Here is a 72,089-nt window from a genome sequence, read left to right on the forward strand (position 1 = left end):
TGTTGCATGAACTTGTCTGATCATTCTGAATCAATTCATAAAGCAATCAGAAGGCTAGATGACATGACCAAGAAATGAAGACTGGGGTTTAGAAAAATGGTTGAATGGTTGGGGTATTACAGGATGGATTAAGGATTTAATAAAAAATGGTCTAGTTCTATTGATGGTCATATTAGTAATATTAATGCTTATCCCTTTTATCTTACTATGTGTACAACGTACAGTAGAAAAATCTATTAAAGGTCTATGGCTAGTCGAAAAACAAAAAGGGGGAAATGTGGAATTGTGGGAGATTTGAGGGATTTTCTTGAAGTAAATGTGTGGATGGGTTTCTATTAGATGGAGATTTGTTATTAAACTAGCCAGGGCCCCAAGGAATTTCAAGGCCACCTCGGAAAGCTGAAAACACAGTGTAAATCAACAGACCTATTAGCAGTGAGACTCGGGCACGTGGACAGCCCGTGAACATAGACAATATCCAATCAGCTAATGCATGCTTGGAGCGTGGACGCGTGATCAGGAAATAACTGCATATATAAGGAGGCTTGTTTCTATAATAAATGGCTTCGCTTGAATTCATACTGGATTGTGTGGAGTCCATGATTTTTCGCCCTCGCAAGTGGTGATTCCGACGTGATCCACAAGGAGAATTTACGGCAAGGGGGACGACTGCTGCGGGGAGCGAGCCCCAGCTGGATACGGCTCGGCTGGACCGTGATTGGGACGCAGTCTGCGGGCTGCGTGACTCCTGATTGATCGCTACAGAAGCGACAGAGGACGGATAAAGGATCCGATATTGATGCAACAGACACCCAAAGAGGTGAGCAGCTGGGGGTGAGAGAAGATGGGGCAGAATATTTCTAAAGAAGAAGAAGAAATACTGCAGCTCCTCTTGCATATCCTCTCTAAGAGCGGGGTGAAGTATGAGGAGAGTAACCTCAGAAGACTATTAATTTGGTGCAGAGGCAATGGGTTTCCTGCTGACCTGTTAGGAGTTTTTCAAATAGAGACTTGGGAAAAAGTGGGAACTGTGTTGTGGAAGGCAATCAATCGCAGTGAAAAATATATTCTCGGCCTTGTAACCTCCTGGAAACTGATAATTACTACAGTGAAGCAATTAAAACCTGAAAAGACTGTTATGAGCATTAGTGACTCAAAACTTAAACTTGATCTTTGGGACGATATAGGGCAGAAATTATGGGATAAAGTCAGCAATGGAGATAAAGAAGCTAAATCATTAATAACTACATGGAAGCTTATAATCACTACCTTAAAAGATCTTAAGGCTGGACGGTCTGCTGCTGCCGGAATTTTTGCAGCGTTGCAGCCTGATATGTATCCTGAAAGTCGCTGTGAAGTTTACCCAGTTTGTGTCTTTGATACCCTCCCTGTTCCATCCCCTGCTGTGCCTTCGGCACCCCCGATGGTTCAGTAGTCCGGGGCGGGGGGAGGAAAAATGCCGAGTGTGTGGCCTCCTGTACCATTGTCCAACCCTGGTGAGAACAGCAAGTCCAGAGGATTGGAGTCAGACAACTTGCCCAAAGAACCTGTGAAAGCTGAGAATGCTAAAGTCATAAACAAGTGTACTGTCAGTCCTTTTACCAATTTGTATCTGCCTTTACCGGATAAGAACTGGGCAAAAGAACTGCATGAAAGATTAGATCAGCTAATAGAGAGTGAATCCAACAGTCAGCAATGCGGTCATGCTGATCATGACAGGAAAGGGGGTGCGCCTGGGGACTCAGGTTATAGGAATAATTATGATGCCAGAAAGTATTGGCGAGAATGTGCACTGCTCCAAACCCCCCTGTTACTAATGATTCTCCAGCACTTTTCACGTCCGCATTATCTGATGACTCGAATGAAGATGACGATTTGCAGCATTTTTTTTTTTTTTGAAAAGTTAAAAGGAAAATGAGTATGTGTACGTGTTGCCCCGAGATCAGATAAAAGCCATGAAAGACTCAAGCAAAATTAGACCTATGCAATGTAACAGCTATTGATCATTTAGGATGGAATGATGGGGATTCGTTGAAAGGAGTGGGTATCCCCCAACTCTAGGAACAGACACTAATTGGCACACCACAATTACAGGCGCTATTAGTTTCTGAAATCCTGAGGCAGTCAACAGACGTTGCATATCAAGCTATGACAAAGGTGCCTGAAACCAACAAAGCAGCCAAATAATTTGCAACTATTAATCAGGGTCCCAATGAGAATTACATACAATTTATTGACCACCTTCAAGAGGCCATCAATAAGCAGGTTGAAAACTTAGAAGTTAAGGAAGCATTGGTGTTGAAATTAGCAGTAGAGAATGCTAATGTTTGCTATCAACGTGTTATCTGCGAGTTTTACAGTACATATTATGTGCTTCTGTGCCTCTCTGAAAATCAAGCAGCTTGTCAGGAATGTGACTTAATTGGGGTTTAGACAAATGGTTGAATGGTTGGCGTATTACAGGATGGATTAAGGATTTAATAGAAAATGGTCTAGTTCTATTGACGGTTGTATTAGTAATATTAATGCTTCTCCCTTGTATCTTAAAATGTGTACAACGTACACATCTATGACTAGTTGAAAAACAAAAAGGGGGAAATGTGGAATATCTTACAGACAGTCATCTTGAGTTACTGGAACGACCTTGACCAAAATAGAATGAGAAACCAGAATGTTTTTGTACAAGAAAAGATATTTACAATGTGGTAGCCAAACTGCTAGGGTGTGTGCAAGATTAAGTAAATCAATTGCAAGGTAACTTTAAGTGCATGAATGGCTACAATAAGCCAATTAAAACAGAAAGTTAAATGCTTGTACAACAGCTACTAATTATAAATGTAAGTGCCTTGCGGAAACAAGGGGTGTCTTGGTTCACCTGCACTGAGAGTCCGTGCCATTAATCCCTCACGCAGCCAGGCCAAGAACTTCCAGGAGACCCACAAGGAAACAGAAAGGCACACCTAACACTGGTGGCTTGTGGGCACAGGGAGTCTCATGCATACTTTTCCTACTGTATGCAATTTGACTACGAATCAACCACTTCATTCTACAAATATGACAGCCTGGATGAGCCCACTTTGAGCTCTCTCTGCTAAATAAATGAGCTGTATGGCAATGGTTTTACTACTCAGAGGTCAGTGGATGAGCCCAATTCAAGTTCAATATCAATCAGCTTAAGTAGATGCACACCAAATGTAATGGATTATTTAGAGATATAAGGTTGTACGATTTTTAGTGTACTCTTTGATTCATGTTACTTGGTAGACTAGATTTGCTAAAATTTTAAGCTGTAAGATCCTGCTCGTATTTACCAAAAGCAACTGCATACTACAGTCAATGTGTGCAAGATAGTCTAGCTTGCATTTTGCTGGAAAGGATGGAACTGACTGGGAAAACAACCATCCAAGGCTAACGCAGAGATATTAGACATCTGCAAAGCGGGGCCTATTTTGCACTTCGCTGAGAAGAAAGGATTTATCCAGACAAAATGGCACCTTCAAGGATATGGACCAAAAACAATGTCTACAACTGAACAAAACAAAGGCCCACATGGAGTCAGAGAAAAGGGATCCAATGGGGAGCAAAAGGACCTGGTGGTGAAATATTGCTGTTGGACTGGATCTTGGTGTGAATGGTCTGTAAAGATATAAAAGTTTGTAGTTTTCTATGCTTGGGGGACTTCTACACAGGTATTCAGCTTGAGCCAGCCCTTCTGCTATTCTACTCCATTACATTTTTTATTTTCTAAGAATTTTGTTTCCTGAAAATCTGCTTTGCATGTGATTATGGTCCTTGCCTGAAAGTTTGCCACTGGAGCTTTAAAAATAGGCTCCAGAGCGAACGGTTATCAGGGAGAGAAGAATCCTGAACATTTGCTTCGTGAACGGATACAGGCACCTGAAGAGAAGGTAAGCAGCATTCGGCTTGGCATATTCACCCCCATGCAGTAGATAATAGAGTGAACCTGCCACCGAACTCTTTTAAGTCGTGCTTCTCTTTAAGAAATCTAAACATTGTTCTGCAGCAAGTAGAACCATAAAATTACTTCCCCGCGACAAATGGTTTGTTGTTGTTGTGTAGAGTAAGAGACGGCAACACTTCAAAATGACAGTTTCTCAGTAATTATTCCACATAATCCACTTCATGATTGTAGTCACCTGAAGCTTCACAATGTTTAGTCAAGTTCGGGGACACCAACTGCATGCTCATTGTGGGTATTGTTAAGTACATATATCTCTTGTGGAGATATCAGATAGGTTAGATGTTTCATCACAATTGAAATTTTAACATATAGTGCTATTATTAAAACAAGACACAACAAAGTGAGTGCTAATAGGACAACAATAGGATGCATAATTTTGTTAAAGAGTCTGGTAGCAGTCGGTGACCATCTGAAGAGTGTCCCACCACTTGTGTTCTCAGACTTTTGTCACTCATTCCAGCACGTGATGTATTTCTTCTGCATCATGATGGACGGTAATCAGTTTTTTGTCCATTTTCTATGACCTGTCACAGCAATCTATGTAAACCATCACCAGGGTGAGATCCATTCTGATGGGGGTAGGCAGCAGATCATTGGTCAGCATGTAGTTAGATTGCAGGAGTTGAGTAACTAAAATCGCATCCTCTGATTTCAGTACAATTATAAGCACAAATATTAGAATGATAACTGGTAGCTACAGTAAAGTTGTCTACGAGTATAAAACTACAGACAGTTCTCATACATGCACATCCTTTCCCAATATATACAAGTACGGTTTCAGGATGTTCATGAGGATGTATCTTGAAGTGGCAAACATTTTGTTCTGTGTCAAGACAAATGTCCTGAGCTTTGATGGTATTACTTTCACAGATGAATCCTTGTTGTTCTCACACAACGCATGCATAGAATTATAGAATCATTTCAGTTGGAAGAGACCCTCAGGATCATTGAGCCCAACCATAACTTAAATCTAGCACTAAACCATGTCCTTAAGAACCTTATCTAAATGTCTTTGAAACAGCTCCAGGGATGGTGACTCCACCACTTCCCTGGGCAGCCTGTTCCAATGCCTGACAACCCTTTCTGTGAAGATTTTTTTCCTAATATGCAATATAAACCTCCTCTGGCACAACTTGAGGCCATTTCCTCTTGTCACAGAATCACAGAATCACAGAATGTTAGGGATTGGAAGGGACCTCAAGCGATCATCTAGTCCAATCCCCCTACCGGAGCAGGAACACTTAAATGAGGCTACACAGGAAGGTGTCCAGGTGAGTTTTGAATGTTTCCAGAGTAGGAGACTCCACAACCGCCCTGGGCAGCCACTTCCAGTGTTCTGTTACCCTCACTGAGAAGAAGTTTCTTCTCAAATTTAAGTGAAACCTCCTGTGTTCCAGTTTGAACCCATTGCCCCTTGTCCTACTGTTGGTTGTCACCGAGAAGAGCCTGGCGCCATCCTCCTGACACTCACCCTTTATATATTTGTAAACATTAATAAGGTCACCCCTCAGTCTCCTCTTCTCCACGCTAAAGAGACTCAGCTCCCTCAGCCTTTCCTCATAAGGGAGATGCTCCACTCCCTTAATCATCTTCGTGGCTCTGCACTGGACTCTCTCCAGCAGTTCCCTGTCCTTCTTGAACTGAGGGGCCCAGAACTGGACACAATGTTCCAGGTGTGGTCTCACCAGGGCAGAGTAGAGGGGAAGGAGAACCTCTCTGGACCTACTAACCACCCTCCTTCTAATACACCCCAGGACGCCATTGGCCTTCTTGGTCACAAGGGCACAGTGCTGATTCATGGTCATCCTGCTGTCCACCAGGACCCCCAGGTCCCTTTCCCCTACACTGCTTATTAGAGAATAAACCATTCCCCAACTTATACTGGAACCTGGGGTTGTTCCTACCCAGATGCAAGACTCTACACTTGCCCTTCTTATATTTCATTAAATTTTTCCCTGCCCAACTCTCCAGCCTGTCCAGGTCTCGCTGGATGGTAGCACAGCATTCTGGCGTGTCAGCCACTCCTCCCAGCTTGGTATCATCAGCAAACTTGCTGATAATACACTCTATTCCCTCATCCAAATCATTGATGAATATATTGAATAATACAGGCCCCAGTACTGACCTCTGAGGCACTCCACTAGAGACAGGCCTCCAACTAGACTCCACCCCATTGACCACCACTCTCTGGCTTCTTTCCTTCAGCCAGTTCGCAGTCCACCTCACTACTCGATCGTCCAGACTGCACTCCCTCATTTTAGCTCTAAGTATGTTGTGGGAGACTGTGTCAAATGCCTTACTCAAGTGAAGGTAGACCACATCCACTGCTTTGTCATCGTCCATCCACCTCGTTATGTCCTCATAAAAGGCTATGAGGTTGGTCAAGCACGACTTCCCTTTGATGAAGCCATGCTGACTGCCCCTAATGACCCTCTTATCCTTGATATGCCTGGAGATGGTGCGGCAGAATGCAAACCCCCCCTCTCTCCCCCTCCCTCCTTCATCATGGAAGGAGTAGACACATCTCCCTCTCTCTCTGCTACTCGAGGCTAACAGCTTCTTTTGTTTGGCCTCAGGAGCCCCCTGGCCAGGGCCGTTAAGAGAAAGGAGAAGGGAGTGCCGAGGCGCCAGGTTGCTGCTGGGCACCTGCGGCCAGTGTGGGGGATGTTTGGAAGCTTCAGAGGCACCCCACAGCCAGGGTGGGGGTGCAGAGAAGCTTCTGGAATGCCTACAGTCAGATCTGATCAGGCTATAAAAAATGGGACTCTCGTCGAGACTCTGCCCTCTTGTCATGGGCCTCTTGGAGCACGAGCTAGATGCTGCTGCTGAGAGCCCGCCCCCGGGATGGAGACTCCGCTTGCCTTGCCGCCACGTGTGTGAGTAAAATTAGCCCTCACAGGATTGCGAGTGTATCTAATTCCTGTGCATATTTGCACGTGTATTTATACTTTCCCTGCACATTTGCATGCGTACTTTCCGTGCTCAATACGAGCAGGCGTATAAATTAATCCTCGCAGAATTGCGAGTGTGTTTTCCTCCCGTGCTTCCACATAAGCACGTTTAACTTTCTGTGCACATTTGCATGCGTACTTTCCATACTCAATATGAGTACATGTATCCCTTTAAAATAATCCCACACCATGTTCAGGCAAGTGCGTACTCTTCCCAGACTCAGAGACAGCTCCGGTATTGTTTTTGGTGAAGCCACATGCATACACACTGTGGACCTCCTGAATTATTAGTTGTTGCCCCTTAATAAGTTTCCTCAACTGATATCCGAACCTGTATTCAAGTCACTTTTGGAGTGCTAAAACCCTGTTTCTCACCAGTTTAATAAAAGTTGTTTTGGACCCTGTTGTCCCTTAAAGTAACCTCGGGGTGCCTCCGTGACAGATGGCACCAATGATAAGTTGTTCCATCACTTTCCCAGGGATGGAGGTGAGGCTGACCGGTCTATAGTTACCCAGGTCCTCCTTCCCGCCCTTTTTGAAGATTGGAGTGACATTTGCTTTCCTCCAGTCCTCAGACACCTCTCTCGTTTCCCAAGACTTGGCAAAGATGATGGAGAGTGGTCCAGCAATGACTTCAGCCAGCTCCCTCAGCACCTGTGGATGCATCCCATCCGGATCCAAGGATTTATGGATGTCCAGATTGCCTAATTGCTCCCTAACACAGTCCTCATCAACTGAGGCAAACTCCTCCATTGTCCTGACTTCCTCTGGGGCCTCAGTGGTACGGGGCTCCTCTGGACAGCCTCTGGCAGAGTAGACAGAGACAAAGAAGGCATTCAGTAACTCTACCTTTTCCTTATCTTCTGTCACCAGGGCACCCATCTCATTCATCAGTGGGCCTACATTGCCTCTAGTGTTAGTTTTATCTGCCATGTATTTGAAAAAGCTCTTTCTGTTGTCCTTGACCCCTCTTGCCAGGCTTAATTCTAAGGAGGCCTTAGCTATCCTAGTTGAGGAAATGTGGTTTGGATGATGTCAAGATTTAAGGCAAGGCGGCAATAAACCGTGGCGGACGCTCCCTGTTATCCACTCACTTCCCGTCACCCCTTTCCTTTAGATCAGAAAGATGATAGGAAAGATAAGAGGAAAGGAAGAGAGACTTAGACTTCAAGTTGGAGAGTTTTAAAGGGTTTACTAATACTACTAATAAATAGAGTATGTATACAAAATATACAAAACCCATCTTGAATGCCCTATGTGGAGTTGGCGTCACTCCAGCAGCGGCGGAGCTGGGTGTGCGGAGCTGGTGTGGCTCCAGCAGGTGCAGGCCAGGCCCTTGGAAGTCATGGGCGGGAGTTCACAGCAAACTGGAAACTGGTTGCAGGAATGCAGGGCCTGAGACCTGTAGATCACAAGCAGACAGCCAGGGTCCTCTCTACATGCCAGCCATGGTCGAAGAGAAGCTTGACCCTCGTGATAACCCTCTTATATAGGGGGTATGACGATTATGGGATGGAATTCTTCCGTTGTTCCTCAGTTGGTCAGTTCTAGTCACCTGTTCTATCCACCCCTCCTCAAACACGCCTCTCTCACAATGGAACGTGGGAAAACTTATCAGTCTTTCTTAGCTACCATATTAATAAATCTTCAGCATTCTGTTGGTCTCTTATCAGCACCGAGTACAGCATCCTAGGAAAAATATGCAGGCTAAAACTCAGGAAAGTACAGCCACCTAGAAGAACTTAGCTGAAAGAAAAAATCACTAAAAGAGAACTGGTCTTGTTTTTAACAAAACCAAGACACTAAGTTTAATTTACCACTACCACTGATGGAATGTAGCCCCATACTTCCAGTATACACAACATGAGAGTGGGACCATAGCCATAGTCCCTTGACTGCCAATCAAGGGAAACCAGATGGTCAAGTTAAAGAATAACTCCATGAATCCAATTTGTTTCAATCTCGTTGTTATTGGCTAATCCATCCATCTGTGCGGAATTCCTTCAGGATTCATGTGAATACAAGAAAAAATAAATATATGTTCGGATACAACCAGCAGGATTATTTAAAAAGAGGGTGTGATCCACTGGGTGCTGATCCAGTGCATTTTCCCTGAACAATCTTTAGCTTCCCATGCATAGGGATTTTTGGGTGTCATTAGAACCATTGGTACTGTTCCAGTCTGAGGCATTTTCACCAGTACTGATTGCCCAGTGTAGAACCCCGTAGGGCAGGGGTGTCAAACTCATTTTCATTGGGGCCACATCAGCCTCGCGGTTACCTTCAAAGGACCGAATGTAATTTTAGGATTTTATAAATGTAGGAGGGAAGGGGAAGGGTACTTAACCATTCTTTAAGACCCTTTACTATGTTTTCCCAAGTGGCAGCTGTAAATCAGTAGCCAGGATGAGTCCAGATATGACCTCTACTCCCACCAGAACATATTTTTTCCCACTTGATGGTCGCAATGGACCGATATAATTGATCTGCCAAGTGTGCCACAGTGTTTTCTTGTCCTGAATGTGCAGAAGAGGTGCCTTGCTTGGATGGTCTCTGCTAAGTCGTAGATGACATTGTGAACAGGCAATCACTACTTGCTCACATAACTTGACTGATACAGGCCATCCCCAGGCACCACCTTCTCGATATAAGTCAGCCCGACCAGCATGGCTTTGCTTGATGTGTAACCATTCAAGTCAGCATTCACATTCTTGCTCATTGTTTATGATGTCAATCTTTTGCAACCATGTAAGGCTCTCCACCTGTTGGTTGAACTGAGCAGCAATTGAACTTGAATGATCATGCCCTTTTAACCAACCAATATGTAACACTCTCTGTTTTCCTATTTCCAATAGTTGCTTCCAGCTATCAGTTTGCCAGACTGGGACTTTGTTCACCTGCCAGTCATTGCCTGCCCAATGGCCTATCCATTTGGTGGTTCCCTTAAAAACAGCATAGGAGTCAGTGTAGATATGGCTAGCACCTTGTTGGGTGGCTAGTAAAACTGCTTTAAGCTCTCCTTTTTGGACACTATCCTCTCCAATCTCGATTAATTTTTCCCCTGTTGCTACCTTTAATGCCACAGATTTATATCAGGTTGGTGCAAAAGTAATTGCAGTTTCAGACTGAATTTTAAGTCATTACAACTAGGCTCAAACACGTGTTTATTAATCAAAGTAGGAACCATTACAATCAACAAATTTTTGCCAATGAGAAATAAACTTGTTTATTCCTGTAGTGTAAAAATCCATGCTTCAGGATTCGATCTCTTGGAAAGCATTTTTTGCATCCTGCTGCTTGTGGAAGTGTTTTCTCTGCAAAAAGTTATCAAACTGCTTGAAGAAGTGGTGGTTGGTTGGTGAGCGATCAGGTGAATGTGGTGGATGACGCAAAACTTCATAGCCCAATTCATTCCACTTTGGAAGCTTTGGTTGTGCGACGTGCGTTTGGGTGTTGTCATGGAGAAGAATTGGGTCCTTTCTGTTGACCAGTGCCGGCTGCAGGCATTGCAGTTGTCAGTGCCTCTTGATTTGCTGAGCATCCTTCTGAGATGGAATGGTTTTGTTGAGATTCAGAAAGCTGTAGTGGATCAGGCCAGCAGTAGACCACCAAACAGTGACCATGACCTTTTTTTGGTGCAAGTTTGGCTTTGGGAAGAGCTTCGGAGGTTCTTCTCGATCCAACCACTGAGCTGGTCATCACCGGTTGTCGTATACAATCCACTTTTTGTCACACATCATGATACAATTGAGAAATGGTTCGTTGTTGTTGCATAGAATAAGAGAGCATGACACTTCAAAAGGACAATTTTTTTGATTTTCGGTCAGCTCATGAGGCACCCACTTATCAAGCTTTTTCACCTTTCCAATTTGCTTCAAATGCCGAATGACCATAGAATGGTTGATGTTGAGTTCTTCGGCAACTTCTCGTGTAGTTGTAAGAGGATCAGCTTCGATGATTGCTCTCAATTGGTCATTCTCAACTTCTGATGGCCGTCCACTATGCTCCTCATCTTCAAGGCTCTCGTCTCCTTTGTGAAACTTCTTGAATCACTACTGCATTGTACGTTCATTAGCAGTTTCTGGTACAAATGTGTTTTTGATGGTGCGAGTTGTCTCTGCTGCTTTACAACCCATTTTGAACTCAAATAAGAAAATCACTCAAATTTGCTTTTTGTCTAACATCATTTCCATAGTTCAAAATAAATATAAACAGCAAGTAATAAGTCAGTAGTAACTCAAGAAAAGCACATTAAAATGATGTATAACATAACCACATTTATTTAAGAATGTATTCCCATATCAAATAGCAACTTTCAACAATACAAAAACTGCAATTCCTTTTGCACCAACCTAATATTTCCACTTACTTTTCTCCCTATGAGATGAAGCATTGGTGAATCACACTTTTGTGAGCCACTCCTTCAGAGGTGGCCCTTCTTGAATTGGAAAGGGTTTTCTTGGTGTAGGCTGGAACAACAGAGTAGTATCCATGTCTTTTTGCAGTTTAAATACTTTAATATTACCCTTGGTGATTGGTGTAATTTTATTAGTGCTTTCCAGATATGCATACCACTTGCAAACCGTGGGTTTCTGAGCAATGCCAGCAGATGGCGCCGTACCCTTACGAATTATGTTCAGGAGGTGGAAGGTTCCTCTGATAATGATATGCTGTTTTCTTCAGATTTGTTCTGCTTGTTATAAGGCACTTAGCAGAGATAATAAACCTTTATCAAGATCTGAATGTCTTGTTTTGGTATCATTGAAAGAGTGGGAGCTGAATTTTAACAGTCTTTTTGGTCCCTCCTGCCACAGGTTGCAATGAGAACCATGTTCACTGAACCCACATTCTACACAGATAGGGTATATCGGATGTATAGGTTTGAGTTGCTGGAACAGTCTCAGTTTCCTTATTAACAGTTCCAATGCGTCTGTGTCACTTGGTCCAGTCCCATGACTTTCCCTTTTTAAGGAGATTATATAAAGGATGAGCAATAGTAGAGAAGCCAGGAATATGCTTGCGCCAATAGCTGAAGGCTCCCAAAACTTGTTGCAACTACTTTACATTGGATGAGTTTTGGCCCTGCTCTATTGTTTTCAGGGTGTCTGAGGGAACAGATACAGCTCCTTTAATCAGCTTCCTTTAATCCAGCAGACTCACAGAAACATAATCTCTTGGGCAGGCCCCTGACAGTTTGATTCTGGAACTTCCATTCCCAGTTCCGTTAAGGTTTTTTGAATGCTGTGGATGTCACCTTTTATACTTTCCTGATTCTCTTCCCCTCTCAGGATATGACCAATATAATGATATACTGTGTAGTTGGGTGAAGTAGGAATTTTTGCTAAGACTTTAGCCAAAGCATTACAGGCTATACTTGGATTGTATTTATATCCTTGCAGAAACCAATTAAAGTATACTGACTTCCCCAGTCCCCTTCATTTCTCAAGTTCAGCAACAAACACAGGGTTTTGATTTTGATTACCTGTCCTCTTAGCAAGAGAGCACTATCTCTTCCAGTGCCTCTCTTGTTTGCAAAGCGCACACTGATTTTCTCCTAGCTGAGGTACTATGCCTAATCCCTGGCCTCTTCCTCTCATTCCTCCTCGAAACATCCCTCGCCCCTGACCTGTCCCTTGGTTCAAATTCCCTCCAAAGTCGCAATTAACCGAGCCTCCCATTTCTCTTTCTACTGACCCCTATTCTGATACAGAACTCAAGCAACATCTAACATTTTTGGTAGACTTCTCACATCATCCCCTTCTAGCTTCTGTAATTTACGCCTTATGTTATCATCTGACTGCCCCATAAACAAAGTTGCTAGCTGTAATTTCCCTTCCTCTGATTCTCTATCCAAGGTTGTGTATTTCCTTGCTGCCTGCATTTTTCTCTATTCCTTTAGCAGCAGAGTGAAGGTTGCAGTTTGCTTTCACCTGGAGGGGTATCCAATACACGTGGAATCACTTGCCACAGGGGTGGAAGCACAGACCTACCATCTGCCATGGACTGATTCAAACCATGTTGGAACAAGGTAAAGCTCCAGAACACTTGCAATATATGATGACATCATTGTATGGGGCGACACAGTGAAAGAAGTCTTCAAGAAAGGTGAGAGAATAATTCAGATTCTTTTGATTGCTGGTTTTGCTATAAAACAAAGCAAGGACAAGGGACCTGCAAGAAATAGCAAGATGGGTGTTGTCAGATCCCAATGGATGTGATCAACAAAATTGCAGCTATGTCTCCACCTACTAATAAAAAGGAGACACAGACTTTCTTGGGTGTTGTAGGTTTTTGGAGAATGCATATTCCTGACTACAACTAGATTGTGAGCCCTCTCTATTGAGTGACTTGTAAAAAGAACCATTTTGAGTGGGACCCTGAACAATGACAAGCCTTTGAACAAATTAAGAGTGAGATAACTCATGCGGTGGCCCTTGGACCAGTTCTGACTGGACTAGATTTTAAAAATGTGCTCTACACTGCAGCCGGAGGTAATGGTCCTACATGGAGCCTCTGACAGAAAGCATCAGGAGAAACTCAAGGTCGACCCTTAGGTTTTTGGGATCGAGGATACAAAGGATCTGAGGCCAACTATACTCCAACTGAAAAAGAGATAGTAGCAGCATATGAAGGAGTCCGAGCTGCTTCAGAAGTGATTGGTACTGAAGCACAGCTTCTCCTGGCACCTCGATTGCCGGTGCTGAGCAAAGGGGAGGGTTCCTTGTACGTATCATGCAACTGGTGTTACGTGGAATAAGTGGATTGCATTGATCACGCAACGAGCTTGAATAGGAAGTCCCAATCGCCCAGGGATCTTAGAAGTGATTACAGACTGGCCAGAAAGCAAAGACTTTGGGATGTCTCCAAATGAGGAGGAAATAACACGTGTTGAAGAAGCACCACCGTATAATAAAATTTCAGAGACTGAAAAGCAGTATGCACTGTTCACAGATGGATCCTGCTGTCTTGTGGGAAAACATCAAAGGTGAAATGCTGCTGTGTGGTGTCCCACACGACAAGTCACAGAAGCCACTGAAGGACAAGGTGAATCGAGTCAATTTGCAGAAGTGAAAGCCATCCAGCTGGCTTTGGACATTGCTGAAGAAGAAAAGTGACCAGTACTTTATCTCTATACTGATTCATGGATGGTAACAAATGCCTTGTGGGGGTGGTTACAGCAATGGAAGAAAAGCAACTGGCAACGCAGAGGTAAACCCATTTGGGCTGCCACACTGTGGCAAGACATTGCTGCTCAGCTAGAGAGCCTGCCTGTAAAAGTTCATCATGTAGATGCTCATGTGCCTAAAAGTCGAGCCACTGAGGAACAACCAACAAGCGGATCAAGCTGCTAAGATTAAAGTAGCTGAGCTGGACTTGGACTGGCAACATAAAGGTGAACTTTTCCTAGCTTGATGGGCCCATGATGCTTCAGGGCATCAAGGCAGAGATGCAACATATAAATGGGCTCACGATCAAGGGGTAGACTTAACTATGGACGCTATTTCACAGGTTATTCATGAATGTGAAACTTGCACCGAAATCAAACAAGCTAAATGGTTAAAGCCTGTATGGTATGGGGGGCGATGTTTAAAGAATAAGTATGGAGAGACTTGGAAAATTGATTATATTATACTTCCACAAACACATCAAGGTAAGCACTATGTACTTACAATGGTGGAAGCAACCACTGGATGTTTGAAAACATATGCCATACCCCATGATACAGCCTGGAATACTATCTTGGGCCTTGAAAAGCAAGTCCTTTGGCGACACAGTACGCCAGAAAGAATTGAATCAGACAATGGTGTTCATTTCAAAAACAGTATTATAGACAATTGGGCCAAGGAACATGGTATTGAATGGGTGTATCATATTCCATATCATGCACCAGCCTCTGGGAAAATTGAAAGGTACAATGGTTTGTTAAAAACTACACTAAAGGCACTTGGTGGTGGAACCTTTAAAAACTGGGATTCATATTTAGCAAAAGCCACTTGGTTGGTCAACACTAGGCGATCAACCAATCGAGCCGGGCCTGCCCAATCAGAAATTCTCTGTACTGTAGAAGGAGATAAAGTCCCTGTAGTACACATGAAAAATATGTTAGTAAAACCAGTCTGGGTTACTCCTGCCTGAGGCAAAGGCAAGCCCATTCATGGGACTGTTTTTGCCCAGGGACCTGGCAGCACCTGGTGGGTGATGCTTAAGGATGGAGAAGTTCGGTGTGTACCTCAAAGGGATTTGTTTTTTGGTGAAAATATTCAATACAGAACTGCATGATGTGAATTGCCATACTAAAAGTCTTTAATGAGTGTCTTTCAGATCAAGACAGTGGTGATGAAACCAGAGCTAGCTTCTTCGAGTGGCCCCTGACAACTTCTTCGAAGTTGATGTCCTTAACCCATAAACAGTGGTCATGAGATGCACTAGATGTACTATTTTTCGTGCCCTGGGAGTCTGCTGTGATAAATGAACTTAATGAACTTTTCAAAGGATGGTCCATGGACTAAGAGAACAATGGATTAGATCTGTGTACATATGTGTGCGTATATATATATATGTATATGTATTAGTAATTAATTAGATTGTATTGATATGGTCTAAGTATGCTGTGAATGGTGTGTTATAAGGGGTAGAATGTCCTGGTTTTGTTAAAAAACAAGTTTCTCTTCTAGTAAATTTTCCTGTCAGCTGAAGTCTTCTTACTAACTGCACATTTCTGAAAGCTAGATACATGTTTTGGTAGACATAGCAATGGAATGCAAGGTCGCAGATACGGATGCACATCCCGCGAGACGGGCAATGAGGAGTAGTGAACTGAAACAGGTGACTGAAACTGACCAACTAAGTATTCTATCCCATTCACATGATGTATCATATAAAAGTGGGAGATCACGAGGATCTCGTCTCTTTTCCCTATTACTGACGTTAGGAGAGGACCTTGCGAGTTGTCCCTGTGAACTGAGGCCTAGTGACAGACTGAATCCGGTTCCGGTTGGCTGCAGAGTCCAGTCCAGTGCCAGTCCTACATCTGCCGGAGCAGTTGCCAGGATTTTTCAGAATTGGTTTTGTATATTTTGTATTATTTTCTCTATTTTATTAGTAGCATTAGTAAAACATTTTTAATTTTTCCAACTCTTCCTCTCTGTCCTTCTTTTGCCTTCCAGGTGCCTGTCTTTATTGGGAAGAGGGGAGAGGGGGGGCTAAAAGGGGAAAAGGGGGGTGAGGGGGTTAACAATACTTCTGCCATGGTTTATTGTCACCCTGCAATCAAACCTTTACACATATCTCGCTCAGTACTATCAAACAGCTCTCCTATAATCGCCTCTGTATCATTCCAATCAGGATCTTGAGTCCGAATCATAGTGCTGATTACCTTAGCTACTCTCTTTGGGTCGTCCCGATAATTCCCAGCAGCCACCTTCCATTTATGCACATCTCCAGTTGAAAATGGTACTTTTATCATTATCGGCCCTTCTAGCCCAGCTGCTTGTCTTAATAGAGCTATTAGAGTACTTATTCCTTGCTTCGTCCAAGTTCTCCCTGCTACCAGAGTTTCTTTCACCTTAGAGCCCCCCTCTCCAGCATTACTTTCTCCAGCATTATCCTCTCCTTCAGCGTCACCTGCTCCATCTTCCCTTTCCCTTTCCTTCGGTCTCCAAAGTGCCACAAGCATTTCAACATCTTCCTCCACCTCCCTTTTCCCCAGTTTCAAACATCTATGTCCAATATCACAGGAGGAGCAGCACCTTTCCATTTTCTTACTTTACACTGATCTTGCTTATCCTTTTCCAAAGCTAATATAAATGGCTCACTTGGGGCTAAATTGATTCCACACTCTTTGCCATTCAGGATGTCTTCTCAGAACAAGAAACATATCTGCATACATAACTTCATCCAATTTTCCTTCCCATCATAAAACCAACATTAATTGCAACAATGTATCATAATTCAATGTTCCGTTTTCCAGCCATTTATCTCCATCATCTAAATTATAGAAAGGCCACCACTGATTACAATATTTAATGAGATCTTCCTTCTTGGTATTACCCCCTGGCACATTCCTAAGATCTTTCCAGTGTTGTAAAACATATCCCAAAGCAGTTTTCTTAGGTTTTCCCTTAGGAACAGACATTCTCATCCCCATTTTGTTTTGAACATGGGTAAAGACCTGGGTATCACTTTACAACAATTAACCTATACACAATATACCAACTGAGAATTGCTGCAGCAAGCTTACAATAGCCCAACATAAGTGCACTTATTAATTTTCCTTTTAGGGACTTGAACCCTCCTACAATCCAGATTTCTTAGCCCAACCCTGCGTAGCTTTCACCATGAGTTACAGGCAGGCAACTCAACTAAAAGTACCAAAAGGAATGTTTTACTTACAGAATAAGATGACCTTTCGCTCGAGTGCCCTCCAGGATGGGGGTCGATGGTGCTCCCTGAGAATCCCTTGGTGCTGGCTGGAACCTCCAAGACTCCAGGAACTGTTTGAGTCAGGAGCTTTGTCCCACCTGTGTCACCCAAATGATACTGTAAAATCAGTAAATTAATAAACTCTTAAAACCACTTTTTTGGTTTTAAAAGTAGCATTCCTTTTATTAATATTCAGTGCCGGGACCACACTGGGGATTCTCCTCCATAAGTGCATCACCATTCTTATTTGGCTTATATTGACAGAAAAACTACATATGCATTATAATTCTTAGAAACCATTAACATGTCACATGCCTATTCTAAGAATTACATAAACATGAGACTACTTATTCTACGGTCTCTGCTGCCATCTAACGTCCTTTTTGTGGACATTGCATTCTCTCACAGTCCTTTTGGTGGTTATTTCTTCCTCTTCAGGGGGTTGTTTCTCATTTTCATCACATGCCCGCTAACTGAACTCTCCACTTTGGCAGCACACAAGCTTATCCGTTAAGCAACACTAAGCAACATTGTGTAGCCTTTGGTTAATTATTACTTTGGCATCCTGCTTCAGGTTCTATTTCTAAAGACCAGATCTTGTTTCAGAAGAATATGCTGTAAATCTATAACAATCCTAACAATAGGGTGTAATTACTAAGCACAAAGTTACCTCTGGTACAAGTTCTACTTAAATAAAGAACATTGTGGTTGGATAGTCTTAAAAAAATGCTACACTCCTATATTTTCCTAAGCTATATAGATCCTCTGATTTCTTAATGATTAGAAGTACAACTTAATAATCAGAAACACAGGTATCAGTATGCAGCCCTGGATGTGATCCTGGGTATTCACTACAAACATTTTAAGGCTATCAGGGAGGCCACGAATGAGAGGGGTTAGAAGTGTTGGGTCGATGGGGCCAACATCGGAGATTTCCTAAACTCATCTTCTTCATATAGAACTCGAATACATGCTAGTTTCTGAACAGGTGCTGCTAAATTGCTAGAACTGGCTGTATTTATTTCTAGCAGCTCGTCTCTCCCCTGGGGATCTACTCCCCTGGCCCAATATACCGCTCTTGCAGTTAAGGAGTAACTGTTATCTCCTGGTGAAGTAGTCAGAAATACTCCTAGACCCCAGTAGCCTTCCGCTTCGTCCTCACTTAGCATAATTCTATCTGTGCCTGTCAGAGAGACTCTCCAGACATATTCAACTTCAGATTCCTCCGGCCGTTGCGAATATTTTTCTTGCAGCTTCATTAACTCTGCTGGGGACCAGGGGATGATCTGTGTTGTAACACAAACCTCCTCCCCTTCTTCATTAATGGCAGTCTCAGTTTTAATTACAGGATGTAATGAGACTGGCTGCAAGGTCTCAGTTAAATGTTCCTCCTCACATTGAGGCAATAAATTATCGGCCCAACTGTCGCTCTTCTGCACAGTGTACTAATTTACGAATCTGCCTGAGTCAGAGGAAGGCATTTTTGAAGCAGTAAGTTTACTTTTCCAAGCATTTGTTTCAAACAATCATTTTCATCTTTAAGAAAGTTATTCTCATTTGTGAGTTTATCAACACGAACTCTTAATTTTTCCCCTGTCTGTTTTTCAAAAGCCAATGATGATTTCAGCACTTTATTTTAAAACTCCAGTGCCTGGTATTCAGCATTTGAAATTTGTCTGGGGAAAGGGGATACTTGAGATTCTTGGAATTCTTGTTGAACACAAGACAAACAGGTTCCCAAGACTGTACAGATCACTGTCTTGCCTTTGCTCACTTTCTGTGTAATTAAACATTGTTCAATGTGTTCTATCACTTTCATCCTTCCAAAATTTATGAACCCACCCCTTCCCAATCTCTGAAGGGGAACATTTGTATTTTTGCAACAGTTGATTCATGGCATCCTGCTTTCGGTGCGTCAATTTTTCTCTTGCGTTAAGATGATTAATTTAGCGGAATTTAAGCCCTCGTGCAAGGCGGCTAGGCTGAACTCCTAAGTGATACCCAATTCCATCAAACAACCTCAGGTCAGCACTATAAGTCCGACTGTGCTCAACAATCAGTCTGGTGTACACACGCAGATTCACAAATAGTATAACATATACTATAAGTCTGAGTGCATTGATGTTGAATTCACACAATTACATTCATGAATAGTGAGGGCCAGTTGCAATCATTGAATTTACACACGTGCCCAGGTTCATGAATAGTACAGTATATACTATAAGGCTGGGCGTATTCAATGAGAAATTCTCATGACTAGATCCACAAATAATGAGGTTTATTAAAGCAACAGGTACAGGTTCTTTTAGATGTCATTGATAAATACACTGCCTGCAAAAACACACTTTAGTTGCAAAATACACTTTAGCTGTAAAACAAATGTTAGTTGCAGGAAGTATTGGTACCATATATATGTATAAATTTTAAGATGACTATATAGTATGTGGCAGTTGCACACCCCATTCTCCCTTCCCCCTCTCCTTCAATGTGGAAGGTGCATGCACACCCACCCCCTTCCCCAATACCTCCCCCTCTCCTGCAATGGGGCAGTTAATAGCTCCTTTTGTTTAACCCTCTGTCGGGAAGTTTCTGGGTGTCCATAGCCAGAGTAGGGGGGGTGCTGAGAAGTTTCAGGGCACCCATAGCCAGAGTGGGGGTGCAGAGGAACTGAGAAGCTTCTGGAATGCCCACAGCCAGATCTGACAAGACTATAAAAATGGGGTTCCCGCCAAGGCTTCCCTTTGTGTGTGTCCTCTTGGAGCAGAGGGCCAAAATGCAGCCAAGAGAGACTCTCCCCCTAGACCGGCATGCTGTCTAAGGTAACCTCCCAGAACTGGGACCTGCCTCATCTCCGTGTGTGGGTGAGTTATAACTTAATAATTCCTCGCTGGACTAGCGAGTGTATTTTCCTTAATAATTCCTTGCTTTAATATAAGAGAATGTTTTCCTCACTAGACAAGTGAGTGTATTTTCCTGGAATCAGGGATGGCTCTGGCGTTGTTTTTTGTGAGCCACATGTATGCACACTGTGGATCTCCATTATTCTTATTTGTTGTACCCCAATAATTTCCTCAAATGATATCCGAACCTGTATTTTATGTTACCGGAGTGCTAACTGATTGTATAAACCCTGTTTCTAATTGGTTGTTTTCCTGGACTTTCCTGGACAGAATAAAAGTCTGTTTTGGACCTGGTTGTCCGCCTAAAACTAATTTTGGGGTCCCTCCGTGACATAGTGCTATTAATGTGATTACGAATGCAAGCTTGAAGTCTAAGTGCCTTGGGGAAAACTTAGTATAACTAAATGCACAAATCTTACCCAAGAGCATTCTCCTCAGGACAGGGAGGATAGGCTCAGCCTGTGGACTGGTCCCAGAAGTCCTATTATGTTGTTTTTCCCTTGACTTCTCAGTGATGGTGTCTTCCCCCACACTTACTCTATTGTTCGGGTATTTTATACAATTTTCTAGGTTTAGGTGGAGCTTGAGTGACTCTAGGCATACATACCTTTGTTATTGATTGTTGTAAAAAACCCTTGCTTCAAATTTTAAGGTAAAACCCTCACTATGCATGCTCAAAGAGACTTAGTGGGTGTCACTGGGGCAGGTATCCTTTGAGATGGAGGTGTGTTTTGGTATTATAATGAGATTATAATGAACAAAGTTCATCCATAGGACAAATTTCTGGCTCAATAACCAGAATTTTGGATGGAATTGAATATTTATCCTCTTTAATTGACAGCAGCTGTACCTTATCTTCAAAATTGGCAGCAGCTATACCATCTGGTTCTTATACCTGCCTTATACACAGGACTTGGCTGTAGTATCTTCACACCATTCCATTTCCCAGTTCGTCTTAATTGCTAGTACACTGAGCTTCCTCATGCACTATCAATTAAGGATGCAGGCGAGGTGTGTGTGGGGGTGTGAAATCATACAGAGCAGATTTCTTCCTCGCTGCACAGCTGCCTTATATGCTGAAGATGTGGATATAGTTTTATTCTCAATAAGTGTATTATTGATAATTAGTTTCAATAATTTACCCTCTCAGTAATTATTTCACAATTAGGAAATAATAAAATACAAATTTGGGGCATGCACTAGTATGGGCTCTCCTTGTGCAACTATTAGGAAATAATAATCTGCAGTTAATGTAAGAGGTATTAATTTCTGTTGAGTTTTGCTGCATGATGTTGCCAACATTTTGTAATGCTTATTAATATCTATTGTGGAGGAGGCTTGCTTTGACTTCTGCTCTCTCAAATCACTAAAGCGGTGTGTACAACTTTTAGGTCTGACAGGTCCAGCAGTTATTCCTCTAGAGGCCTGGCATGTCTGGAACCTTGCTCAGGTTGGGGCAGACTCTGATAACAGTTCAGATCTGTAGCAGAACTTGCTTTTTCCAAGAGCCTTTTTTTTTTCTTTGGACAGATGTTATCCATTTAAGGTACTTTCCCTCTTTGGTTTGATTCCTGCTTTCAAGCCCTGTGCTGTGTTTCTGCCAGGTGTTTCCTCCAGGCTGATGTGGGGAAAAAAGGAAAGATGTTCTTGTGGTATGGCTCTAGAGTTGCAGGATTAAGAAGAGTAGACTCCTTGAACTATGAAGCATCTGCTATGTTAGGGATAACTGTAAATATCTCTTGTCAGGATGGCAAGGTGATTTTCCCAGGACCTTCACCAAATAACATTTCTCAAGGAGCCCCTGTGAAGCAGAAGACTAGCAGAAATGGAAGTGGAAAAAGCAACTACTATTACATCTTTTAAAAAAACTATAACCAGGGCATCTGTATACACAGCTGGTAGGCAACTTCCAGAGTTGGAGAATCGGTGTAGTGTTCATCATTTGGCACTTAGTGCCATAATCTAGTAAATGAACGGGAGTTGGACCAAAGGTTGGACTTGATAATCTCTGAGGTCTTTTCCAACCCAGTCAATTCTGTGATTCTGTAATATTTTTCAGTGACTCCTCATTTTCCTCTCTCAATTTTATAATGATGTATCCTAGTGCAAAATCAGTGTAGTGTAATAGTTGCTTTTGAGATGAGAAAATAAAATTTTAGAAGTTTAACAAATAGTATTAATATTTCAGGCAGTGCTGACTCATGCTGTGTGCATGTATGTGTGTTTGGCTTTATTTAAATAATCGGTAAAATACTTAAAATTCTGAAGGACTCCTGCTAGGGACTGTGCAGCAGAATCAATTTAATGCCATTGCTTTCTTCAGTCTTTAATGTGTTATATGAGACTTGACTGCCCACAACCTGCTGAACTATTGAGAACAGGACATTGTCTTAAAAAATAAATATTGGCCCTTCATCGAATCACAGAATGTTAGGGATTGGAAGGGACCTCAAGAGATCATCTAGTCCAATCCCCCTGCCGGAGCAGGAACACTTAGATGAGGCTACACAGGAAGGTGTCCAGGCAGGTTTTAAATGTTTCCAGAGTAGGAGACTCCACAACCGCCCTGGGCAGCCACTTCCAGTGTTCTGTTACCCTCACTGAGAAGAAGTTTCTTCTCAAATTTAAGTGGAACCTCTTGTGTTCCAGTTTGTACCCATTGCCCCTTGTCCTATCATTGGTTGTCACCGAGAAGAGCCTGGCTCCATCCTCGTGACACTTATCCTTTATATATTTATAAACATTAATGAGGTCACCCCTCAGTCTCCTCTTCTCCAAGCTAAAAAGACCCAGCTCCCTCAGCCTTTCCTCATAAGGGAGATGCTCCATTCCCTTAATCATCTTCGTGGCTCTGCGCTGGACTCTCTCCAGCAGTTCCCTGTCCTTCTTGAACTGAGGGGTCCAGAACTGGACACAATATTCCAGATGTGGTCTCACCAGGGCAGAGTAGAGGGGAAGGAGAACCTCTCTTGACCTACTAACCACCCCCTTTCTAATACACTCCAGGATGCCATTGACCTTCTTGGCCACAAGGGCACAGTGCTGGCTCATGGACATCCTGCTGTCCACCAGGACCCCCAGGTCCCTTTCCCCTATACTGCTCTCTAATAGGTCATTCCCCAACTTATACTGGAACCTGGGGTTGTTCCTACTCAGATGCAAGACTCTACACTTTCCCTTGTTATATTTCAATAAATTTTTCCCTGCCCAACTCTCCAGCCTGTCCAGGTCTCGCTGGATGGCAGCACAACCTTCTGGCATGTCAGCCACTCCTCCCAGCTTGGTGTCATCAGCAAACTTGATGATAATACACTCTTTTCTCTCAAAAATTCTATTCCACTCTGTTCCCACTTCCTGTCTTTTGGTGTTCTGCGTTGTGATGGATGCACTTCATCCCCCCCGCCCCCAGTCAAACCAGCAGTAGTTTGGTCCAGGCTCCAGAGGAGGGAAAGGCCTGAGCTGTGTCCAGACCAATAACTCCTTTTAGGAAACCCACAGGGAAGCAGAACACCACACTGAACACAGATAAATTGTGGGTGCAGGGAGTCTTGTGCATACCTTTCCTACTGTATGCAATTTGACTGTGAGTCAAGCACTTCATTCTATAAATATGACAGCCCAGGTGAGCCTACTTTGAGCTCTCTCTGCTAAATAAGTGGGCTGTATGGCAGGTCAGTGGATGAGCCCAATTTAAGTTTAATACTAATAATTTAGCTTAAGTAAATGCACACTAAATATAATGAATTATTTAGAAGTATAAGGTTGTATGATTTTTAATATACTGTCTGCTTCATGTTACTTAGTAAGCTGGATTTGCTGAAATCTTAAGCTGCAAAGTTCTGCTCATATATACCAAAAGCAACTACAAACTACAATGAACACCTGCAAGATAAAGTCTAGTTTGCACTTTGCTGGGAAGAATGGAACTGACTGAGGAAAAAATAACTATTTCAAGGCTAACGTGGAGACATTACAGACATCTGCAAAACGAGGCCCATTTTGCACTTTGCTGAGAAGAAAAGGATTTATTCAGACAAAACAACGCCTGAAAGGCTATGGACCATAAGCAATGTCTACAGCTAAATATAATAAAGGCACATATGAGGTCAGTGAAAAAGATCCAAGGAGAAACAAAGAAGACCCCAAACTGAAATATTGTTATTGGACTGAATCATGGTATGAATGGTCTGTAAATGTGGGGGACTATGGTGGGTCCGTGGATTCCCTGACGGAGGACATGGGAACAGAAATTAGCCTTGAAGATATGAAGGCCTACCCATGAGAAAGATGGGAGTAAAGGAGTATCCGGAGATATTAAGGATGTACCCGTGAGAGAGAAGGGAGTAGAAGAGTAACACTGATGATAGCAAAATCAGCCAATGAGATGTTACTGCTGTAACTTGTAACCAATAGTGAAGAGACACATGAATTGGTAAAACTGTATAAAAATGCACTTGTGGCAATAAATGGCATCTACTACTTTCATCCTGGAAGAACTTGGTCCATGTCGTTTGTCCGTCTCAACCACGACATGTAAAGATATAAATTTTTATGGTTTTCTGTACTCAGGTTGGACCTCTGTGCAGGTACCCAGCTTGAGCCAGCCCTCCTACTCCATTTTTTTTTTTTTTTTAATTTCTGAGAATTTTGTTTCCTGAAAGTTTTCTCTGTGAATGGTTATCAGACCTCATCTAAAAGTTTGCCTCTGGATTTCTAAAATATAGACTCCAGAGCAAATGGTTATCAGGGAGGGAACGCTTGAAAGTTTGCTCTGTGAATGGGTATCAGACCTCCCCTGAAAATTTGCCTTCAGAGCTCTAAAATACAGACTCTGGAGCGAATGGTTATCAGGGAGAGAAGAATTCTGAAAGTTTGCTTTGCGAACAAGTACAGGCCCCTATGGCGATTGAGAATGATGCATATGGAGACACAGACATAGATGCACAGACACAGAGTTCTTGTTAGCAGCCAGAGCGGAGCCATGTAGAGCTGAGCTGAGAGTTCTTTAATTAACACTTCTCAGTTTATAGGTTTACAGATATGGGCCTGGACCGAGAAGTTAGACAGGATGTTTTTTCAAAAAATGTTATTCCAAACACACAGGCCCAGGCCCAACATTCACACGTCATACATATGGGGGTGGTGTTCCAACCCGAGATATTATTCTCACTGACCTGGACTATCACTCCTTACACTCATAAAAAACATACTTCTGTATAACCTGTCCAAGGCCCTTTATGTTTTGACTAATTGCTGTGATTTAATCATGTTAGTATTATTCATCTGGATGGTCATGTTAGTATTGATCTTCCTTTATCATCCAGGTGGCTGGACCCACATGTCCTGACATTTCCACAGGCCCCTGGAGAGAAGACACCTGAAAGTTTGTTTCATAAATGGATATCAGGCTCCTGGAGAGAAGGTAAGTAGCAGTCGACTTGGCATATTTCCCCAATGTAGTAAATAATAGAGTGAGCCTGCCACTGAACTCTTTTAAGTCACACTTTTCTTTGAGAAATCTAAATATTGTACTGCAGTAAGCAGAACCCTAAATTACTCCCCCATGACGTGCGTGTCAGAACTTCTGTGTGAGGTAATTAATGGAGTATTTTTAACATTAACCGATGTTTTTAATACTCTTTGAGTCTTTCAAGTATTATCTCAACATTACTGTGACTCTTCTACAGTTTTGCTATAGATAGGAGGCAGCGTTGGGGTAGAAACCTATCTGCTGCTTTTTCTGCATGCATAACAAAGATGTTGGTATTATATTTATGGATTTATTTGCTATTGTAAAAGAACCACTAGCACTTAAAGAGCCTTGTAGCTGACAAAGATATCCAGTTGATCTTGAAACAAGTCCATGCACAAAACTCTATTTTGCTTTTAGCTCAGTTCTGGACTCCTGTTGTACAGAGTGTAAATGTTAAGAAATAATTCAAAAGTTATAGAAAAGTTTTGTTGTGCTTTTCTTCTAGGTTTAGTGGGCATATTAGGACTGGGCATCGTAGCTCCTAATACTGCTTTGACACAAATGCTGATGATGTTTGACCTAGCTGGAATAGTGGGGTACCATACAGAATGGGGTGTGACTCCTGCTCTTCCCTCTCCACTCATGTTAGCGACTAATGCTATCTCAGGTAAGTAGCTGTCATACAACTTCTTGTTTTCTATTTGAAATAAACACTGCTACTTTTACTTGAACTTTTGACAAAAGTCTTCTGAAGTGCCTTTTAAAATGCCAAAGAGCCTAGTACTGCTTTGCATCTCTGAGTTGTCCTTGCAATTTATGAAAGTAACCTGGAACATACTATTTCCAAGAGTATGTTTTTTCAAAAGGAAAGCAAATGTGGTTCTGTGTATTTCTTGCTTTTATAAGCAATTTTCAACTCTTAAACAGTTCACTTTAAAATTTGCTTTGTTTGGAGTGCTGCAGTCTCTCATACAACACATCTTTCCTCCCAAAATGTTGCCCTGAAAATAACTTGTCTGTCATGTTTTCTGCTTTCTTTTTTTCCTCTCCTCAAACTATGTATTTTGAGGAGGGGAAAAAAAAAAGAAAATTTTCCTAACAGTGATCTGTAAGATTCATAACCTTATAAATATGTAAGATTTTATATAACTGTGTGTATATATGTGACAAGTCATGAGTCTGATCTATTTTGACTATTAAAAGCAAAGTTTCCTTTATCAAACAAGTACTTGGAGGCTGTGTGCTTGAGGCACTGTGCTTTAAAACTACATTCATATACTATTTTTTCTTTTATAACGTTTATATTGCTGAAAAAGATCATGGCAGTCTTTCTTTAAATAGTAATGTGTAGAGTATGGGTAAAATTTGAGTTGACTGTTATTTTTTTGATAGGTGAAAGGAAACTTGCTCTAGCTATAAAGCCTTTTAAGGTTCATTAACACTTTTTTTCCTTTTAAATAAGACTAACTGCACTTGGTGGACTGGTATGGATGGTAGGAAACTATCTCTCTGAAAATTCTCCTCAAAGTCTAGCAGTGCTTTCAACCTTTATCTCTTCAATCAATATTGCAGGTTTTTTTTTTCCCCTGAGGTCAACTTAGATCACTTGTGTAATTCCTTTAATTCTTCTAGCTCTTACAGTGTGTAGATTCCAGAAATATTCTGGGAATAGAGTCTGAGAGCATCCATCAACAAAGAGAGGAGGAAAAACAAAACAAACCCACAAAAAAAAAAAAAAAAAGGCAAGCAACCAACCAACCAAAACACCAAAAAAAAACACCCCACCACAAAACCAGATTTCATGGTAGTTGTTGTATCTGGTTCACACACCCTGTGGTGCAACCTTTGTTTAAGGAACTATTTAAATGTGCATTTTTCTTTTACAGTATCCTTTCGGGGATGACTATATAAAATATTTTTTCCCTGTATATCACAAGATAGCAATGTGTGGGAACAACAGGACATGCGGTTCCAGTCACCAAGATGATTAAGGAAGATCAATACTAACATGACCATCTGGACAAATAATACTAACATGATTAAATTACAGCAATTAGTCAAAACATAAAGGGCCTTGGATAGGTTAAACAGAAGTATGTTTTTTATGACTGTAAGGAATGATAACCCAGGCCAGCGAGAATGATATCTCGGGCCAGAAAACTGCCCCCCGTACATATGACGTATAAATGTTGGGCCTGGGCATGTGAATTAGTGGGTCAGAAAAGTGCCCACAAGATATGCATGGGAACGTGACTGAAAACAGTCACAAGATGAGTATGGTATGTTTGGAATAACAATGATTGAAAAAAAAAATCTTGTCTAACCTCTTGGTCCAGGCCTGTATCTGTAAACCTGTACATTGAGAACTATTAATTAAAGAAGGCTCAGCTTGGCTCAGCTCTGCCTGGCTCTGCTCTCGCTGTCTGCGTCTCTGTCTGCGTCTCCATTGCGTCTCTGTATGCATCGTTCTCTGTTGCCGCAAATGGTGCCCCTAGTGTGAGTGCATGACCCCTGTGAGGGTCTTCATCGAGTAGTATGAATAGTGGCAATCACACAATCTGACAGGTGAGTAAATTTTTGTGGGCACACATTTCTGGGTGTAACAGGGACAGCAACCCTCATTGAACGAGTGGGTTGCAGGACTGCGTTAGCATGGGATAATCTACTTACCCTGAACATAAGCTATATCTGCAAATTTACAGCATGTATTACATGCTTCTGAGTATTGCCTTCCTGAAAATCAAACAGCTTGTCAGGAATGTAAGTTAATCGTTTTATTGGTTGTTGTTACAATTGTTTGTTTGTAGCGTTGTTTGTGTAAGTGCGCTGTAAGCCTTCTCCTCCCCTTCTCCTGCTTGTGCTGCCAGCCGCTCTGTGCTTCCCCCTCTTCTCCCTCTCTCTTTTTGAGGTTTTTACTTACAAGATGGGGTCAGAAACATCTGTTTTCAGTTATGTTCTTAAGAAATCAGTATTAGGATGTGTTTTAAAACATAGGAAAGTACTTGGAAATATGAGGAAGGAGGATCTTGTGAAATATTGTAATCAATGGTGGCTGCTGTGTAAGTTAGATGATTGGGAAAAGTGGTTGGAGAATAGAACCTTGAAGTATAATACTTTGTTGCAGTTATTGTTGTTTTTAAAGCGAGAAGAGCAAGACAAAAATAAATCTCTACAAGAGATCATTAAATCATTGCAGTCAGATTTACAAGTGGAATGGTTTGAACTTGAACAAGCTGAGAGAGAATTAACTGATAACAACACGAGTCACAGAAAACTTGCAGAACAGTCTGCAAGATACTTTTCATTATTAACCAGCTTACTAACAAAACAGTGGGTGGGCAGGTGCCGATTGGGCTCCAGCGTGCATTGACCTGCACTGTCTGCATCTCTTTGTCCCCATATGCGTCTCTGTATGCGTTGCATTCAGTCACTGCAGTACTGTATTTGTCTTTGTATTCTTTTTCCCACTTGAAAAATATACTAGTGACATAGAACAAAATTCTGCTTTCTTAATCTTCAAAAGTCTCAGCTTCATGAATGAAAAAAGATGCAAAAGTGGGTAATGTGACTTATAAATACTATTTTTTGCTAGAGTAGACAGGGAAAAGAGCATATTCATAAACTAAGCTGTACTCTACAGTCAGCATATAGAGCCAGAGCAAGTCCTCCAGGATGTTACTCTGATTACGTCTTTGATTCCTGGTGATTTTCCAGCTTACTACTTTTTCGGAGGCTTTATTCATGTGTGGCAGTTGCACTCCCCCCCCCCCTCCCTGAGAACCATTGTGACCGTTGCACATTGCCCTCTCCTTCAATGGGGCAGTTAATGGCTCTTTTGTGAGACCCTTGAGTCGGTTGACCGGGGTCCTTAGGAAAGGAGGGGGGGTGCAGGGAAGCTGTGAAGCTTCTGGAATGCCTACAGCCAGAGTAGAGGGGTGCAGAGAAGCCAAGAAGCTTCTGGAATGCCCACAGCCAGATCTGATCAGACTATAAAACAGGGTTCCTGCCGAAGATTCCCTTTGTGTCATCTTCTCGGAGCTGCGGGTCTGCCGAGTCGAGAGTCCTTCTCTTAGACTGGGATGTCGTCTAAGGAAACTTCCCGGGATTGGAAGCACCTCACCTCCTCGTTTGGGTGAGTGATAATTTAAGTCCTTGCCTAGCCAGGCAAGTGTAGTCCTTGCCGGACAGGCAAGTGTGGTCCTTGCTGGTCAGGCAAGTGAATTCCTTGCTGGTCGGGCAAGTGTAGTATCCTAGAGTCAGAGGGCTCTGGCTTTGTTTCTTGTGAGTGCGTGCATGCACACTGTGGATGCCCATTATTATTATTTTGCTGCACCCCAATAATCTCCTCAACTGATATACGAATCTGTATTTTATGTTGCCGGAGTCCTAACTAATTGTATAAACCCCGTTTTGGTCGGTTCATTGGCTGTACTTTTCCGGCCAGAATAAAGTCTGTTTTGGACCTTGTTGTCCACCTAAAATTGACTCTGGGGTCCCTCCACGACATGATGTCAGTTACTAACTTTGTGTACTAATATGGTTTAACCAAGTATTTCTCTTATAGCTTGGCATATGATGAGTTTTAGATTTTATTTCTTAAAAATTGTTGCTTTCTTTTGATTGGGTGTGTTTCTAGTTACACAGAGAATGCCTGATATGCCCACAGACCTTCCTGAGTACAACTACTTGTACGAGGAGGCTATGCAGCTGCTCTCAGTGGTGGCTATAATATTGAACAGGTAAGAAGATAACTTTGTGGCTTTCAGCCCACTGTTCACAGCAAGGTATGATTCTTCAGTGCTTACTCTGTTAAGGAGTAAATAACAAATTAACCATGGTCTTTTAATCAGCTGTGTATTCCAACAAAGCCAATATGAAGTTAATTAATCTTGCAATCATACTGCAAATGCAGAATCTGCAAATTTCTGAAAGTTATTTGGAGTGACAGTTAAAGTAGGTATGATGTGGATGGGATGAGATTTCAGCACAGAGGGTCGTACAGGGATTATACCTGTAGCACCTTTTATGGTAGACGAACTTCTGTTTGCATTTGTTTTAATAGTAAGAAAAATTCGTGTGTAGTGCCTTCTGTGTTTAGAAAAAGTGAATCCAAGCATAGCTTTATCCTAGTGGCCTGCAATACATTGAGGTTTTCTGAGTTATCTAGACATGTAGCTTGATTCATTTAAGCTTGTTTATACTTTTTGAAATCAGTTCAGATGCACCATAAGCAAATTCCAAAACTATTCCTATAATGAACAGGACAGTTTAGCTTTGTGATTGTACTAAAGAAAAACTCGCTTCTGAACTGTTGAGGAAAGTTGGCTTGATGCAAGTTTAGTATTCACAGTGCAGATAAACCAAGCTCATAAAATGAGGAAAAAGTTTAAAGAGTTATCACATATTAATTGGCCAAAATCACATCCCATACAATTTCTCACAGTCAAATTAAGAACAAGTTATCTGGTGACTTATATGCATTATGGAGAAATCTGCCCTTTTGTATAGTAATCAGAAAGATTTTGATAATGATTATACACTTTATGCCTCAATTTCATGTATGCATATTGATGTTTTTCTTATTTTAAAGATGATGTATCTGGTCTCAGGCTTATGCTGTGCTGGTGCCCTGGCCCTTGGACAACCCAAGGAACAGCTCATCTTGGAAATACTTTGGGTATGATTGGTGTTGCAGGAGGTATGCAAAATATTTTATAGGTCACAGGCAAATTGACTAACATTTATGACTTGCTTATGTTATTTTGCAAGTATGTGAACAAAGAATCATAAGTCCCAGGGGCTTTTATTAATGCACCAGGATGTGATAAAGAATGGAGAGACTGGTGGAAAAGCAGGAGCACATCATCTCTGTTAGGGAAACTGGGGATGCAGAGATGAATGAGCTTGCCCAATTTAATACTTCTGTTCAATTGCTGACTGAATGCTGCCAAATTAACTTTTTTGCACTGTACTTTCTTAACAGAAAATGTTGAATTTCTCAATATTTAATGATGCTTCTAAGAACGTGATTTGCTTTATTCTTCTCCTTAATTTCCATGATATCCTCATTGCACAAAATACACATATGCAACTTTCAGTTAAATGCCATAACAATTTCTAGTGTAGAACAAATTTTTCCATTGGAACTGGCATGTGTGTGCATGTATTCATTGTGCACTGAACCATGATATATCAAGTTCTAGCTGCACAGATTAGTTGTGTTTTGTAAGACTTCCCTCCTGTCTTCAACTCTCAATAGGTTTGGCAATTGCTAAACACATCCAGATTATAGATCTGCCTCAGCTAGTGGCTGCTTTCCATGGTTTGGTTGGTTTGGCTGCTGTACTCACCTGTGTAGCAGAATACATGATCAAATATCCTCACTTCACTACTGATCTAGTTGCAAACCTCACCAAGATTGTGGCATACCTTGGCACGTACATTGGTGGGATGACTTTCAGTGGCTCTCCTGTTGCTTATGGAAAACTGCAAGGTGAGAGACCTTCCATTCAGAACTAAGTATTTGTTAAAGCTCTGCATTTCGACTGCTGTGTAATTAGGAAGAAACATATTTTAAATCAGGTAAAAGTTCATATGTTTAATTCTTATGAGTGTACTTTTAAAAATTCTGTTCTTGTGTACAGATTTATGAATGGTTTGTCTTCAGTGCTTGGACATATTACTGCTATTAATTACCAAAGCATATGAGCTTTCCTCAGTTCATCTCATCTAGAAATTAGTGTTGCTTTAGTGTTGTTAAGACATTGTACCTGACTCTATTTTACTGAACCTTTATGATCACAACTTCGTCTTCCTGAGCAGCTATTTTAATTGAAACCCTGATGTTGCTGGACTCGATGAGCACCACTAATATTTATGGAATTTTGTTCTTAGCATTGCAGGCTTCATTTAGGTACGTAATATTGCAGTATCAGTTAAGACTGACTCACTTTAAACCATCCAATCCATTGTCTCTTTGCCTACTATGCAAACTCCACACCTCTTACTGTTTTTGTAAATGTCTTCTAAATTAAATACTCACTAATTCATGACTGTCACAGAGGCACCCTGAGGTTAGTTTAAGGGACAACAGGGTCCAAAACAACTTTTATTAAACCGGTGAGAAACAGGGTTTTAGCACTCCAAAAGTGACTTAAATACAGGTTCGGATATCAGTCGAGGAAAATTATTAAGGGGTAGCAACTAATACAACAGGCGGTCCACAGAGTGCATGCACATGGCTTCACCCAAAACAATGCCGGAACCGTCTCTGAGTCCCAGAGGAGTACACACTTGCCTGAACACAGTGCGGGATTATTCTTAAAGAGATACACGTACTCGTAGTGAGTACGGAAAGTGTACACTCGCGATTCCACAAGGGTAAATTTATAATACACTCGCAATCCTGCGAGGGTTAATTTACTTACACGTGCAAATGTGCACGGAATACTACACGTGCTTATGTGGAAGCACAGGAAGAAAATACACTCGCGATTGTGCGAGGAAATAATTTAAAGTATGCGTGCAAATGTGCACGGAAAGGATAAATACACTCGCAATCCTGCGAGAAGTTTTACTCACACCCGTGACGGCAAGGCAAGCGGAGTCTCCATCCCGGGGATGGACCATGCTGTCCCTTAAGCTAACCTCGGGGTGCCTCCGTGACATTTTTGGCGTAGTCGGCAGGATATCAGATATCGAGGAATTATTTAGAGGGTTGAATAATATTTCTGCAGCAACTTGGCGTCTCGCGGTGTGTTTCCTTCTGGCCGTTTGCTTCAACTTAGCGCAGGATGTGTGTAAACTTGACTTCCAAATAGAGGAAGACGTTTTGCGGCAAAACAAACGCGCAGACTTTTTAAGCGAACACCCCTTTCCCCCCCCACTTATCGACACTGAAAACAGTGTTGATGAAATAGAAAGAGAGGATGTGCGCCCTCTCATTGAAATAGAGACGTGTACATGCTTGCTTTGTGTTGCCCTGTGTGCCGAGGGTGATCGGATATTGTTGAGTGGTAGTTCGGACGCTTCCCCACCCCCTGCCGAGGGATCCGGTACTGGTGGCGCTGCGACCGGTTCGTGGGAGCCTTGGTGGGTTCGCTATAGCTGGCCGCTCCCTTCCCGACCGGCTGGTCCCGATTGCCCATCACAGTCGAGACCGCGACCTGTCCCTAGCCGCGGTGCCCAGACGGTCCCTCCCCCATATCGGCAACTCGGAGGATCCGGCATAGCAAAGCCCGACCTCGCGAGTGCCGGCGACCGTCTTGGGACTGGCGGCGTGAAACGGGTCAGCCTGAAAGAGCCGCTAGAAATACATGTCCAGTACGGGCGTGACCCAAAAAACGTAGGCAAACTTCCCCCCGTAAAGCTTCTACCGCCTGTCCGCGCACCTCCTCCCGGCTGGCCCCCCCCCACCGTTCCTGGTATCTAAGTCCTGGTGGTGTGGGGCGGGGCAGCCCAGCCTCGCGGGCGCTGGCAGGCAACCACCTTCCCTGGGTTGGCCGCCTCCCCCTCCTCGTTGTGGGCGGGAGCGCCCCCCAACTCTTTCAAACTGAAGGAAAAAAAAAAAGCTGCGGCTTAGGACCAGCAACCCCGTCCCGGCTCAGTGCTCTCTCTGAGATTCAGAGGCAGCTGGCATTAGGACCCGCCAATATGCCTCAGCACCGCTGCTTACTAAAAGTAGCTGCTAACATTACTTGCGATCAAAAAATTAACCGGCACTCCACTGCAGCTAAATGGGGCATTATGGAGGCCATTAATGATTTTGATAAAGAGTCAATAACAGGCAATGACTCGATAAAGACCTGCCCCCAAAACAAAAGGTCCAAGAGATATTTTCTGCTCAGAACCTTCTGAGCTAGTTCAACATGTTAACTATGAAAGCCCGGTTCCAAAGGATCCGAGGTCTATTTTTGTGTTTCCTTGCAGGGTGAAGGAAGATGACGGGGTGGAAGAGGATCCAGCTAACACCAGCAAGGAGTGGAAGAGGATCCATATGCCTTGGAAACGAAATGACACCAACAATGACGGGGTGGAAAAGGATCCAGCTAACACCAGCAAGCCATTCAGAAGGAAAGCAGTCACAGGAATGGAAACACTAACGAACTGTGACTGATTCTGGGACTCAATAATTACCTTGGGTGATTGTTGATTGTTGTAATTACTTCAATTCTATTGTTGATTGTTATTAATAACTGTTTTGCAGGGGTAAGTCAACACGTGAGATATGGTGATAACTGTTTTGCAGGGGTAAGTCAACACATGAGATACGGAGATCCACAGTGGACATTAAGGCCCACCGGCAGAAGTGTCCCCTTTTTACTTTGGAGGCAAGAGGTGACTGCTACACCACTCCAAAGTATCAGACCATGACTGTAGTCACGGGGTGGATTGTGGCAGGATGCAAACCCCCCTCTCTCCCCCTCCCTCCTTCAGTATGGAAGGAGTAGGCACATCTCCCTCTCTCTCTGCTGTTTGAGGCTAACAGCTTCTTTTGTTTGGCCCCAGAGCACCCTGGCTAGGGCCATTAGGAGAAGGGAGTGCCAAGGCGCCAGTGAGCTGCTGGGCACCTGTGACCAGTGTGGGGGATGTTTGGAGGCTTCAGGGGCACCCCACAGCTGGTGTGGGGGTGCAGAGAAGTTTCTAGAATGCCTACAGTCAGGTCTGATCAGCCAGTATAAAAACGGGATTCTCGTCAAGACTCCGCCCATTGTCACAGGTGTCTCGGAGCATGAGCAAGATGCTGCCGCCAAGAGCCCCCCCTCCCCGGGATGGAGACTCCGCTTGCCTTGCCGCCACGGGTGTGAGTAAAAATTTCTCCTCTCAGGATTGCGAGTGTATTTACTTTCCGTGCACATATGCACGTGTAACTTTCTGTGCTCAATACAAACACGTGTATAAATTATTTCCTCGCACAATCGCGAGTGTATTTTCCTCCCGTGCTTCCACATAAGCACGTGTAATATTCCATGCACATTTTCATGTGTATTAACCCTTGCAGGATTGCGAGTGTATTATAAATTTACCCTCGCAGAATTGCGAGTGTACACTTTCCGTACTCACTACGAGTACGTGTATCCCTTTAAAATAATCCCACACCATGTTCTGGCAAGTGTGTACTCCTCCCGGACTCAGAGACGGCTCCAGCATTGTTTTGGGTGAAGCCATGTGCATGCACTCTGTGGACCGCCTGTTGTCTTAGTTGCTGCCCCCTAATAATTTTCCTCAATTCATATCTGAACCTGTATTTAAGTCACTTTTGGAGTGCTAAAACCCTGTTTCTCACCGGTTTAGTAAAAGTTGTTTTGGACTCTGTTGTCCCTTAAAATAACCTCAGGGTGCCTCTGTGACAACCCTTTAGCTGAACCGCACGTCCTGCCGTTCCCACAACATATTACCATTCTGTAAACTAAGTCTTGCAAAATCTGCTCAGTATCAATACTTTACTGGTACAAACAATTCCATGGAGCTGGTGGGATATTTTTGTGAGTAAAAATATGTGACCAAGCACAGGATGAGAACAGTGGAGTGCCTTCAAATCCTCAGGCCACAGCTTGATGTCTCCTATGTTGAAAATATGTGGATTTGGTTATTAAGTAACTTCATATTTATTTTTGAATGCTGCAGGCAGACTGTCCTCTTTACATGTTCTCCTTAGTCGTAGCTTATACTTCTTCCCTTTTCCAGGATGTCACTTAAGCAGTAGCTATGGGAGGTGCTGACATACCTTTAGTTATTACTGTACTTAACAGTTATTCTAGATGGGCTTTGTGTGCTGAGGGCTTCCTACTGAACAACTTGATGACCATTTTTGATGCACTCATTGGCTCCTCTGGGACCATCCTCTCTCATATCATGTGTGTGGTAAGAAGTGAGCAGAAATTGCACTTATTTTCCAAGTATGAGAAAACTTATTCAGGATGTTTTGTAGGAAGATAAGCAATCAGAAGACGAGACTGCTAGGTGTTTAGAGACTAGCAAATTCTTGATTGAAACTGTTGGACTAGATGTCAGTCATCTCTGATTTGGAGAGATACCCACTTCAAAACTGAGGAAAGCCTTTGTATTGACTTGGGCATTCAGGGTTTGAATCTGGGCTCAAATAGATATGATTATTTGTGCTCAGCTGTCTTTTTAGTCATGTCGCTCTGCAGTGTTGTCAAATTTAAAAGAAATTTAGAATTTATCATCAGGTGCTGATAAATTCTGTGCCTGGCAAAATCATGGAGAAGATTATTCTGGGAGTTACTGAAAATAATCTGAATGACAATGCACTCATTGGTCCCAGCCAGCACAGATTCATGAGGGGAAAGTCCTGTTTAACAAACTTAATTTCTTTCTATGACAAGATTACCCACCTAGTTGACCAAGGGAAGCCCGTCAATGTGATCTTTTTGGATTTCCATAAACTCTTTGATACTGTCTCTCACAGTATCCTCCTGGACAAGATGTCCACCATACAGTTGGATAAACACACAATGCAGTGGATGAGCAATTGGCTGATGGGCCAGGCTCAAAGAGTTATAGTTAATGGGATGTCAGGCTGGTGACCACTCACTAGTGGGGTTCCACAGGGGTCCATCTTAGGGGCACTACTCTTTAATGTCTTCATAAATGAGCTAGACGCAGGACTGGAAGGAATACTAAGTAAATTTGCCAATGACACAAAATTGGGAGGAGCTGTTGACACTCTCGAGGGCAGAGAGGCCCTGCAGAGGGATCTGGACAAATTGGAGAACTGGGAAATCACCAACTGCATTAAGTTTAACAAGGGCAAATGTCAAATTTTGCACCTGGGACATGGCAACCCTGGCTGTATATACAGACTGAGGAATGAGGTGCTGGAGAGCAGTTCTGTGGAGAGGGATCTGGAGGTTCTGGTTGATGGCAAGTTGAATGTGAGCCAACAGTGTTCCCTGGCAGCCAAGAGGGCCAACCATGTCCTGGGGTGCATCAAGCACAACATTGCCAGCTGGGTGAGGAATGTGATTGTCCCACTCTACTCTGCACTGGTGCTGTCTCACCTGGAGCACTGTGTGCAGTTCTGGGCGTCACAGTATAAAAAATATTAAGCTACTGGAGAATGTCCAGAAGAGGGCTATGAAGTTGGTGAAGGGTTTGGAGGGGAAGCTGTATGAGGAGCGGCTAAAGTCACTCGGTTTGTTCAACCTGGAGGAGACTGAGGGGAGACTTCATCGTGGTCTACAGCTTCCTCACTAAGGGAGAAGGAAAGGTAGGCGCTGATCTCTCTGGTGACCAATTACAGAACTCAAGGGAATGGCAGGAAGATGTGCCAGGGGAGGTTTAGGTTAGACATTAGCAACAGCTACCAACCTCCTGATTCTCTGTTGTGTAATTCTATGATGCTTTTCTATGGTCAGCCCTGGCTGTTGTCTTTTACTTCCTCTATGCTGATAAATAGTATTGTTATCATGTTAAGGATATTCAGTATCATTCATTTTCATCTCTCTTCAGGAACAATTTCAGAAAAGCTTAAAATTTTTTTTTTTGTGCAGCTTCATGGAGGTGAGTTCAAATGAACAATCCTAGGTATGAATTTCAAAGAATCCTGTTCTTTCCTGAACATTTTGTATCTCCTTATGAAAAGGAAATCAGATTATGTGGCTAATAGGATATTTTTCAATATATAAAAATATATATATTTGTATACAGTCAACAATTTAATCAATATCAGTAGAAAGATGATGCTTATGGGTTAACACAGGTATGAAAAATATGTTCTTTAAATATCAAAATCTTCTAAGTCTTGGTGAATATGTTCTGTTTGGACATGTATTTAACAGTAAGTATAATCACTCTATAGCTTCATTTTTCTTCTATTGTCCCCTTTTTATTGCTAGCTCTGAGAACTCACAGAATTTTTAAATACTTGCATCTGTTTGGAAGCATCTAGGTAAATAGGAAGCCTGGGGAAACAATTAGCAAAACAGTTATGCAGTGACAGTGGCTTTCCTCTGTGCATTTTGCAAACTTCAGGAAGTTTATTTTTTGAGGTAATATTCTAGAAATCTTGTGCTACTTCACATAAGCTTAGACAATTAAAGTTGATCAGCTAGTAAAATTAGAACTATTCTATATAATTTCTGAACAATAAGCAGAATAACTTGTTTCTCCCCTGGCATTTTTCATCTCTGCTTTACTTCATTTAATGGAAATAATTACTTTTAAAAGTGTTCTTATAATCAGGGGATTCAGTATCAGTGTCTTCAAGAAGCTAAAGCAGCAACACAGTGTCATTGTATTCCCCATCCTCTGTCCCCCCCCCCCCCAGTATGACTTTCATCTAAAGCAGTATATTTATTGAAGCTTATCTAGTACAGATTAAAAGCTGTTTGTGGAAACATCTCAGTGGTTGAAAACTCCTTTTTCCAATGTTTCCAATTACTTTTTGTGATAAAACTGTACCTTAATCATCTGAAGCCTGTCCAGATAATCTTGTAAAGTGTTTATGTAAGTTGATAAAATTGGCCAACATATATTCAGATAATATCTTAATTTTTACACTAAAATCAGTTTGATTTTTCCACTTATCCCTCTTTTGTGCCTATTCAGGTGAGTTAAGGACAAAAAAATTTAACTTCGAAACAAAAGAAACAAAAGCCTGTATTGTTCACTCATCTTATGAATTGTGACTTCTTTTAAAACACCAACACAATGTGACTTTTTCAGAACATTTGATTGTATTAGCATGTACCTCTTCCCCCTGAGTGAATACTTGATGATTGTGTATGTAGTATTAGAATCAGTATGCTTAGGGATGGGGAAAACGCTTCAGATAGAAGAGGAACCACTACTTGGGGTGATGGAAGAGAGCAAGAGAAGGGTCAAATTGTGTTAATCTTACAAATTGTATCCTGGCCCATCACCTGTGCTAGCTGTGTGGTTTATGTGGGCACGGTGTGGTGTGGAAGGACTTGGAGTTCTCAGGCATAAAGGGTTTAGTTTTCCCTGACTGGAAGCTCCTGACCAGTATCACCTGTGTATGTGTAGCAGAGAGGGCTTTTTGCTGGTAGTTGAATTATCTGTGAATGGTGAAGCCTGCACTTTGTTCATATGTTTGTGGTTTGTGGTGGTAAAGAAGGTGAAAGAGGCTATAGAAGACTTATCACAGCACCCCTGTGTTGGGTAGGTCTTAGCTGTGTTGGTTAATTGTTGCTTGATGAAGTCTTGACTCATTTTGAAGCCTTCTGTACCACCCTCTTTTGGCCAGACTTCCCTCCTCTTTCCTCATCTCTGTGGTGCATAGCCAGGCAAGGGTGCTTCAGTTTCATGCTTGCTTTGTGTGGATTCTCAGATTTCTAATATTTGAACATTTTTTTCCTTGTCTGGTCTTGCTGTTGTCTTTTGGTTTAGAAATAAGTAGAAAGTGCTTTGCTGCTTGTAAACTTAGTGTGTGTAACATCTGAAGAGGATATTTTTCTGTCTAGACTGTCTTACCTGACACTTAACTGATGCAATATGCTAAGTAGTCTGTTTTTCTCTTTGAAGGTTTAATATTGTGATATATGTCAAAGGCAGAGGATATGAACTACTGCCTACTACAGTCAGTAGAAAGATGCTGATTTCATAGAGCCTGCATTTGTGTGTCTGCCTTACAGTATCTGAAACAGTGATGATGCATCAGGATAAACAAAAGTTCTAACATCTTTGTTGTGCTTGTTTGCTAGATGCTGAATTTCAGAATCACACATCTCAGGCTGTAGCAAAACCTGTGGAGTTACATGATTTGCAATGTCAGGGTGAAATGGACACTTGGAAGCATACTTCTGTGTGGGTGTTTCCTCTTGCTTGTATGTGTGCCTCTCCAGATCCATTCTTAAATTTTGCTGTGGTTTCTGAGCTAGCACAGTAGATATATGACACACGTTTATTTAAAAAGTAATTTATCCTGTTCCTTTCCTGCTTCTAAAATTCTGTTTACTGCAACTAAAAGTTTCACCTACTTTCAGATACTGCTTTGGGACCATGCTCACAAGGAAACATACCAGTGAAAGGGTTTAGCCAGTGTCTTTTCCTGGCTATGTATCTACAGAGCTGAATTTTTACGATGTGTTCTCCTCTTAAAGCTCTTGGTTTAAGATCTCTTGTTCTCCTTTGGTGATCCGACAGTAAGTTAATGGCCCACTTCAGTTCATTACAGTTAGTTTTGAGTTAGCATTTGTTTTTTTTTTTTGTGGCTACTTAGCTTTGTTCTGTTCTTTTCTGTCTTGATGCTGCAGGAGCTTTGCTTCTGTGTTACCTGTAAGAGCTATGTGGCTTCCATGCTGTCATATAGAAGTTCTGTCCTTACATGTTGAATTGTTCAAGAACTTAAGAAAATATCTTGTGAAAATTGTGTGAATATTTTATTTAGAGCTGAGAGAGGAGGTAGAAAGGTTGAGAAGTGTCAGGGAGTTGGAGAAGGAAATAGACTGGTGGGATCAAGCTCTGGCCTCCCTGAGACAGGAAAGGCCACCAGTAAGGTCAGATAGCTGGAAGTAGCCTCACAATCACATGACCTGGTTCTCATGGGAGACTTCAATCATCTTGACATCTGCTGGGTAGGCAACACAGCTAAGCACACGCAGTCCAGGTGGTTCCTGCAGAACATTGATGACTTATTGACACAGGTGGTGGAGGAGCCAACAAGGACAGGCAGGCTGCTGGACCTTGTCCTAACAAACCAAGAAGAACTGGTTGGAGATGTGAGAGTTTGGGGCAGCCTCAGCTGCAGTGACCATGACATGGTGGAGTTCAGGATCCTGCGTGGAGAAAGCAGGGCAGTAAGTTGTGGGAACAGCAGGACGTGCAGTTCCAGCCACTTGGATGATAAAAGAAGATCAATACTAACATGATCAGCTGGACAGTCAAAGAAGAAATAATACTAGCATGATTAAATCACAACAATTAGTCAAAACATAAAGGGCCTTGGACAGGTTATACAGAAGTATGTTTTCCATTATTGTAAGGAGTGATGGATGAGGCTGGTGAGAATGATATCTCGGGCCAGAACTGTGGAGAGTTTTTGGAAGACAGAGGGCATGGGCTGTGTGCTGTGAACAAGCCAGAGCTTGATGTGGCTGTGGTGCAGGCTAGGACCTGCACAGAAGGTTTTTCCTGGAGACACCAAAGACAGAATGGAAGTAAACAGAAGCTGGTCTGCCCTCGACCCAGGCTGCAGGAGGGGTGCCGTCATCGCAGCACGTGAACAGTTTGTGGACAGTGCCCTGCAGCTAATCACCATAGTGGGGGGGGAAGAGTGACTGCAGAGCATAACCAATCGTAGCCTGTGCTTGCCGCATGGCCTTTGGGTATAGAGTATATAAGGGTTGCAAAAATGTGGTCTGGCGGACACTGATATTCAGTGTTGTTAAGAGTTCATTAAAGGGTATTGATGTTAAATTCACATTGAACTAGATTCATTACTCTCGCCGGCCCGCACGTCGTACTCAAAGGGATCCTGCCAGCAAAGTTTTGCATTTTCTACATCACATCACAGAACACCACCCCCAAGGATGTATGATGTATGAATGTTGTTGGACCTGGGCTGTAAATGAGTGGGTCGGAACAAGATATGCATGGGAACGTGACTGAAAACAGTCACGAGATGAGTGTGATATGTTTGGAATAACAATTATTGAAAAAAACATCCTGTCTAACCTCTTGGTCCAGGCCCGTATCTGTAAATCCATAAATTGAGAATGGTTAATAAAAGAGGGTTCAGTTCGACTCAGCTCTGCCTGACTCTGCTCTCACTGCTAACAAGAACTCTGTGTCTGTGTGTTTCTGTCCGCATCTCCACATGCATCATTCTCAGTCGTCACAGAAAGTTGGACTAAACCCATGGGCTTCAGCAGGACAAACTTTGGCCTCTTCAGGGTCCTGCTTGGAAGAATCCCATGGGATAGGGCTCTAGAAGGTGGGGATTCCAAGAGAGATGGTTAATATTCAGACATCACTTCCTCCAAGCACAAGACCGATGCATTCCTATGTGCAAGAAATCAAGTAAAGGGAGTAGGAGGCCAACATGGATGAGTAATGAGCTCCTGTCAAAACTCAGATGGAAGAAGGATGTTTATATAATGTGGAAAAAGGGTATATATATATAAGGTAACTGTTAAGAGTATGCAAGGATGCAGTAGGGAAGGCTAAACTCCACTTGGAATTAAATCTGGCTGGGGATGTCAAGGACAACAAGAAGGACTTCTTCAAGTATATCAGCAGCAAAAGGAAGGTTAGGGAAAATGTAGGTCCGCTGCTCAATGAGGTGGATATCCTGGTGACAGAGGACACAGAGAAGGTGGAATTACTGAATGCCTTCTTCGCATTGGACTAGATGATCTTTTGAGGTCCCTTCCAATCCCTAACATTCTGTGATTCTGTGATTCTGTCTTTACTGCTAATACCGGCCCTCACGACTCCCAGACCCTAGAGACAGGAGAGAAAGTCTGGAGAATGGAAGACTTTGGTTGAGGAGGATTAGGTTAGAGATCGTTTAGGCAAACTGGACATCCACAAATCCATGGACCCTGATGGGATGCCCCCATGAGTGATGAGGGAGTTAGCAGATGTTATTGCTAAACCGCTCTCCATCATGTTTGAAAGGTCGTGGAGAACAGGAGAGGTGCCTGAGGACTTAAAGAAAGCCAGTGTCACACCAGTCTTCGAAAAGGGCAAGAAGGATGACCCAGGAAACTACAGGCCAGTCAGCCTCACCTCCATCCCTGGAAAGGTGATGGAGCAACTCATTCTGGATGTCATCTCCAAGCATGTGGAGGAAAAGAAGGTTATCAGGAGTAGTCAGCATGAATTCACCAAGGGGAAATCATGTTTGACCAACCTGATAGACTTCCATGATGGTATGACTGGCTGGGTAGACAAGGGAAGAGCAGTGGATGTTGTCTACCCTGACTTGAACAAGGCTTTTGACACTGCCCTGGTGAGGCTGCATCTGGAGTACTGTGTCCAGTTCTGGGCTCCCCAGTTTAAGAAGGATGAGGAATTACTGGAGGGACTCCAGGGGAGGACTATGAAGATGGTGAGGGGTGTGGAGCATCTTTCTTATGTGGGAAGACTGAGAGAGCTGAGTTTTTTCAGCCTGGAGAAAAGAAGGCTGGAGAAGAGAAGAGGGGATCTTTTCAATGCTTATACATTTTTCAAGGGTGGGTGTCAAGAGGATGGGACCAGTCTCGTTTCAGTGGTGCCCAACAACTGGATGAGGGGCAATGGGCACAGACTGAAGCATAGGAAGTTCCATCTGAATATGAGGAGAAACTTCTTTACCTTGAGGGTGACAGAGCACTGGGACTGGCTGCCCAAAGAGGTTGTGGTGTCTCCTTCTCTGGAGACATTCAAAACCCGCCTGGACGCATTCCTGTGCAATCTGTTCTGGGTGAACCTGCTTTAGTAGGTGGGTTGGACTAGATGATCTCCAGAGGTCCCATCCAACCCCAACCATTCTGTGATTCTGTGATTTATAAAAACATAAAAATCTGTCATCAAAAATGCTTTTTTTTTGTTTTATAGCCTTCCCTTTTAAGAACACAAAGAAAAGACACCAATATTCTCTGAAGTGTTGTTTGCTGTGTATTTGTTTTTTTGAGGGGTTGTTTGTTTGTGTCCTTGTTTTTTTAAAAAAACAAGTTTCTCTTTTAGTGAATTTGCCTGTCAGCTAAAGCCTTCATATTAGCTGCATTTTCCTGGAGAACCAGATACATGTTTTGGTAAACATAGCAATGGAATGCAAAGTTATTGATAAGGACAGATTCACATCTCGCGAGAGGGGCAACGAGAAACACGTGACCAAGAAACTGACCAACTGTGTATAACATTCCATTCACATGAATACTTCATATAAAAGTGGGAGATCACGAGGATCTCGGCCCTTTTTCCTCTTTGCCCTTCTTCGTCCCTTCTGCTTATGGCCGACATTAGGAGAGGACCTTGCTAGTCGTCCCTGCAAACTGAGGCCTAGGGAGAGACTGAATCCAGCTCCGGTTAACTGCAGAGTCCAATCCAGGACTTTGGGTGCTGGGTCTGCAGTTGCTGAGACTTTCAAGATTGGTTTTGTATATTTTGTATTATTTTCTCTATTCTTATTAGTAGCATTAGTAAAACATCTTTAATTTTTCCAGCTCTCTTCAATCTGTCCTTCTTTCCCTCCCGATCGCCTGTCCTTAGTGGGAAGGGGAGAGACGGAGGGGCAAAAGGGGGAAGGGGGGAGAAGAGGAGATTAACAATACATCTGTCGGGGTTTTATTGTCACCCCGCAATCGAAACCCTCGACAGATAACTGGCGCCCAACGTGGGGTGAGAGAAAGGGGTAAATTTGGAGATTTTTGGCTTTTCTACTGCTCTGACGTACCTTTCAATTTTCTTGGCACGGTGCCAACTCATAGAGTTGTGATACTCACGCGTCTGTTTGCTTTGGATGTTTTTTAGTGGTATTAAGGCAAAGTGAATTACATTGATTTAAAGATGTTATGGCATAAGTTGTATCAGTTATTTTCTACATTGTGTTCAGTGATCCCATATCTGTGTTGGACCTTCTTTCTGAATTGAAGTATTCATTATATAACAACAAGAACTTGGACGAAGGTTATGATGATACTGTGTGGTTAGGCACTGGTTTATTTCATTATACCACAGCCACTAATGAATTTCTACTATTTTCTGCTTTACCCTGAAAAACCTCTGGGAGAGATTAAGCAGCAATACAGATATGTGTTTGCTAATTGGTCGAGCAAATTTTTAGAAAGGCTGACTAACAATACTGTTTTTTTCGCTAGGACAGTTTGCAAATGTTTTAGAGAGCTTTGAATATCCTTGGAGCTTTGATACAACTGTGATGGTGTTATCTGGTTTGCTGAATGTGTGTCAGTTTGTGTTACTATTAAGAGAAATGAGGTTCAATAGGAAGTTTACGTCTCTCTTTAGTCCTGAGATATGTGGTGTGTCTTTGGAAGCTTTAGCAAAAAGCACTCCTAGCCACTCGAGAAAAAGCAAAACCGCGAAAGCTGCTGCTGCAGCCACTGCCCCCCCAATCGCAGCTTCACAGGCTGAAGCTACAGCTCCTATGCAGAGCTCCTCTGCCAAGGACGCTGCAGATAATGTTACTTCTCCAGCCTCAAAGGCTAACAAGGCAGCCCACCCTTCCTCACACACTGGGCACTGTTGCTGCTGTAACCATGGCAATCACTATGTTTATGCCCATGCCACCGACAGTCATTCAGACTCTGGAAATGAATCAAATGATGGTGAACCCATATCAGCATCAGTTGCCAGTTGTAAGAAAGTCACAAGAAAGAATACTCGTGCAGCAGGTGATGGCACAAGGGCCACAGGGCCAAAATTAATCCAAGGGGCATCATCGACACAGGGAGGAGATGAAGTGACCACCACTCGGTCCTTTTCTCCAGGTGAGCTGAGAGATCTGCGAAAAGACTTTAGTCGTTGTGAAGGTGAGAATATTTTAACCTGGCTGCTCCGATGCTGGTAGAATGGGCCAGAAACAATTGAATTGGAAGGTAGTGAAGTCAGGCAGCTGGGATCTCTGTCAAAAGATTCCACCATTGATAGGGCAATTTCAAGAGAGCCTAATTCCACTACCCTCTGGACCCGACTCCTGGCAGCTATGAGAGTAAGATTTCCCTACAAGGAAGATTGTATATGCACATTAGGGAAATGGAATACTATGGAGAGAGGTATCCAGTTCCTGAGAGAATTAGCTGTGCGAGAGATCATCTATTTTGGACCAAACATCCAAGAGGGGACGGACCCAGATAGAATCAATTGTACACGACCTCTGTGGCACAGATTTGTACAAAGTGCACCACCTGCATATGCTAAGTCATTGGCAGGAATGGTCTGGTCATCTGGAGGTGTACAAAATATTACTGAAGTGATTGAGCAGCTCCAGAACTTTGAGGACAGCCTTGCTGGTTCTCTACGGGCTTGTGTCTCTGCTGTTGAGAAACTGTGTGAAAAATCTGATGACCGTTTTGAAAAGCTGTTGCAAGAAATCAAAGAGCTCAGAGAAGACACGTACCATTCACGACCTGTACGAACCTATGTTTCAGCTGTTAGGAGAAGACGTTCCCAATCTTGAGAGAGAGGACAGAGGCAGCCCACAAAAAGAGGTTCACTGTGGTTCTTCCTACATGAGCAGGGAGAAAACATGAATAGGTGGCATGGAAGGCCTACCTCAGAACTTCAGGAACGAGTACGTGAGATAAAAGGAAAGACTCCTAGGAAGGTGGCTGGTCCAGTTTACAAAAGGAGTAGAAGAGATTCTGATGCTCTTGAAGGAACCTCTAATTCACAGCCAGAGACTGTGCAAAACAGAAATTAGAGGTGCCCTGCCTCCAACCAGGTGGAGGAAAGGGATAACAGAGTTTATTGGACTGTATAAATACGATGGCCTGGTACAACACGCCCCCAGGAGTACAAAGCTTTAGTGGACACAATAATTCCTTCTAATTATAAAGGAACGCAATCCATCAGTATTGTTGGAGTGACTGGGGGATCCCAGGAACTGAATGTTGTAGAGGCTGAAATGAGCCTAACTGGAAAAAACTGGCAAAAGCATCCCATTGTGACTGGTCCAGATGCTCCGTGCATCCTTGGCATAGTCTACCTCAGGAGAGGGTATTTTAAGGACCCAAAAGGGTATAGGTGGGCATTTGGTATAGCAGCTGTGGACACTGAGAATATTGAACAGCTGTCTGATTTGCCTGGTCTTTCAGATGACCCTTCTGTTGTAGGACTGCTGAGTGTTGACGATCAGCAGGTGCCAATTGCTACCACGACGGTGCATCGCCGGCAATATTGCACCAATCGAGACTCTTTGATTCCTATCCAGAAGTTGATCTGTCAACTGGAACGCCAGGGTGTGATCAGTAAGACTCGCTCATCTTTTAACAGCCCAATTTGGCCAGTGCTTAAGTCTAGTGATGAGTGGAGACACTGAGTGCTGCTGTGCCTGACATGCTAGAACTGCAATTTGAACTGGAGTCAAAGGCAGCCAAGTGGTATGCTACAATTGACAACTGCGCAGGCCGCAGTTTGCTTTCACCTGGAGGGACATCCAATACATGTGGAATCGCTTGCCCCAGGGGTGGAAACACAGTCCTACCATCTGCCACGGACTGATCCAGACCACGCTGGAACAAGGTAAAGCTCCAGAACACTAGTGATATATTGACGACATCATTGTATGGGGCGACACAGTGAAAGAAGTCTTTGAGAAAGGTGAGAGAATAATTCAGATTCTTTTGGATGCTGGTTTTGCCATAAAACGAAGCAATGTCAAGGGACCTGCACGAGAGATCCAGTTTTTAGGAATAAAATGGCAAGATGGGTGTCATCAGATCCCAATGGATGTGATCAACAAAATCGCAGCAATGTCTCCACCTGCTAACAAAAAGGAGACACAGACGTGGGTGTTGTAGGTTTGTGGAGAATGCATATTCCTGAGTACAGCCAGATTGTGAGCCCTCTCTACTGAGTGACTTGTAAAAAGAACCAATTTGAGTGGGACCCTGAACAACGACAAGCCTTTGAACAAATTAAGCGTGAGATAACTCATGCGGTGGCCCTTGGACCAGTCCGAACTGGACTAGATGTTAAAAATGTGCTCTACACCGCAGCCAGAGATAATGGACTTACCTGGAGCCTCTGGCGGAAAGCACCAGGAGAAACCCAAGGTCAACCCTTAGGTTTTTGGAGTCGAGGATACAAAGGATCTGAGGCCAACTATACTCCAACTGAAAAGGAGATACTGGCAGCATATGAAGGAGTTCCAGCTGCTTCAGAAGTGATCGGTGCTGAAGCACAGCTCCTCCTGGCACCTTGACTGCCGGTACTGAGCTGGATGTTCAAAGAGACGGTTCCCTCTACGCATCATGCAACCGATGTTAAGTGGAGCAAATGGATTGCATTGATCACGCAATGAGCTCGAATTGGAAGTCCCAGTCGCCCAGGGATCTTAGAAGTGATTTCAGACTGGCCAGAAATCAAAGACTTTGGGATGTCTCCAGATGAGGAGGAAGTAACACGTGTTGAAGAAGCACCACCGTATAATACTCTTTCAGAGACTGAAAAGCAGTATGCACTGTTCACAGATGGATCCTGTTGTCTTGTAGGAAAACATCGAAGGTGGAAAGCTGCTGTGTGGAGTCCCACACGACAAGTTACAGAAGCCACTGAAGGACAAGGTGAATCGAGTCAATTTGCAGATGTGAAAGCCATCCAGCTGGCTTTGGACCTTACTGAATGAGAAAAGTGGCCAATACTTTAACTCTATACTGACTCATGGATGGTAGCAAATGCCTTGTGGGGATGGCTACAGCAATGGAAGAAAAGCAACTGGCAGCGCAGAGGTAAACCCATTTGGGCTGCCACACTGTGGCAAGACATTGCTGCTCAGCTAGAGAGCCTCCCTGTGAAAGTTCGTCATGTAGATGCTCATGTACCTAAAAGTCGAGCCACCGAGGAACATCTAAACAACCAGCAAGTGGATCAAGCTGCTAAGATTCAAGTAGCTGAGGTGGACTTGGACTGGCAACATAAAGGTGAACTTTTCCTAGGTCGGTGGGCCCATGATGCTTCAGGGCATCAAGGCAGAGATGCAACATATAAATGGGCTCACGATCGAGGGGTGGACTTAACTGTGGGAGATCTGAGGGATTTTCTTGAAGTTAATGTGTGAATGGGTTTCTGTTACATGGAGATTTGTTACTGAACTAGCCAGGCCCAAAGGAATTTCAAGACTACCTCGGAAAGCTGAAAACAGGACCTACTGTGGGAGTGAGGGAGGTCTACAATAACAGGGCCTCAACAAGATGTAAATCAACAGATCTATTAGCAGTGAGACTTGGGCGCGTGAACAGCTCGTGAACATAGACAATATCCAATCAACTAATGCATGCTTGGAGTGTGGATGCATGATCAGGAAATAACTGCATATATAAGGAGTCTTGTTTCTGTAATAAATGGCTTCACTCGAATTCATATTGGATTGTGTGGAGTCCATGAGTTTTCACCCTCATAAGTGGTGATTCCGATGTGATCCACAAGGAGAATGTACGGAAGACGGATGACTGCTGCGGGAAGTGAGCCCCAGCTGGAACGGCTCGGCTGGACCATAACCGGGACACAGTCTGCGGGCTGCCTGACTCCTAATTGATCGCTACAGAAGCGACAGAGGAGGGATAAGGGATCCGATATCGTTGCAACGAACACCCAAAGAGGTGAGCAGCTGGGGGCGAGAGGAGATGGGGCAGAATATTTTTAAAGAAGAAGAAGAGATACTGCGGCTCCTCTCTAAGAGAGGGGTGAAGTATGAGGAGAGTAACCTCAAAAGACTGTCAATTTGGTGCAGAGGCAATGGGTTTCCTGCTGACCTGTTAGGAGCTTTTCAAATAGAGACTTGAGTTAAAGTGGGAACTGTGTTGTGGAAGGCAATTAGTTGCCGTGAAAAATATATTCTCGGCCTTGTAACCACCTGGAAACTGAAAATTACTACAAGTGAAGCAATTAAAACCTGAAAAGACTGTTATGAGCATTAGTGACTCTAAACCTAATCTTGAACTTTGGGACAATATAGGACAGAAATTATGGGATAAAGTCAGCAGTGCAGATAAAGAAGTTAAATCATTAGTAACTACATGGAAGCTTATAATCACTACCTTAAAAGATCTTACGGCTGAACGGTCTGCTGCTGCTGGAATTTTTGCAGCGTTGCAGTCTGATAAGAATCCTGAAAGTCGCTGCGAAGTTTACCCAGTTTGTGTCTTTGATACCCTCCCTATTCCATCCCCTGCTGTGCTTTCGGCGCCCCCAATAGCTCGGCAGTCCGGGGCGGCGGGAAGAAAAATGCCGAGCGGGTGACCTCCTGTACCATTGCCCAATGCTGGTGAGAACAGCAAGTCCAGAGGACTGGAGTCAGACAACTTGCCCAAAGAATCTGTGAAAGCTGAGAACGCTTAACCCTCCAACTTCCATGAGAGAGCAGAAGGAGTCACTGGATAAGAAATGGACAACAGAAATGTGTGACAGATTAGATCAGCTAATAGCGAGTGAATCCAGCAGTCGGCAATGCAGTCATGATGATCGTGACGGGAAAGGGGGTGCTCCTGGGGACTCAGGTTATAGGAATAATTATGATGCTAGAAAGTATTGGCAAGAACTGTTCCAAACCCCCCTGTTATCAACGATTCTCCAGCACCATTCAAGTCCACGTTATCTGATGACTCAGATGAGGATGAGGGTCTGCAGCATTTTTTTTTCTTGAAAAGTTAACAGGAAAAAGAGTATGTGTACGAGTTGCCCCAAGATCAGATAAAAACTATGAAAGACTCAAGCAAAATTAGACCTATGCAATGTAACAGCTATAGATCATTTAGGACAGAACGATGGGTACTCGTTGAAAGGGGCAGGTATCCCACAACTCTTGGAACAGACACTAATTGACACACCACAATTAAAGACGCTATTAGTTTCTGAAATCCTGAGGCAGTCAACAGACCTTGCATATCAAGCTATAGTAGAGGTGTCTGAAACCAACAAAGCAGCCAAATCTTTTATAACTACTATCAGGGTCCCAGTGAGAATTACATGCAATTTCTTCACCATCTTCAAGAGGCTATCAATAAGCAGGTTGAAAACTTAGAAGTTAAGGAAGCACTGGTGTTGAAATTTGCAGTAGAGAATGCTAATGTTTGCTATCAACATGTTATTTGTGAGTTTTACAGTACATATTATACGCTTCTGTGTATTGCCTCTCTGAAAATCAAGCAGCTTGTCAGGAATGTGAGTTAATTGTTTTACTGTTTGTTGTTAGAATTGTTTCTTTGTGGTATAAGTACACCGTAGAACTTTCTCCCCACTTTTCCCACTCACGCTACAAGCAGCCCTGTGCTTTCCCCCCCTCCCTCTTCTCATGGTCTTTACTTACGAGATGGGGTCAGGAATGACTGTTTTCAGTCGTGTTCCTAAGAAATGGGTATTGGGAGGTGTTTTAAAACATAGGAAGGCGCTTGGAAATATGAGGAAGGAAGATCCTGTGAAATATTGTAATTAATGGTGGCTGCTGTATAAATTAAACGGTTGGGAAAAGTGTCTGGAGAACAGATTCTTGAAGTATAACACTTTGTTGCAATTTATGTTGTTTTTAAGGTGAGAAGAGGAGGACAAAATAAATCCCTACGAGAGATCATTAAATCATTTTAGACAGTTTTACAGGCGGGGCGATTTGAACTTGCACAAGCTGAGAGAGAGTAAACTGATAATACACAGGTCACAGTAAACTTGCTGAAGTCTGCACAATGTTTTCCATATTTACCTGTTTTCTTTGTAGGTACCTGTTTAAGCATATTATAGTTTGGTAAGTCTTTGTCTGTTATATGGTACAGTAAGTTCACAGACTGTTAAATCATGAGAATCCATTGACTCAATATGTGCGTTTTGTGATAATACAGAAGATCATGAGTAATTTAGTTCCTTACTGCGTGAACGTGATGATAAGATTTTGTGTGTGACAGCTGTTACTTTTCTTTCTAGCATGCTAGCTTTATTCCAATATCCAGACTTGCGCAACTCTGTGATAGGCTGTGTCTCATCTCGATGTGCAGGATTTGGCTTTTTTGTATGCACACTAAGTAAAGAATCCTGATTTTGGAGTCACAGTTGTAGCACCTCAGATGAGACACTAATAAAAGCCTTGCCCAGTCCAGCTTGCTGCGGCGGCGGGGGGGCAGGTGCCGACTGGGCTCCAGCGTGCACTGACCTGTTTTGTCAGGGAGACCCAGCGGTACCTCTGCCTGGCTGAACAGTAAGTGGCCCAAAGGTGCAATGCAAAAATTGAGAAATTGTCTTGAATAAGTGTGTCGAGGGTTAGGATTGCGGGGTGACAATCAAACCCTGGCAGATGTATTGTTAACCTCCTCTCCCCCCCACTTCCCCCTTTTGCCCCTCCCTCTCCCCCCTTCCCACTCAGGACAGGCGATCGGGAGGGAAAGAAGGACAGAGAGAAGAGAGTTGGAAAAGTTAAAGATGTTTTACTAATGCTACTACTAATAAGAAGAGAGAAAATGATACAAAATATACAAAACCAATCTTGTAAGTCTCAGCAACTGCAGAGCCAGCACCCAAAGTCCTGGATTAGACTCTGTAGCCAACCGGAGCTGGATTCAGTCTCTCACTAAGCCTCAGTTCGCAGGGACGACCAGCAAGGTCCTCTCCTAATGTCAGCCATGAGGAAAAAAGGAAAAAAGGGCAAAAAGGGAAAAGGGCAGCAAAAAGGGCCGAGATCCTCGTGATCTCCCACTTTTATATGAAGTATTCACGTGAATGGAATGTTATACACCGTTGGTCAGTCTCTCGGTCATCAGTTTCTCGTTGCCCCTCTCACGAGATGTCCATCCGTGCTTATCAGTAAGTTTGCATTCCATTGCTAGGTTTAACCAAAACATGTGTTGGGTTCTCCAGGAAAATGCAGCTAATATGAAGGCTTTAGCTGACAGACAAAAATTCACTAAAAGAGAAACTTGTTTTTAACAAAACCAGGACATTCCACCCCTTATAATATGACATTCACTGAATACTTAAACCTTATCAATACAATCTATCAATACAATCTAATTAATCACTACTATATATATATACACATATGTACATATATACACAGGAGTAATTAATCAGTGGACCATCCTTTGAAAAGTTCATTAAGTTCATTTTGTCACAACAGTCTCCCAGGGCAGGAAAAATGGTACAAGTGCATCTCATGACCACTGTTTATGGGTTAAGGACACCAACTTCGAAGAAGTTGTTGGGCGCCATCGAAGAAGCTAGCTCTAGTTTCATCACCATTGTCTTGATCTGAAAGACACTTAGTAAACATTGTTAGTGCAGCAATTCACATCATACAGTTCAGCATTGCATATTTTCACCTGAAATCAAATCCCCTTGAGGTACACACCGAACTTCTCCATCCTTAAGCATCACCCACCAGGTGCTGCCAGGTCCCTGGGCAAAAACAATCCCACGAATAGGTTTGCCTTTGCCTGAGGCAGGAGTAACCCAGACTGCCTTTCCTAAGATATTTTTCACGTGTACTACAGGGACTTTATCTCCTTCTACAGTCCGTAGAATTTCTGATTGGGCAGGCCCGGCTCGATTGGTTGATCCCCTAGTGTTGACCAACCAAGTGGCTTTTGCTAAATGTGAATCCCAGTTTTTAAAGGTTCCACCACCAAGTGCCTTTAGTGTAGTTTTTAACAAACCATTGTACCTTTCAATTTTCCCGGAGGCTGGTGCATGATATGGAATATGATATACCCACTCAATACCATGTTCTTTGGCCCAATTGTCTATAATACTGTTTTTGAAATGAGTACCATTGTCTGATTCAATTCTTTCTGGCGTACCGTGCCGCCAGAGGACTTGCTTCTCAAGGCCCAAGATAGTATTTCGGGCTGTAGCATGAGGTACGGCATATGTTTCCAACCATCCAGTGGTTGCTTTCACCGTTGTAAGTACATAACGCTTACCTTGACGTGTTTGTGGAAGTGTAATATAATCAATCTGCCAAGCTTCTCCATACTTATACTTTAACCATCGCCCCCCATACCATACAGGTTTTAACTGTTTTGCTTGTTTGATTTCGGCACAAATTTCACATTCATGAATAACCTGTGAAATAGTGTCCATAGTTAAATCCACCCCTCGATCACGAGCCCATTTGTATGTTGCATCTCAACCTTGATGCCCTGAAGCATCATGGGCCCACCGACCTAGGAAAAGTTCACCTTTATGTTGCCAGTCCAAGTCCACCTCAGCTACTTTAATCTTAGCAGCTTGATCAGCTTGTTGGTTGTTTAGATGTTCCTCGGTGGCTCGACTTTTAGGCACATGAGCATCTACATGACGAACTTTCACAGGCAGGCTCTCTAGCCGAGCAGCAATGTCTTGCCACAGTGTGGCAGCCCAAATGGGTTTACCTCTGCGCTGCCAGTTGCTTTTCTTCCATTGCTGTAGCCACCCCCACAAGGCATTTGCTACCATCCATGAGTCAGTATAGAGTTAAAGTATTGGCCACTTCTCTCGCTCAGCAATGCCCAAAGCCAGCTGGATGGCTTTCACTTCTGCAAACTGACTGGATTCACCTTGTCCTTCAGTGGCTTCTGTAACTTGTCGTGTGGGACTCCACACAGCAGCTTTCCACCTTCGATGCTTTCCTACAAGACGACAGGATCCATCTGTGAACAGTGCATACTGCTTATCAGTCTCTGAAAGCGTATTATATGGTGGTGCTTCTTCAGCATGTTTTACTTCCTCCTCATCTGGAGACATCCCAAAGTCTTTGCTTTCTGGCCAGTCTGTAATCACTTCTAATATCCCTGGACGGCTGGGACTTCCAATTCGAGCTCGTTGCGTGATCAGTGCAATCCATTTACTCCATGTAACTTCGGTTGCGTGATGTGGAGAGGGAACCGTCCCTTTGAACATCCAGCTCAGCACCGGCAGTCGAGGTGCCAGGAGGAGCTGTGCTTCAGTGCCGATCACTTCTGAAGCAGCTCAAACTCCTTCATATGCTGCCAGTATCTCCTTTTCAGTTGGAGTATAGTTGGCCTCAGATCCTTTGTATCCTCGACTCCAAAAACCTAAGGGTCGACCTCGGGTTTCTCCTGGTGCTTTCTGCCAGAGGCTCCAGGTAAGTCCATTATCTCCGGCTGCGGTGTAGAGCACATTTTTAACATCTAGTCCAGTTCGGACTGGTCCAAGGGCCACCGCATGAGTTATCTCACGCTTAATTTGTTCAAAGGCTTGTCGTTGTTCAGGGCCCCACTCAAATTGGTTCTTTTTACGAGTCACTCGATAGAGAGGGCTCACAATCTGGCTGTAGTCAGGAATATGCATTCTCCAAAAACCTAGAACGCCCAAGAAAGTCTGTGTCTCCTTTTTATTAGTAGGTGGAGACATTGCTGCAATTTTGTTGATCACATCCATTGGGATCTGACGACGGCCATCTTGCCATTTTATTCCTAAAAACTGGATCTCTTGTGCAGGTCCCTTGACATTGCTTCGTTTTATGGCAAAACCAGCATCCAAAAGAATATGAATTATTCTCTCACCTTTCTCGAAGACTTCTTTCGCTGTGTCGCCCCATACGATTATGTCATCAATATATTGCAAGTGTTCTGGAGCTTCACCTTGCTCCAGCGTGGTCTGGATCAGTCCATGGCAGACGGTAGGAGTGTGTTTCCACCCCTGGGGCAAGCGATTCCATGTGTACTGGATGCCCGTCCAGGTGAAAGCACACTGTGGCCTGCACTCTGCTGTTACAGGAATAGAGAAAAATGCATTAGCAATGTCAATTGTAGCATACCACTTAGCTGCCTTTGACTCCAGTTCAAATTGCAGTTCTAGCATGTCAGGCACAGCAGCACTCAGTGGTGGTGTAACTTCATTCAGGCCACGATAGTCTACAGTTAGTCTCCACTCGTCACTAGACTTACGCACTGGCCAGATTGGGCTGTTAAAAGGTGAGCGAGTCTTACTGATCACACCCTGGCTTTCCAATTGACGGATCAGCTTCTGGATAGGAATCAAAGAGTCTCGATTGGTGCGATATTGCCGGCGATGCACCGTCGTGGTAGCAATTGGCACCTGCTGATCGTCAACACTCAGCAGTCCTACAACAGAAGGGTCATCTGAAAGACCAGGCAAATCAGACAGCTGTTCAATTTTCTCAGTGTCCACAGCTGCTGTACCAAATGCCCACCTATACCCTTTTGGGTCCTTAAAATACCCTCTCCTGAGGTAGTCTATGCCAAGGATGCACGGAGCATCTGGACCAGTCACAATGGGATGCTTTTGCCAGTTTTTTCCAGTTAGGCTCATTTCAGCCTCTACAACAGTCAGCTCCTGGGATCCCCCAGTCACTCCAACAATATTGATGGATTGCGTTCCTTTATAATTAGAAGGAATTATTGTGCACTGAGCACCAGTGTCCACTAAAGCTTTGTACTCCTGGGGTTGTGTTGTACCAGGCCATAGTATTTGTACAGTCCAATAAACTCTGTTATCCCTTTCCTCCACCTGGTTGGAGGCAGGGCACCTCTAATTTCTGTTTTGCACAGTCTCTGGCTGTGAATTAGAGGTTCCTTCAAGAGCATCAGAATCTCTTCTGCTCCTTTTGTAAACTGGAGCAGCCACCTTCCTAGGAGTTTTTCCTTTCATCTCACATACTCGTTCTTGAAGTTCTGAGGGAGGCCTTCCGTGCCACTTATTCATGTTTTCTCCTTGCTCATGTAGGAAGAACCACAGTGAACCTCTTTTTGTGGGCTGTCTCTGCCCTCTCTCTCGAGATTGGAAACGCCTTCTCCTAACAGTTGAAACATAGGTTTGTGCAGGTCGTGAACGGTACGAGTCTTCTCTGAGCTCTTTGATTTCTTGCAACAGCTTTTCAAACCGGTCATCAGATTTTTCACACAGTTTCTTCACAGCGGAGACACAAGCCCGTAGAGAACCAGCAAGGCTGTCCTCAAAGTACCGGAGCTGCTCAATCACTTCATTAATTTCTTGTACACCTCTAGCTGACCAGACCATTCCTGCCAATGACTTAGCATATGCAGGTGGTGCACTTTGTACAAATCTGCGCCACATAGATTTTGTACAATTGATTCTATCTGGGTCTGTCCCCTCTTGGCTGTTTGGTTCAAAATAGATGATCTCTCGCACAGCTAATTCTCTCAGGAACTGGATACCTCTCTCCATAGTATTCCATTTCCCTAACTTGGATATACAATCTTCCTTTTAGGGAAATCTGACTTTCATAGCTGCCAGGAGTCGGGTCCAGAGAGTAGCGGCATTAGACTCTCTTGAAATTGCCCTATCAATGGTGGAATCTTTTGACAGAGATCCCAGCTGCCTGGCTTCACCACCTTCTAATTCAATTGTTTCTGCCCCATTGTCCCAGCATCGCAGCAGCCAGGTTAAAATATTCTCGCCTTCATGACGACTAAAGTCTTTTCGCAGATCTCTCAGCTCACCTGGAGAAAAGGACCGAGTGGTGGTCACTTCATCTCCTCCCTGTCCTGATGATGCCTCTTGGGTTGGTGTTGGCCCTGTGCCATCACCTGCTGCACGGGTAGTCTTTCTAGTGACTTTCTTACAACTGGCAACTGATGCTGATATGGGTTCACCATCATTTGACTCATTTTCAGAGTCTGAATGACTGTCACAGTGATTGCTGTGGTTACAGCAGCAACAGTGCCCAGTGTGTGAAGACGGGGGGGCTGCCTTGTTAGCCTTTGAGGCTGGAGAAGTAACGTTATCTGCAGCGTCCTTGGCAGAGGAGCTCTGCGTAGGAGCTGTAGCTTCAGCCTGTGAAGCCGCGGTTGGGGGGGCAGTGGCTGCAGCAGCAGCTTTGGCTGTTTTGCCTTTTCTCGAGCGGCTAGGAGTGCTTTTTGCTAAAGCTTCCGAAGACGCACTGCAAATCTCAGGACTAAAAAGAGACACAAACCTCCTATTGAACCTCATTTCTCTTAACAGTAACACAAACTGACACACATTCAGCAAACCAGATAACACCATCACAGTTCTATCAAAGCTCCAAGGATATTCAAAGTTCTCTAAAACATTTGCAAACTGTCCTAGCGAAAACACAAAAGTATGGTTAGTCAGCCTTTCTAAAGATTCGCTTGACCAACTAGCAAATATAGAGCCATTCTGCTCTTTAATCTCTCCCAGAGGTTTTTCAAGGTAAAGCAGAAGCGAGTAGAAATTCATTAGCGGCTGCAGTATAATGAAATAAACCAGTGCCATACCACACAGAATCATCATGACCGCTGTCCAGTTTCTTGTTGTTATATAATGAATACTTCGATTCAGAAAGAAACACCAACACAGATATGGGATCAGCGAGCACAATGTAGAAAATAACTGATACAACTTTTGCCATAACATCTTTAAGTCAATGTAATTCACTTTGACTTAATACCACTAAATAATATCCGAAGCAAACAGACGCACGAGTATGACAACTCTATGAGTTGGCACCATGCCAAGAAAATTGAAAGGTACGTCAGAGCAGTAGAAAAGCCAAAAATCTCCAAATTTACCCCTTTCTCTTGCCCCACGTTGGGCGCCAGTTATCTGTCGAGGGTTAGGATTGCGGGGTGACAATCAAACCCTGGCAGATGTACTGTTAACCTCCTCTCCCCCCCACTTCCCCCTTTTGCCCCTCCCTCTCCCCCCTTCCCACTCAGGACAGGCGATCGGGAGGGAAAGAAGGACAGAGAGAAGAGAGTTGGAAAAGTTAAAGATGTTTTACTAATGCTACTACTAATAAGAAGAGAGAAAATAATACAAAATATACAAAACCAATCTTGTAAGTCTCAGCAACTGCAGAGTCAGCACCCAAAGTCCTGGATTAGACTCTGTAGCCAACCGGAGCTGGATTCAGTCTCTCACTAGGCCTCAGTTCGCAGGGACGACCAGCAAGGTCCTCTCCTAATGTCAGCCATGAGGAAAAAAGGAAAAAAGGGCAAAAAGGGAAAAGGGCAGCAAAAAGGGCCGAGATCCTCGTGATCTCCCACTTTTATATGAAGTATTCACGTGAATGGAATGTTATACACCGTTGGTCAGTCTCTCGGTCATCAGTTTCTCGTTGCCCCTCTCGCGAGATGTCCATCCGTGCTTATCAATAAGTTTGCATTCCATTGCTAGGTTTAACCAAAACATGTGTTGGGTTCTCCAGGAAAATGCAGCTAATATGAAGGCTTTAGCTGACAGGCAAAAATTCACTAAAAGAGAAACTTGTTTTTAACAAAACCAGGACAAAGTGTAACTCTGATCTATCTGCATATTTGCACTTGGTGTTTGGTTTTCATATGTTAGCTCAGTATTTTAATTTGCAAATTTCTATTTTATACCAAAAGAATTTTGTTTGGGGAGATAATTACAAAATGGGAACTGGTTCCACTGCTAAAATTCCACCTTACTCCCCCTTAGGATGCATGCTTATGTATTAGAGTAATTCCTTACATTGTTATCTAGTAATTTTTAGACCAGAAAAGAATTTAAACTGTTAAACTCTGCTTTGCAAAAAAAAAAACAAATAAATAAAAAAATTTAAAAAAAAAAGGAAAAAAAAGAAAAGAAAAAAAAAGAAAAAAGAAAAAACAAACAAACACACACCTAAATACTATGATGGATGCGAATTTGGAATTGTATGAGGTTGTATTCAAAAGGTGCTAGAATATAAACTGATTTGGATCTAGGAACATGGAATAATTGATTGATGTTTAATATACTGTATTTTGACATCTGTAAATTGTGAAAGGTAAATAGGGCTGAGAAATGTAACAACTGTAGAGCTAATTGGAATTTTGTATAAAACTCAGCTCACTGTAACTGAGGAGTTTGCCAGAGTCTCCCACTTCATACCAGCAACTACGCCACCTGCGTGTCCTTGACTATATCTAAACTGCAGCAAGAAGAGAAAGAAAAAAAATAATGGAAAAACCTGTTTGCCCGCTGCTAAGCAGAGAAAGTGGGGCTTTATTCCCCCCACTCTGTCTTTTTTGTCCTGAAGTGTTGTCATCCATCCTTCTTGTGGCACTGCGTTGCTTCTCGTCTTTGAATCAGGGGTTGCCGGTGCTGTTTCTTTTTGCTTCCGTCTTGTTTCCTAGGTTTTGGCACATCTGGGGAGAGAGCTCATCATTTAACCTACTTGCTTAAGTCAGTCTTTTCATACTGGTCATCTTTAGGGGGTAAGAGTGCTCAGTGCTTCTCTGGGTCAGACTGGTACTGATTTGGGTGTGGAGTGTAGCCAGGATGGTTTGATGTGGAGTTCGAACTGATTTGTTCTCATATTGGACTGGACATCCTGCCATCTCAGATGGGGGCGAGAGGGAGGTTTTATTATCCCCCCGCAATGTTACTGCTAGAGAACTGTAATACTACATGAAGAAGTCTGAGGGTGAAATCTAAAGGCATCGCCAGTGGATCCATAGTTCTAATGAAGCTGGGAAATTAAAACAGTTTTTTTTTTTTTTTTAATAGACTTATTCTGTGGTAACTACTTGTAAAGAGACTTCTTGGAAAATTCACCGTGCTGTTTTCTGAGGTCATGGGAGAGAATGAAAGAAAGGTTGTTTTTTGAGACCAATAGAATGCCAAATTTGGAACAAAATTTTACCATATCACAGTATCACAGTATGTTTGGGATAGGAAGGGACCTCAAAGATCATCTAGTCCAATCCCTCCGCTGGAGTAGGAATGCCTAGGTGAGGTCGCACAGGAAAATGTCCAGGTGGGTCTTGAATGTCTCCAGGGAAGGAGACTCCACAACCCCCCTGGGCAGCCTGTTCCAGCGCTCTGTCACTCTCACTGAGAAGAAGTTTTTTCTCAAATTTAAGTGGAACTTCTTGTGTTCCAGCTTGATCCCATTACCCCTTGTCCTATCATTGTTTGCCACTGAGAAGAGCCTGGCTCCATCTTCGTGACACTCACGCTTTATATGTTTATAAACATTAATAAGGTCACCCCTCAGTCTCCTCTTCTCCAAACTAAAGAGACCCAGCTCCTTCAGCCTTTCCTCATAAGGGAGATACTCCACTCCCTTAATCATCTTCGTTGCCCTGTGCTGGACTCTCTCCAGCAGTTCCCCGTCCTTCTTGAACTGAGGGGCCCAGAACTGGGCACAATATTCCAGATGGGGTCTCACCAGGGCGGAGTAGAGGGGAAGGAGGACCTCTCTCGATCTACTGACCACCCCCCTTGTAATACACCCCAGGATGCCATTGGCCTTCCCGGCCTCAAGGGCACAGTGCTGGCTCATGGTCATCCTGCTGTCCACCAGGACCCCCAGGTCCCTTTCCCCTACACTGCTCTCTAATATGTAATTTCCCAACCTATACTGGAACCTGGGGTTGTTCTTGCCCAGATGCAGGACTCTACACTTTCCCTTGATAAATTTCATCAGGTTATTCCCCGCCCAACTCTCCAGCCTGTCCAGGTCCCGCTGGATGGCAGCACAGCCTTCTGGCGTGTCAGCCACTCCTCCCAGCTTAGTGTCATCAGCAAACTTGCTGATAGTACACTCAATTCCCTCGTCCAAATCGTTAATTAATATATTGAATATTATTGGCCCCAGTACTGACCCCTGAGGCACTCCACTAGATACTGGCCTCCAACTAGACTCCGCACCATTTACCACCACTCTCTGGCTTCTCTCCTTAAGCCAGTTTGCAACCCACCTCACTACTCTATTGTCTAGACCACACCTCCTCAACTTAACTGTGAGGATGCTGTGGGAGACTGTGTCAAAGGCTTTACTGAAGTCAAGGTAGACCACATCCACCGCCCTGCCATCATCCATCCACCTTGTTATGTCCTCATAAAAGACAATGAGGTTGGTCAAGCACGACTTCCCCTTGGTAAACCCATGCTGACTGCCCCTAATAACCCTCTTATCCCTGATAAGCCTTGAGATGGCACCATGGATAAGCTGTTCCATTACTTTCCCAGGGACAGAGGTGAGGCTGACCGGTCTATAACTACCCGGGTCCTCCTTCTTGGCCTTTTTGAAGACCGGAGTGACATTTGCTTTCCTCCAATCCTCGGGCACCTCTCCCGTTTCCCAAGACTTGGCAAAAATGATGGAGAGCGGTCCAGCAATGACTTCAGCCAGCTCCCTCAGCACCTGCGGATGCATCCCATCTGGACCCATGGATTTATGGATGTCCAGACTATTTAATAGCTCCCTAACCCAGTCCTCATCGATTAAAGCAAACTCCTCCATTGACCTGGCTTCATCCGGGGTCTCAGGGGTACGGGACTCCCCAGGACAGCCTCCAGCAGAGTAGACAGAGACAAAGAAGGCATTCAGTAATTCTGCCTTCTCTTTATCTTCTGCCACCAGGGCACCCACACCATTCATCAGCGGGCCTACATTGCCTCTGGTATTAGTTTTATCTGCTATGTATTTGAAAAAGTTCTTCTTGCTGTCCTTGACCCCTCTTGCCAGCTGTAATTCTAAGGAGGCCTTGGCTATCCTAGCTGCCTTCCTACATCCTCTAAGAGCAGCCTTATATTCCTCCCAAGTGGCCAGCCCCTGCTTCCATGACCTGTAAACTCTCCTCTTCTGCTTGAGCATACCCAACAGATCCCTATTCAACCACACAGGCCTCCTGGCTCCCTTCCTCGACTTCCTACGTGTGGGGATGCTCTGATCCTGAGCATGGAAGAAGCAATCTCTGAATGCAATCCAGCTCTCTTGGACCCCTTTTCCTTCAAGCAGTCTTGCCCATGGGATTTCCCCTAGCAATTGCTTGAAAAGGCCGAAATTAGCCCTGCTAAAGTCCAGGGTTGCAATTCTACTTGCTATTCTGTTCCTGCCACACGAGATGCTGAACTCTACAATCTCATGGTCACTGCAACCCAGGCAGCCCTCAACCTTTACTGCTTCGACCAGACTCTCTCTGTTAGTGAGGATGAGATCCAGCAGTGCACCTCTCGTAGTTGGCTCCTCCACCATCTGCATGAGGAAGATATCATCAATGCACTGGAGGAACCTCCTGGACTGTGGCTGGCTGGCTGAATGGTCCTTCCAGCAAACATCAGGGAAGTTAAAATCACCCACAACAACCAGGGCCTGTGACTCTGAGGCCACTCTCAGCTGCACATAGAAGGCCTCATCAACTTCCTCAGCCTGATCTGGTGGCCTGTAATAGACACCTACAACAGTATCACCCCTGCCAGCCTGTCTCTTGATCTTGACCCATACACTCTCAACTCGTTCCTCATCCACTCTTTTATTTGCTAGAAAGCCCTATACCTCTCTTGGGTCAAGATTTGTTAAGTAAATTGTAAGCTCAGATGACGTTTTCTGAGAATTCTGTTTAGTTGCATGTCCTACAAGAAGCTGCTTGGATGGTGCAGATCTGCTTGCCGCAAGTGAGAAATCTCCAAGGAAATTTCGAATGCTGTATTTCCATTAGTATTAACAGCCAATGTTTCAATAAAGCAAACACTACACTGATACATCTGAAACAGGACTTTGATCCGGTAAGGGAAAACGATATCCAATAAATATGACAGCCAAAACTTTGATGAATAAATTTATGACAACCTTACAGACTGACTGCATTTGATTGGATTTGCAGATTTGTCTACGAAACAACCTGTGGCTATTGTGGGACAGTATGATGAGACTGCTAACAGACTGATATAGTGATTTTTACTCTGATCAAGAAATGCAGGGAATTAATTTAATTCTTAATAGGTCATGATCCCTTTGTCATATATTTACCATTTATGAAATCTAATTTTGATTTTTTATTTGCAGTCTACATCCTTGTAAATTGCACTAGCTGATTTTCTTAACAGCACAGCTTTTGGCATGCCTAAATGTAAATTGATGCAGAACCTGCAAGTCTTTAACATCAGGTCACAGACCATACTTGTATTTGGTCCGATCCTACATACTTGCACAGTTTTCTTGATGGTTCTGGGAAGTCTCATTAAGCTGTAGTGGTCTGGCATGAAGATAACAACTGACATCATTGTGTAAAAATTATTGAAGGTTCAACCCAATTAGCAGAACTTGGCACAGCTTTACATTGCTTAGAGCTTTTTAAGGAGGAACTTCTAAATTTGATTTGTGATTCTGAGTACGTAGTCAAGGTCCAACGCATGTATCTCATTTGGATCTGGTTTGTTTTTTTTTTTTTTTTTAAAAAAAAGGGGGAGAATTAGGGAAAACATCACAAAACCAATTGTCAGAAGCATTGTATGTGATGAATCACTTATATCTAAGTGGTGCAGCCCAAATTTGCCCTGTGATGAAACACTTTGCGTCTATGACCCAAAACCATGCTAAATCAGAAAGAACCTACATTAGTTATGGTCAAATAAACTGGTTAATGGTAAATGGAAAAGGTCACATCAATTGATAACCTGGGGAAAAGGTTATGCTTGTGTCATTACAGGCCAAGGATTGAAGTGGATTCCCGTGAAATGGGTCAAGCCATGGCTGAATAAAGACAACAAAGATTTAATGGGTGCAGATGGACAGGAGGGAGATAAGTTGTGAGGACTGTTTCAGATGTAAACCATGGATCCTAATTCAGTGTTATAGATGCTCACAGACCTGGTGGTCTAGAAGCCTGTTAGCAAGCAGGTGGTGTACCTTCTGTGGAGAATGGCAATTTGAACAAACAGCAGGAGAGCCAAAAGGGCGATATTACACTTAGATAGTCAATGCAAAAAGGAGGTAAAATTATGAGACTTTCCTACCATAGTATCTACTGCACTATTTCTCTCTAGTCTAGCAGCTGGTAAAGCTTTAGGAGACATATCAAATTTAAACTATTGGTCTTTTAAACAGGCTAATCTGACTTATGAAATACTAACTGAATTAACAGTAGATGTTGATGGTATAAGGCATACTACTCTACACAACTGCAGAGTTATAGATCTTTTATTTTTAACCCTAGGTCATGGTTGTGAAGAATTCAAGACAATGTGTTGTATTAACTTGTCTGATCCTTCTGAATCTATTCATAGTACTTTAGACAAACTAAAACAGCACGTTAATAAGATTGTCATAGTAGAATTAAGGTTTGACAAATGGTTTAAAAGCTTGGGAATAGGTGGGTAGTTGTTTGATCTTATTATGTAAGGCTTAGCTACATTATATGTAACCGTAATCGTTGTTGTTAATCATATGTTGTATGCTGCAGTGTATTTCAAAGATGATTCAGCGTGTTGTAAACAAAGACTGGCTGGTTCAAAAACAAAATTGGGAATTGTGGGAGATTTGAGGCATTTTCTTGAAGTTAATGTGTGAATGGGTTTCTGTTACATGGAGATTTGTTACTGAACTAGCCAGGCCCAAAGGAATTTCAAGACCACCTCGGAAAGCTGAAAACAGGACCTGCTGTGGGAGTGAGGGAGGTCTACAATAACAGGGCCTCAACAAGATGTAAATCAACAGATCTATTAGCAGTGAGACTTGGGCACGTGGACAGCTCGTGAACATAGACAATATCCAATCAGCTAATGCATGCTTGGAGTGTGGACACGTGATCAGGAAATAACTGCATATATAGGGAGTCTTGTTTCTGTAATAAATGGCTTCACTTGAATTCATACTGGACTGTGTGGAGTCCATGAGTTTTCGCCCTCGCACTTAACTATGGACATTATTTCACAGGTTTTTCATGAATGTGAAACTTGCGCCAAATTCAAACAAGCTAGAAGTTTAAAGCCTTTATGGTATGGGGGGCAATGGTTAAAGTATAAGTATGGAGAAGCTTGACAGATTGATTATATTACACTTCCACAAACACGTCAAGGTAAGCGTTATGTACTTACAACGGTGAAAGCAACCACTGGATGGTTGGAAACATATGCCGTACCTCATGCTACAGCCCGAAATACCATCTTGGGCCTTGAAAAGCAAGTCCTTTGGCGACACGGTATGCCAGAAAGAATTGAATCAGACAATGGTACTCATTTCAAAAACAGTGTTATAGACAATATGGCCAAAAAACATGGTATTGAGTGGGTATATCATATTCCGTATCATGCACCAGCCTCTGGGAAAATTGAAAGGTACAATGGTTTGTTAAAAACTACAGTCAAGACACTTGGTGGTGGAACCTTTAAAAACTGGGATTCACATTTAGCAAAAGCCACTTGGTTGGTCAATACTAGGGGATCAACCAATTGAGCCGGGTCTGCCCAATCAGAAATTCTACGGACTGTAGAAGGAGATAAAGTCCCTGTAGTACACATGAAAAATATGTTAGGAAAGGCAGTCTGGTTACTTCTGCCTCAGGTGAAGACAGCCCATTCGTGGGATTGTTTTTGCCCAGGGACCTGGCAGCACCTGGTGGGTGATGCTTAAGGATGGAGAAGTTCGGTGTGTACCTCAAGGGGATTTGATTTTAGGTGAAAATATTCAATACTGAACTGCATGATGTTAATTGCCATACTAACATTGTTTAATGACTGTCTTTCAGATCGAGACAGTGATGATGAAACCAGAGCTAGCTTCTTCAAGTGGCGCCTGACAACTTCTTCGAAGTTGATGTCTTTAACCCGCCAACAGTGGTCATGAGATGCACTAGATGTACCATTTTTCCTGCCCTGGGAGACTGTTGTGACAAATTAACTTAGTGAACTTTTCAAAGAATGGTCCACTGATTAAGATGAATTGCTCCTGTGTATATATATATATATATATATATATATATATATAGTAGTAGTGATTAATTAGATTGTATTGATAGATTGTATCGATAAGGTTTAAGTATACTGTGAATGGCATATTATAAGGGGTGGAATGTCCTGGTTTTGTTAAAAAACAAGCTTCTCTTTTAGTGAATTTGCCTGTCAGCTAAAGCCTTCATATTAGCTGCATTTTCCTGGAGAACCAGATACATGTTTTGGCAAACCTAGCAATGGAATGCAAAGCTATCGATAAGGACAGATTCACATCTCGCAAGAGGGGCAATGAGAAACAGGTGACCAAGAAACTGACCAACTGTGTATAACATTCCATTCACGTGAATACTTCATATAAAAGTGGGAGATCACGAGGATCTCGTTCTCTTTTTCGTCCCTTTTCCTTATGGCTGACATTAGGAGAGGACCTTACTAGTTGTCCCTGCGAACCGAGGCCTAGTGAGAGACTGAATCCAGCTCCGGTTGGCTGCAGAGTCCAATCCAGGACTTTGGGTGCCGGCTCTGCAGTTGCTGAGACTTTCAAGATTGGTTTTGTATATTTTGTATTATTTTCTCTATTCTTATTAGTAGCATTAGTAAAATATTTTTAATTTTTCCAACTCTCTTCTCTCTGTCCTTCTTTTCCTCCCAATCACCTGTCCTTAATGGGAAGTGGGGAGAGGGAAGAGTAAAAGGGGAAAGTTGGGGGGGGAGGCGGTTAACAATACATCTGCCAGGGTTTTATTGTCACCCATCAATCGAAACCCTCGGCAGTTTGTTGTTTGTGTTTGTTTGTTTGTTTGTTTTCTTTTAATTTGGCTTTTTTTTTCTTCTTTTCCCTCAGGAAATGCTAATGATCTCTTGCTACATGTGTAATGTGTTAGGAAGCTGATTTATAACTATTGTTGTTTTACGGAGCCTGTTTTAAGAAGTTTTGAGTTTAAATAAACAAAACTAGCAGATAAAGACTCTTGTTATGAAGGTTTTAATATCTTCACAATTTTTATTCATGGTCATCTCCTCTCTTTTGTTTTTGGATTTCATTTTTAGATATTCAAATTCTTCTCTTTCAGGCTATGAACCGTTCCCTTGCAAACATGATTCTAGGGGGCTATGGCACCACATCAGCATCTTGTGGGAAGCCCATGGAAATTATTGGAACCTACATGGAAATCAATGTGGACAATGCAGTTTAAATGATAAAGGAAGTCAATAACATTATTATTACTCCAGGTAAGACACTCTTGACTTATACAGTAAGATGTTCAGAAGATGTATTATTAAAAAACAAAACCAAAACCAAAAAAACCCAAAACACCACTAAAAAAACCCCACAAACAAACAAAAAAAACCCACAAAAAACTCACAAAAAAAGAGAAAAAAACATACAAAAAAACCCCAAAACCAAACCAAACCAAGAAAAAAACAACAAAAAACCCCCACAAACAAACAAAAAACCCCACAAACAACAACCACCAAACCCCCCATATAAACCCCAAACAACACACAGACAAAACCCACAACCAAAAACCACCAAAAAAACACAAACAAAAAAAACCACACAAAAAAACCAAAACGCACCAAAAACCTGAACAATTCCCCCCCAAAAAGCAAACAACAAAAAAACCTCCAAAACGAACAAACAAAGGAAACCCCAACACAAACACAAGAAGACCCACAAACAAAAATAAACTCAAAAAACCCCAAAGACAAAGAAAAACACAAAAAAAACCCCACAAAACCAAGAAAACCACAAACAAAAAACCCACAATAATGAACAAAAATGAACAAAAAACCCCCACAACAATAAAATAATCCAACAAACATAAAAATAAAATCACAAAAAGAAAGCACAAAACGCCACCAACAAAAAAAAAACACAGCACAAAACTAAACACTTGCTGGAAAAAACCCACAAACAATAATAACCCCAAAAACCCCACAAATAAAAACCCACAAACAAAACCCAGTAAAAAAACCTATGAACAAAATCAAACACAAATAAAACAGCAAAAACCCCACAAACAACAAACAAAACCCACAAACAAAAAAAACCCAAACAAAACTCACAAAAAACCAAATCAAAACCAAACCAAAACCAAACAAACAAAAAGCACAACCCCCAACAAATAAAACAACATGAAAAACCATCAACAATACCCACAAACAAGAGAAAACCAAAACACCCCCCAAAAAAACCCCAGAAACAAAAAAACCCACAAAAACAACACCAACAACAAAAAAAACCACACAAAAAAGAACACCAAAAAAACCCCCAAAACAAAATAAAAAACCTATAACCTGTCATGCAGTTCCAACATAGCAGCAGCATCTCAAATGTTGATTGGGGTTGTGGGATCTGTGGTTGTTAACAGGTTAGTCATCATTCCTCTGTGTAGAAATCTGTATGTCACTTTATTTTTCCTTGTGCGTGTCTTTTCAAACTTTGTCCCTTTTACTTAGATTTTAAATTCTTCAGGATGAAGGTTGTCTTTTGTAATTTATGTTTATAGGTAATTTTTGTGTGCACCTGTTGTGGTGTGAGTTTCCAAGCACAAGAGTACCAATGGTACCAATAACAAAATATATGTTCCTTAAGTTGCCGAGAGAGTTCTGTTTATGCTTCTTGACTACTTGCTCAATTCTGCATTGTTCTGTTGAAAAACCTGCAGAAAAAAAATTCTCAGACTTAATTATTATCCAATAAATACTGAATTTAAAGTAGGAAAAAAGACCCCTGAAAACCAAAATCCTGAGTTCTCTGAAACTTCTACGTTGGCCATAGGCTTATATAGTTCAATAGCACATTTCCTGTTAGAAATCAGGTCAGGAGTAGTTCAAGACTTGTTTTCCTTCAACTGAATGGCTCAACTATTGTGTTAAATTATGTTTTAGCATCGGAATGAGAAGAATGCTAAAAACGGAAGTAGTCTATCATTTTGCTTCAGCTTAAATTAAAACATCAGTGAGACAGGGTTCTAATTTGAGAAGGTATTGTCTCAAACAAAGCTTGCAAACATCTTCAAGGAGTTTGTCTTTTGCTCCTGTGGTCAAACCTTGAGGACACTGTTAATAATTTATATGCTGTATTTTCTTCCTGGGCTTTATTGCTCTGCTGAGTTAATTCAGATAGAAAAACTGAAAAGATTATGTTGCTAAAAGCCATATTCAGCTACTGAATTATATTGGTCAGGCTAAAACTCCCCTGGGAATATATGAGTATCTGATGTATATATTGGGTTTTTTGTTTATTTTTACTTACGAGAGCTTCTGTTTGCATGGAAGGTATACTTATTTACTGCAATTATTCTGTCTGCACTGAAACAGAAAGCTTAAAATTTTGAATTTTTTTCAGGTTATGGTTTGTGTGCAGCAAAAGCTCAGTACCCCATAGCTGATTGTCACTGTTTACTGCAGGGCGACAATAAACCATGGCAGATGCTCTCTGTTAACCCCCCGCCCTCCCCACTAAGGAAAGGTAAAAGGAGGAAAAGGGAGAGAGACTTGCAAGTTGGAAAAGCTAAAAATGCTTTACTAATGCTACTAATAAATAGAGAAAATAATGCAATATATACAAAACCAATCTTGAATTTCCCAGAGTAGCGCAGTGTTTCCCCCCTCCCCTGACGGAGCTGGTGTTGCTCCAGCAGCTGCAGGGCAGGTACCCGGAAGTCCTGGGCTGGACTCCACAGTAAACCGGAACTGGATTCAGGGATGCAGGGTCTGGAACCAGGCCTCAGATTGCAGGCACAACAGGCAGAGTCCTCTTCAGATGCCGGCCATGGTCAAAGACAGTGAGACCCTCGTGATCTCCCACTTTTATAGGGTGTATGACGTGTATGGGATGGAATACTTATTTGGTCAATTTTATTCACCTGTTCTGTACGCCCCTCCTTATCTAGTGAAGATGTTGAGAGAACAAGGGAAAAATGTCAGGTGAGTACTTTACTTGACGAAAAGTGTAGGGCTTTTTTTTTATTGCTGTTTTTTGGACATTTTTTTTTGTGGGGGTTGGTTTCTTTTTTGTTATTCCACTAATATCTCCTACAAGTCTGTCTTTTGGCTTAATTTTTCTTTCAGCAGTCATTCTTATGCTGATCACTCAGAAATACTAGCTGAAGGAATGCTCTAGTCTTAGTAACTTATACCTGAATATCTAGAAATCTCATGCTTTAGTGTAAAAGGTATTTCTACCTTTTATTATTTCAGGGAATTAAGATCCTTTAGACCAGGGGTGTCAAACTCATTTTCACTGGGGGCCACAACAGCCTCGCAGTTGTCTTCAAAGGACTGAATGTAATTTTAGGACTGTATAAATGTAGGAGTGAAAATGAGTAATGAGTTTGACACCCTTGCCTTAGACTGTTCTTACATTTGAGTTTTGGAAGTAGCCTCAGCATTTTTTTTTCCTTTTCTTGTTGTTGTTTGGTGTAGTGCTGAAGTTTAGTTAAAAATAACGGCTTTAAAATTTAATATTACTTTATTGTAGCAACAAAATCTGACTTTTTTTGTAAGGTAAGTTAGCCAGCTCCTTTAGGTACATACACTATGCCTTTAGCTACAGTAGTACTTTTCTACCAAAAAAACAGTTAAGTTTTTTTTGAAAGATAAAATTTCAGTGTAGCTTTTTGTATTCAAAGAGAGAGCTTTTTGTGTTCAAGAGAACCGTTAGCAGCCTTTTCTAAAGGTGGAGTTTGGAGAACTCTGTGAAAGCAGTCACTCTGTCAGAAATTGTTACTGAGCAGAGTAATCGTAACAACTGACTAGAGTACAGGGAGAATAGGTTTTCCTCTATGCTTATAATCAATGGGGAGAGAGGACAAGCCTAACTTAAGTGCTTTGAAAAACTGCCATTAAGGCAGATTGTTTACTAGGCTAAAGTAACTTTATTATTTTATTTTTTAATTCCTAATTTCCTAAGGAAACTGACCCCTCTGCTTGGGAAACTGTTAAAAGGGTGTGATGGGAGGACTCAGGGATTCTAGATACGAAATGAGAGCTTCCTTGCAGTAAGGAGAAAGTGTTTGCTGGGGTCAGTCTGGTATCAAATGGAAGAGAAGATCAGGTAGCAGCCTCTGCACCAAGAACAGAGGACTTCTTTCAGACTTCTTTCCTGGGATAAC

At 42.7% G+C, this 72,089-nt stretch overlaps 1 protein-coding gene across 1 annotated transcript; it reads left to right on the plus strand.

The window, feature by feature from the left end:
* Positions 1 to 20,162: 20,162 nt before the first annotated feature.
* Positions 20,163 to 34,159, plus strand: LOC139826333 (NAD(P) transhydrogenase, mitochondrial-like). Its single transcript, XM_071801633.1, is given in 11 exon segments — positions 20,163 to 20,216; positions 22,002 to 22,069; positions 22,071 to 22,153; positions 26,234 to 26,399; positions 27,191 to 27,298; positions 30,351 to 30,418; positions 30,421 to 30,467; positions 31,319 to 31,361; positions 31,364 to 31,484; positions 31,959 to 32,221; positions 33,516 to 34,159. Coding segments are annotated over 11 exon segments (1,665 nt in total).
* The last annotated feature ends 37,930 nt before the right edge of the window (positions 34,160 to 72,089 follow it).

Source organism: Patagioenas fasciata, chromosome W, assembly GCF_037038585.1.
Source record: "Patagioenas fasciata isolate bPatFas1 chromosome W, bPatFas1.hap1, whole genome shotgun sequence".
NCBI lineage: Eukaryota > Metazoa > Chordata > Aves > Columbiformes > Columbidae > Patagioenas > Patagioenas fasciata.